The sequence below is a fragment of the Chiloscyllium plagiosum genome, unplaced genomic scaffold (genome assembly GCF_037043375.1).
Source record: "Chiloscyllium plagiosum isolate Xiang-an unplaced genomic scaffold, Cpla_swu_hap1 HiC_scaffold_35, whole genome shotgun sequence".
Lineage (NCBI taxonomy): Eukaryota > Metazoa > Chordata > Chondrichthyes > Orectolobiformes > Hemiscylliidae > Chiloscyllium > Chiloscyllium plagiosum.
The window spans coordinates 41,368,353-41,440,441 of record NW_028270173.1 but is presented as its reverse complement, the minus strand read 5'-3'; the positions used below and the strand labels follow the sequence as shown (position 1 = coordinate 41,440,441).

Genomic DNA, 72,089 nt, shown 5'->3' with positions numbered 1-72,089 from the left:
TTGCCGCTTTGCTGTGAAGAGAGCATCAAAAGCTGAAGGGAACATAGCCAGTATAATTGCGAAAATGAAGTAGAGTGGGGTTAGGTATGAAATTGTCAATTTTGGAAGAACGAATGAAAAAGAAGCATACCATCTGAATGATTCGTGATTGCACTGATCTGAGGTACATAATCATGCGTCTGTCCTACTGCATCGATCAAAGAAGTTTGACACGAAGTAATCTCAATCAATCAGGAAAGTTATGGAACATTGAAGTTTATTGCAACCAAAGTTTAAGGAAGAGTGAGGACGTGAAATTTCGTTTGTTCAGGGCCTTGGTGTGCAAAGATTCATCCTCGTCAGCATACTTATGGAAGGGGATTAGTATATTTGATACTGTTGAGAGAAGGTTTACTAGATTATCGTCTGGAATAAATAGATTACCATATGTGTAAAGGTTAGACACTTCGAACTCTGTCATGTGGCGTTTCCAACTCTCCGAGGTGAATTAACTAAACTGAGATGAGGCATTTTCTTTTTCTCTTAGTGGGTATTGAGACTTTGGAATTCTATTAATCAAAAGTCAATTAACACTGATTTTTAAAGTTTTTTTTCAGCCAGAGGTGTTGTATTCATGATTATTACGAGCATAAAAGATTATCAGGGATATGAATGAACATGGATTTGAGGATACATTCAGATCAGCCTCGATCTTATTGAATGTGACGAATACTCGAAGTTGCAAGTCGATATCTTACATTTCTTCTTCGCATTGCAACTTCTACGATGCTGTCCTGTATTTTTTCATGAAGCAGATCTGTGATGTTAACGACGTTGTAAACTGGGCGGTCAACTCACAGAGTGTGCACGTTAAAATAACTCATAAGCACGCAATCTTTAACTGCTAGATAATGTCAATATCTATCCCATTTATCATGGCGGAACACCACACCACCCAACTTTGTCTGTGCTCAACTTATTCTTCTCTCATCAATAATGTATGATGATTCCATCCCAACACCAACACAATCCCTCAATAATGTTGTCATGGTCAGATGCATCTGCTACATTGAAATTGATGAATGCCAGATCAATTAGGCTCATCTCGTATTGGTGGTTCCCTCACCACCTGCCACATTGTAATTGAATAATCTAAGACACTTTTGTCTCAGCTTTAGATGTATCGGTCTGTCAATATCGGTGATGAATGTTGAAAGGTGAATTATGTGTCCATATCACCTACTGGCTGAAGGTACAGCTTGATTAATTAATTCCCTTCTTTTGGTTTCATAAAAGTTGACTGGTTTTCTGGACAATGCAAGAAGTAACAAGAGGAAATCACATTGTCTGGAGCTGGAGTTGCATGTAAGCTGGACAAAATAAGGATGACGTATATCTTTCTGTGAATGAAATTCACAGCAGGAAATCATGTGTGTTTTTGTGTGCACAGACGAATGTGCACAGGAAAGAGAAACTTTATTTCGCAGAGAGCAGAGAGAATGTGAAGTGTGTTGCCACAATAATTAGTTGAATCAAATACGAACCAACATGCTAATATATGAATCAACAGCAGTAATAGACCTTCTTGCCTGATGTGCCTGGTCCAATCACTTCTCATTTCCAGCTATCTCTGATATCATTTCATCTCTTCACTTCTGAGCTATAAAGGTGTATTTTTAATTCTAAGTTGAAATTAGAGAAATACTGCTTTAAAATTCTTGATTTGGTGAGCGATTTCCACGTTTCTTGGAAATTATTAACATGACAATTACTGTAACTGTTGATTATTCAGCTGCTGGCTCAAACAGAAGTTTAAGGTGAAGGTGAAATTGAATAGAGGACTGTGTGTGAATGGAGAGAGGGAGGTCTCCAGATGCTGGAGGTTCAGACTCGAAAGCGTGGTGCTGGAAAAAGCAGGCAGGTCAGGCAGCGTCCGAGTATCAGGCGAGTGGACGTTTTGACCATTAGCCCTTCACTGTCTTTGCTTCTCGGATGCTACCTGATCTGTGCTATTTCGACTGTGAACAAATGGCGACTCAGCTGTTTGGTGTTCGGGCTACTGATCAGTTATCGTTGACAATGTCTAACCCGCCAACAGCAACGTAAATGATTCCTAGCTCATTGAACAACTTCAGTCAGTGCCTAGCAATTTAGTGTTCATCCGTGTTAACTGAAATAAAATACACTTGAATACTTAAAAACAGCATTTTCATTTTCTCCAGCATATGTGCATGCTATGAACAATAATGTATGTCAACTACTGAGGAATTCGTGAGTGCAAAACATTCACAGTATGTGTCAGAATGCATAGAGTCATAGCAAACATAAAAATGCCCTGCAGCCCATTGAGTGTGCGCTGGTCAATAACAGCCACCTGACTATCCTGATTTCGTGTTGTTCCACTTAGTCCTCAACATTTTATGCCTTAGCATTGCCAGTTCACACGTACGTAGTTTGTAAATTGTAGAATCAATTTTGTTTGTCACATCCTTAGAGGCACTGAATTCCAAATACTATCTTTGTGAAAACAAAATCTTTACATTCCCTTAAAACATCCTACCTGTCAGCTAAAATCAACGTCACATGGTCATTGATACGTCCATCAAGTATTCACGTGTTTTACTGTTTGTGCTGTGCATAGCTCTCATAATTCCATGTATGTTAAGCATGCATTTCCTTCTCAGTTCAATCTACTTCAACAAAAAAAAACAGGCCCAATTATCAAATCGCACTCACGACTACAACTCTCCAGCCCATACAATGTCTTGGTAATTGTCACCTCCACTCTCTCCACTGCAATCACATCACCGTTTTCTTGAACGGTCCTCAATACTCCAGCTGCGGCCTAACCCAACTACTATGTGGTTCTAGAATCAGCTGCCAATCCATTCCATGGCCAAAAAAGGCAAATCCTATATGACGTATCAATCAATAATGCTGCTAACATGAAAATATCAGTGGCAATTCCCACAAAGGTTGTGTTATTTTTTGGTACTTCACAGTGACAGATCAGATGTTGCCTCACATTGCTTGTCTTGCCCAATTCCGTCACTTCACAGCTGTCTGAATTCAATTCCATTACCCAACTGATCAGCTCATCTGATTAATATGTTACATGTACTGTAACTTAAGGCTATCCTGCTAACGGTTGACTATCTCACCTGGTGACTTGAAGTGCACTATCCCAGTGAGGCATAGCATGACGAAAGTAGCAATGTCATTTATTTGCATCCTTAAATGCAATCAATAAAATTCCTTTCACAGTTTCTCGACATATGATTGTTCCGACACTCATATCCTCATCTCCAAATCCCACATTCTCGTACACAAGGAAGCACGCTTCACATATCCATTCTCTGAATCTTTTGTGCTTTATCAAACCACAGCTTACTCTTCTAAGTTCATGCGGATTCAAATCTCAAGTGTCCAATCATTGATTCACAGTACAGTATTCAAGGTTCTCCTGTAGTAAACGTTCTGTGTACTACTTCCAATGCATTTGCTTTCTACTTTTGATAAAAGGCCAGTGTTGTCCTCTGCGTTCCAGACTGTCTCACCTGAAACTTTGGTAAATGAATCATTACTTGCCTGCTTGTATCAAATTTTCTTTTCAATAAGCAATAACATTCTATTATCGTTCATAATTGCTTATTATTTTGCATGCTAACGGTTTGTGATTCGTGCACTAAGATCCACGTATGCTTTACAATTCAGAACTCTGCAATTGTTCTTCATTGAAATTAATGCTGGGCAATTATTGTTTATCTGTAGTCAAAATGGACAATTTCCTGCTCCCTCGTGTTAATGTTCCGTTTCCCAGGCCTCTGTCCACAGTTGAAACAGTTCATTTCCCTTTGTTAGCATATTTACAGTCAGAATTCTCTTGCTATTTCATTAAACAGAGAGCAAACCTGCAAGTCACGACTCCTGAGTAAGCGGAAAGATTGAGAAAATGGTATCTTGGTGGTGCCCTGACACGTGAATTGAACCTGCCCTATTGGCGACTCTCTTCACTACAAACCAGCCACCCAGTCAGCTAAGCTGAATAAATTCCCCTCCCCATTATTGCATCGTTATTTTGGCATCACCATTTCATTTCCAAATCATCTTTAAGACATGTGCAAATATAACGGATTCGATCCTTTCAGCCAAATTATTTATATAAATTAAGAAAAGCTGAATCACCAGCACTGCAAAATTCAACGTCTTCCACCCATATCACTTTCTTCACTTATCTCGGGATAGCTGATGGGGAACGTGATTAAGCACAAGAATCTAAAACAAATGGAAATAAATTTCCATCTATTCCTTATAGCAATCAGGAAACTCACAGCTATTCTGTCATATTTTTATACACCGTATCATTGTTGCTGAATCAAACTGAATATGTCACGAAAACATATCTTATGAAAATTATTCTCTCGCCCTCTCTCTATGTTGCTTCGTCTCTGTCTCTGTATATCTCTCTCTTTTTCTCTCTCTGTATCTCTCTGTCTCTCTCTCTCTCTGTGGCTCTCTGTCTCCCTCTCTCTACCACTATTCTCTCAGCACTCTTTGACAACTTAAAACATCTTGGTTTATATTCAGATAAGCAGTCAAATAAGATCTTTTTACCTGACAATAATTTACAAAAAATATCACGAGCATTCAACTTTCAGATTATATTGGTGAGGTGAAATTTCACCATCGCGAAGTTTAAAACTTGAACTTGAAAGAAGTTCGAAGGTAAAGGCTACATAGCTATTCTCTTTAAAAACAATATGGTTGACTCAGTTCGTTTAGGCTGAGACATTCGCTATCATCGCCCAGCCTGACTTGCATGTGACTCGAGATACAGAGCAATGCAGTTCACGATCTCACTGACGCTCGTAATTATTTCCAGCAATAAATGCATCGAATGAAACAAAGTAGGTCATTAACATAAAGATCTATTATTTCGTTCAATAGAATAAAACATAACTGTTCAGTGGCTTACCCGGAACGCCAACAATTGCAAGAATGGGATAGCAAATATTTTCAAACTATGTTCATCCAATACTCTCTTTTTGTATAATTCTCTCTTTGCCTTATGCTCATGCAGATTTTCTGCTTTCAATGTGCTTTTTCTTTTATACCAGAGAAAAACCTCAAGTGGCCAGGCCAATATTACATAATGATGATCGTCAATTTTAGTCTATTGAACAAGATTAAGTCCAATGTGCTTCCTCTTCAAAAGGTACGTTAACTTCAAAGATTATCTCATCGTGATTCATTTTTTAAAACGGTCATTTTTAAAAAAAACAGTTTATTGTCTGCTGACTTTTAAATAAAAACATTTTGAACAGTATGCTCCTGATGTTCATTAAAAAATAAATAAATACACACTTTTACGTTGGAATAGGGGTAAAATGTAACTTCAAAAACTTCCCTTATTTAACTTGAACACAACATTGAACAGATTGATTTTAGCAATACACGTTGCACCTGTATTCTAAGAACTTCCGCAATGAGATATACAAACAAAAAGTAGCCAACTACTGTGCTGAAAACTCTTCAATGTTCGATATCAGCATTCAAAGGTCGAGTCCAAGTTGGAAGTGGGAACTGATGTTATATGATCTATGGTATTTAAGAAAAGTGAATTCAGACGTGGGTTTTTTCTTTTACGAAGTTCAGAATATTCTGTGCACTGTAAAAGTTGTAAAATGTTAGCTTACAAAACTCTTAAACGCACCTGACTTCAAACTTACATCGAGTATTGAAACTGAATGTTTCATTCACTGAATATAATTGGTATCATCTCTCAAAAATTCCATAGAGTTAGAGTAATCGATACTTTGTGTCTTTGCATTAAATTTGCTTACCAACTCACATAGTGCTCTTTCTCCAGATTTTTCATCGAATTGGTTAGTTGTAGCACTCTTTCTTTAAAAAAAAAAGTCTTTAAAATCTAGACTAGAAAGGAGATGTATTATGTCCAGGTTTCTTTTAAGAGAGAGATTGAACTAGGGGTGGCCACCATCTGCGGTCCTGCAAACAACTTGTGAGAGCTTGGATTCTTCACAAGTTGGAACAATAGAAGGAGAGAGCGTGAATGACTGCGGCCAGCTCTCTAAGACAAGGACTTTTCAGGGTTTTTCTGCTCTCTGTTTAAGCAGTTGTTGTTGAAGTGTGAACAGGGTTGGAAGCTGTAGCAAATGTCTCCTGACTGCTGTTACTGTCGGAGTTTCCACTCAATATTCTCTCTCTCTCGCGCTCTCTCGCTGCCCTAACCTCTCACCCACACCAGCCTCTGCTGTTGTTGAATTGCATGTGCAACAATCTGTATATGACTTTGCCTTTTTGCTAAGGGGTTTCTTTATATCATGTTACCATATTGGAATTTGAAAATATTCCATCAGTTGCGCCAAAATGGAAGATCTGTTTGGAAAATTTCCCGCATCATGATATTTATTTAATATGTTGATTCAAAATTTGGAAAGGCAAAGGTACTGATGATGCAAATCCGCAGTTAATTCCAGTGCATTTGGAAGACTGGACAAAAGACATCTCCTTGTAGGTACCATTTTAATTTAATGATGTCTGTGAAATTCGAATGGAACGATGGATCATGTTATTTTGATTTTACGGAGAAATATTTTCCAGGAGAAACTGAAATCAACAGCAAATATATGACAAGCCTCATCTTCTTGATAATGGAAGATCATTCTCAAAGAAATATGTAAGCAGCCAAATGGGGTGCGTCATCAAATTATCAACTCGCCTTTCAATTTATATTGTGAAGCTGCATAAATAAAAGTGTTTGTGCAGGATCTTCAACGTGCTCAGCATATAGGCTTCTTTGTCTAAAATTATAAATGACTCGTTGCAACCTTTGGCTCATAATTGTACGTCTGTAAATTGTGGATGTAATGTTCGTGTTTCAGTGGTTAAAATGGAAGTTTCCAGATTGCTAAATCCGGATGCATGGCGCTGCGCTAACCACTGTGCCACCATGGTATTTCTGAAGCATTGTGTTTCGAGAGTTACCATTTCCTTTGAGTCCTCTTTATTCTTTATCAATCTGTGTAACATTCCTATTGGTGAGCACATCGAGTGATAATACCGAAACAAATGGAAGAAATTGTTTAAAATAATTTCCATCCACCAAATACAATCCAATTCGGTATTGTGCAGAAACCTGCTTTCAAGGAAGAGTACAATGGCCTTTTGTTATTTCCCTTAGGATGCTCAAATACAAGATGAATCTGAAGTGACCAGAATTTGCTCAGAGAACTGGCAATTCGATAAGCAGTGCTGCTATTTTTAGCAGAACAATACTTTACCCACAGCTTTTGGGGACAAACAGCAACTAATGGATCAAAGATGAGTACGACAGTTAAGTTGATAGTACAGGCAACATCACCAGGACAATACTCAGCATTCAAATGCAGTGGAGTTGAATTCTAAATTTGGGAAGATACACTATAACGTTGAATGCTGGAACAAATTGATTGGTTACCATTGTCAAGAGGCATCTAAAGATGCATGTGGGCAAATAAAAAAGTTCACACTTACAATCACAATTTTCACTAGATTATCTGCCAAACAAAAATCAAATGTATTTGTCATACTCCAAATGCTGAGATCAGAACAAATATTTAATAATCTGCTTTAAATAAGGTTGTACAATGCGTGATGGTCCTCAGTAGAAAGGCGGATGTTCGGCATGTGATAACACCTGAACTGACAAGATAAAAAAATTGTGAAGCATGGAATAAATTCTCATCTTTCTTCTGCAGAAAACAGAAGACTATCTAATCACTCCATATTATACAAGTTACCTCAAAATCATTCTTGATATAAAGTGTATTTACTTTTATATCATGATTGTTGCCAGTTTGAATCGCACTTGTGAACAATCTCCAATTACCCTTGAAAACAACAACAGACAGCAAAGAACACAGCACCGGAACAGACACTTCAGTCTCCAAACCTGCACTGACAAATTTTGTCCTTCCATACTAAGACCATCTTCATTTACAGGGTCTGTATTCCTCTAATTCCTTCCATTCATGTATATATTCAAGTGTTTCTTGAAAATTGCTGTTGTGTCTCTTCACCAACTCCTTTGGAAGCGTGTTCCAGGTCTTCACCACACTTTATGGGGGACGTTTGGCTTTTTCTTCGCTATTAAACTACCCGCCTCTGACACCCACACCTTGCTCCTTTGTCCACTAGTTTCATACTAGTTTCAAACGTTTCATACTTTCCTCTCCGTCCATGCCATTCACAATCTTATCAACCTTTATCTGGTCATCCCTCAAACCGCTACGTGCCAGAGAAAATAAATCCAGTCATCATCAGTAAGATTCTGCACATCAGGTAACATCTCCGAAAACATTTTCTGTACCTTCTCCAAAGCATTTGTTGAGCGATTGGAATGATATGCAAACTGCATGGTGTCCAGTGAGAAGGCAGCAAGGCCTTATTATGCATCATCATCAGCCTCTCGACACATTTCATAATAATGGGTGTTAACACAACATTTGCCATTGTCCAGTGCTCTGGGAACTCACCTGTGGTCAAAGGCAATTGAAAGAAATCGGTCATTGAATCAACAATTTGTTCTCTTGCTTCCCTCAGTTTTCTGCGATAGATACCATCGGGGTTCTGGAACCTATCTACCTTTATATTGTTTACAACCTGCAGCACCTCTTATTGTTTATTAGCAACCTCTCTCAAGAATTCGACACTCCTTACCCTGATATCATCATCTACCAATTCCTTCTTTTCAGAGAATACCGAAACAATTTAGGACATACCTTTCTTTTCTCGCTCTACACGTATATTTATTTCTTTGACCTCGTGTGGACCAACCTTTTTGTCTGACTGCATTCTTGCTTATGATACATGTAGAAAAAGCCTTTTCATTCTCCTCAATCCTGTTTGTTAACAACTTTCTAACTATTCTAATTCCTTGTTTAAGTTCTTTTGTACGTTGATTGTGAGTGAAAAGCGGTTCATGATTTATATCAAGAGTATCAGCCCTTCCCGTCCTCCTAGACCTTGCATATGTTTTCTTTTTCTTTTTGACCAATGTCATAACATTACTGGTCATCTAACGTTTGTGTAATTTACCATTCCTATCCTTATGTCCGGCATGAACATGCCATTCCTGAAGACTTGTCGACTGCCGTTTGCAAGACTCACATATTCAATGTGGATTTACCCCCAAACAGCCATCTCAAATCGAATTCTCCAGTTCCTGTCTAATATTGCTGTAGTTCGCCGTCTCGCAATTTAACACCTTCAAACGAGGACTATTGTTCTCTCTATCAATGAGTACATTAAAACTCACGTTATTATTATCGCTATCCCGCAACCCCCACTGAAACTTCAGTCACCTGGCCAGACACATTTCTTAAAACCAGTCCAGTATAATATCTTCCCTGTTGGACACTTTACACGTTGTCTCAAGAAACCCTCCTGAATGGTCTTTACACACTGTCCCCAATCCAAGCCCCAAGCACCAAGCAATTCCCAGTCAACAGACGCGAAGTTATAATCATGCACCACAGTAAACAAGCTGATTTACATTTTTCCACAATCTGCCTACATATTCTCGCCTCTTTCTCTCGCTGGCTGTTGAGAGGCCAGCATCGTGAATTCATCTTTTCTATTTAAAATTTCTAACAGTATTTCCTCTTTGCACGAGTCCACTACCGTATTATCCCTCAATACAGAAGTGATATACTTCTTTACCAATAATGCAAGTACCCCATCCTTTAAGCATCCCTTGCTTTCAGACTTGTAACGTTTGAATCCTGGGACATTTACTGCCACTCCTGCCCATCTGTCAAACAAATCTGTGAGTTTCGCAAAAATGTCACAGTTCAAAATACTAACCAAAGCTCCAATTCATCTATCTTGCCTATTGTACTTGTTGCTGAAAATGTTTTGCTGGAAAAGCGCAGCAGGTGAGGCAGCATCCAAGGAACAGGAGAATCGACATTTCGGGCATAAGCCCTTCTTCAGGAATCATTGTACTTGCCTATTGTACTTGTTGCATTGAAATACATGTATTTCAGACCACCGCCCCTCCTGTTTTCTGCCTCAATTAATTGGATTATAAATCAATCCCTTCAACTGATATTCAGCTGTTGACACTTAACTCATACTTTTGATCACCTGGAGACACTTACTATTCAACCTGTAGATGCTCTACTCACACCATTTGTATGACCATCTGATCTTTCTGCTTTCGATTTGTGCCGCTGTGCCTTTCTACATGTCACCTGACGAATGGCAGCGCTTAGAAAGCTTGTGATTTCAAAGAAACCTCTTGGACAATAAACTGGTGTCGTCTGAATTCTGGCCTGTTCTTTTCAGGACCGTTTCCCTGCTTGTTCTTAGTCTTCTGCTTGATTGTACTGGTTCCTACGTCTCCCACCATATCTGCATCCATTGGTCGACTCTGCTGGTTCCCACACCCACGTCACAATTGTTTCAACTCTCCTCAACCACTCCATCAAGTACTGTGCCCCCCTCACCCTCAAAGCCCAGAAATCAATCACGGTTCTGTGCAGGTCAAGTTTGTACATTTTCCATTTCCCCCCAGAACCGATTGCAATTCCCCAATTGTTGTCTCCCTCACACCATTGTTTCAGCCACATGTTCATTCTTATCTTTGTTGTTTCTTCTCTGACTAGCTTTGAGTCACCCTGCAATAACTACCTTCGATTGAGGACATTTTAACTTTCTTTCTAATTCTATACATTCTGCTTTTAGGACCTTGTTTTTATTTTTTGCTATGTTCGTGCCGACGAATGCAATGACCACAGGCTGTTCGTTCTCCCACTCCAGAATACCTGTTAACTGCTACAAGATCCAAAGTTCTCGCATGTGGGAGGCAACAGACCGCCCTGGCATCTCGTTTGCGGATACAGAAACACCTGTCCGTTCCAATTACGATTGAATCCCCTAGAATTATACACTGTGACTCTCTAGAAACCTTGCTGATCTTTGATTCCTCAACTCGAAGTAAGTCTCCTTCTTCCTCTTGACTAGACATTCCACATTTCTTGCCATTCAAGGTTTCATCACCCAACTCTTCCTTCCTTGTCTCAGTGTGACAAACTTAATCAGCATGACCAGCAAGTGCTTCCTGAACAATATCATTTCTGTCGTGCATTTCCCTGAGAATATCTGTTCCCAATTTACGCTCCACAGTTCTTGACTAATAGAATGGTAATTCTCCCTCCCCCAAGATAAATGCTTTTCCATATGTCTGCTCCTATTCGTTGCGAAGCCCCAAATCCAATATGGCCTCCCCTGTAGTCGTCTTAACTACAGAAAGAGTTAGGAATCCTTCCTGGACATACCTGACAAAGTCTGCTCCATCCAGACTATCTGCACTAAGGAGTTTACAATCAATATTTGGGAAGTTTAAGTCAGGCATGACAACCCTGTTACTTCTGCATCTTTCCGAAATCTGTCCCCCAATCTGTTCTTTGGATTCTCTGTTTCTATTGGGGATCTACAGAGAACTCCCAATAAAATGACTGCTCTTTTCCGGTTTCTGACTTCCACCTTCATGACTCAATATCCAAAACCTCCTCGACGACCTTCCTTTCTGCAGCTGTTATGCAATCCCTGATTAGCATACCACTCCTCCACCTGTTTCACCTCCTTCTCTATTCCTTTTGAAACATCTAAACCCCGGCACCTCCAACAGCCATCCCTCCCCTGTGATACCCAAATCTATATAATGGCCAAAATATCGTAACTCCAAGTACTGATCCATGGTCAAAGCTCATCAACATTAATTCTTGACACATATTGCGTAAAAATGGATATACTTCAACCCATCACACTGACTGCAACATTGCCCTGTCAAACGTCTATCCTTCCACACAGACTCTCTGCACGCTGCATCTGCCTGTTCACCAGCTACATCATTCTTTGATGCTAGTTCCAGTTCCCATTCCCCGTCAAATTAGTTGAAAAGCTTCCGAAGAGCTCTAGCAAAACCTCCCGCACAGGATAGTGGTATCCCTCCAATTCGGGTGCAAAACGTCCTCCTTGTACATGTCCCATTTTCACCAGAAGGTATTCCAATACGCCACATATCTGACGCCCCTCTCCTACACCAGCTCTGGAGTCACGTATTCAGATGCACTTTGTTCCTCGCCTCACTATCCCATGGCACTGGTAACACTTCTGAATTACTACGTTGCTCGTACTGCCTTTTAGCTTCCAACCTAACTCACTATATTCACTTCTCAAATTCTCAGCCCTTCTCCAAGCTATGTTATTGCTGCCGATGTGTACCATGACTACTGGCTGCTCACCCTCTCCTTTAGGAATCCTATTGATTCGATCCCAGACATTCCTGACCCTAGCATCGGGAAGGCAGCATACCATCCGGAAATCTAATTTACAATCAGAAAATCTCCTGTTAGCTTCTCTCATGGTTGAATCTCCTATCATGATCGTTCTCTTATTCTCCCCCATTCCCTTCTGAACCACAGCATCAGACATAATGCCACATACCTGACTGCTGAGGCTTTTCCTTGGTAGGTCGTCCTCCTTCAAAAGTGTCCAAAAAGGTATTTTTATTTTTAAATCGAACAGCCACATAGTATCCCTGCTACCTATTCACTTTCCCTCTCCTGCCAGTCACCCAGCTATATTTATCCTGTAACATAGGTGTGAGTACCTTCCTAATATGCCTCCCTATCAACCCCTCAGCCTCCTAAATGATCTAGAGCTCATCCAACTCCAGCTACAGTTCCCTAACGCAGTGTGTGAGGTGCTGGAATTGGGTGCAAATCTCGCAGTTGAACTCAGCTGGGACATGCCTGGTGACCCTTAACTACCACAGCCTGCAAGAGGATCATGTAACTGCCCTGGCTTCCATCCCCTCCACTCTAAATTTCCAAAAGAAAATTAAAAACATCACTTTCTTTACCAACCCTCCATACAAAGTCTATTGTTTGGTTAGAGAAGGTAGACGGTTGGAAGACACTGCACATGTAGTGTTTCCGGTTTAGCCATTGCCCGAATATATTTGTTCACTTACCCAGCAGTTGCGTTGTCCAATTCTGCTCCTGTTTAGCCTTGTCTCCTCTGATTCACAAGATAAATATTTCATATTCAAATTTACCTGCCCAGCAGTCCCTGGCTCGCGCTCTCTCAGCTCCTGCTGCCAAAACAGAAGATGCTGATTTGTTGTGGGTCAGCAGGATTTGCAGTTAATTAGCATTTCCTTTTCAATTCAACATGAAATAAATCAATTTAAGGGGATACATGACAGATGTGACATCGAAGTTTAAAATATTACATACAGAATGCGAAATATGAATTTGTTATAGATCATGACAGGGATGAACTGGCATATTGAAATATTCAAGAAGTTGACGTGATGAAATGTAGGAACTCGGTTTCAGAACAATAATACTAGATTTGCAATTTAACAAACTTCCTGGCGATCTTGGCAGATTATTGTTAATTTCCATAATTACCAAATAAAATTGCTCAGAGACGTAAGAACGCACTTGAAGCTGCGACTTTCCTTACATTATTTCAATGAGTTGCATCTTTTTAAATTACACACAGAAGAACTGAACTTCTCCTGTCTCTTGGAAATCAAAGTAGCGACAGTGCTGTTCTTGTGTTCATTTGTTTGCTTTTGTTTTGCTGCAACTTCCTTCCAAATCATAATATGGTGTAATTTGCATTGCTAGATTATATTTGCAAAGAAAACATATCTAATTTCCTTAAGGGAATTTCTAATTTCAACTTATTTATTGAATAATTTCAAATTATCGTGCTGTCATGCCAGTAATGATGGCTACTGAACAGTTTGTCTCTGAGGCAAGCAAATCAGTCTGAATTCCAGAATACTTCGTCAGTATTCACACTGGAAAAATAGAGTGCTATCGAGGAGAATACGGAGATGCAGGTTACTAGACTAGACACGATTGCGGTTCACAAGGAGGAAGTGTTAGCAATTCTGGAAGGTGTGAAAGTAGATATATCCGCTGTGTCGGGTAGGATTTACCCTAGAGTTCCCTGGGAGCCCAGGGAGGAGATTGCAGAGCCTTTGGCTTTGATCTTTAGGTCGTCATTGTCTATAGGAATAGTGCCAGAAGACAGGAGGATCGCAAAGATTTTCCCCTTGTTCAAAACGGTGATTAGAGACAACCCTGGCAATTATAGACCAATGAGCCTTACTTTGGTTGTGGGCAAAGTGTTGGAAAAGATGACAAGATATAGGATTTATATCTCATCTAGAAAGGAATAAGCAGAATAGGCATAGTCTATACGGTTTTGTGAAGGGCAGGTCATGCCTTACGAAACTTATTGAGTTCTTTGAGAAGGTGACCGAACAGATAGATGAGGGTAAACCGGCTGATGTGGTGCATATGGAGTTCAGTAAGACGTTTGATAAGGTTCTGCACAGTAGATTATTGCACAAAATGCGGAGACATGGATATGAGGGTGATTTAGCGGTTTGGATCATAAAAAGGCTTGCTGAAAGATGACAGAGGTTTGTGGATCATGGGAGACGTTCATCCTGGAGTTCAGGTAATAGTGGTGTGCCGCAAGGATATGCTTTGGGTCCACTGCTGCTTGTCATTTTTATAAATGAACTGGATGAGGGCATAGAAGGATGGGTTAGTAAATGTGCAGAAGACATTAAGGTCGGTGAAGATGTGAACAGTGCTGAAGGATGTTGCAGGTTACAGAGGGACTTATAGAAGCTGCAGAGCTGGGCTGAGACGTGGCGAATCGAAATTAATGCAGAAAAGTGTGAGGTGATTCACTTTGAAAGGAGCAATAGGAGGGAAGAGTACTGGGCCAATGGTAAGATTCTTGGTAGTGTAGGCGAGAAGGGAGATCTCGGCGTCCACGTACATTAATCCGTGAAGGTTTCCACCCAGGTTGATAGGGTTGTTAAGAAGGCATACCATGTGTTAGCTTCTATTGCAAGAGGGATGGAGTTTCGGACCCACAAGGTCATGTGGCAGCTGTACAAATCTGTGGTATGGATGTATTTGAATATTGCATACATTTCTGGTCACCGCATTGAAGGAAAAATGTGGATGCTTTGGAAAGGGTTCAGAGGTGATTTATTAGGATGTTGTATGGTATGAAGGGGAGGTCTTATAAGGAAATGTTGCAGGACTTGAAGCCGTCCTTCAGAAAAAGTTTAAGCGATGACTTAATTGAGACATATAAAGCAAGCAGAAAGTTAGACAGGCTGGACAGTGACAGTCTTTTTCCTTGGATGGTGATGGCTAGCACGAGGGGACATAGATTTAAACTGAGGGGTAATAGATATGGGCCAAATATCAGAGGTAGCTTCTTACACAGAGAGTAGTAGGGGCACTTTACACACTGCCTCCAACAGTAATAGATGCACCAAAATTAGGGGCACATAAATGGTCATTGGATAAACATGTGAATGAAAATGTAATACTGAAGGCTAGATACACTTTCAGGTTGGTTCCACAGGTCGGCGCAATGTTGAGGGCCGGAGGTTCTGCACTGCACGCTATTCGTCGATGTTATATGTTCATGTCATGTTCTCGCCTTTCTTGTTGGGGAAATTATTTACACGATGCAATGATTTTCTCGCACATTGGCCATCTTAATTTTAATTCGAAAATGGCATGTAAATATGCATTTTTTAAATTGCCTAGGCCGGGTCAGAATTCTGGGACTTATGAAATAGAGGAGCAAGAGTCGACCATTCTGCCACCGTGCAGATTCACTTTTCAGCTCCATCACTGATTTCGAAACTGCAAATTTTAAGTTTGTGTCACTTCTAATCATAAAGACAACAAGAACGGTTTTAGTGATTCAGAATATTAATTATGTTTATAATTAGGACAATAAAGTGGAGGAGTCAATTCCCTCGAGGTCTTATCACTAGCTATTAATTCAGGGATGCAGGCAATGTTCCAGGGAGCTGTGTTCAAATCCTGCCAAAGCAGGTGGTGGAATTTCAATTCAATAAAAGATATGAATTAAGAGCAAATGATGATTTAAAAAAAAAATAACTGTGAGCGATTGTGAAGTTCACCAATGTCCTATAGGAATCTAAAATGTCGTCGTTATCTGATCTGGTCTACATGTGAATCCAGAGACACACAACGTTGTTGACTCTTATTTGCCCTTTGAGCAAGTAGGAATGAGAAATAAATATTGGTGTCGGCAGTTTTTGCCCACATTTGGTGAAAATAAAGATATGTTAATGCCTGTTCCAGAGATTTATATCGTTTATTGAATATTAATAGAACAGAATAAGCGATTGGACAGAAGTGATATTTCCTGATCTTTATTGAGCATTCCATGTAGCAAGCGTTCCAAATGGAACATAAACATAGCATGCTACCTGTTATCTAGAGCAGAAGATAACGTAGAATATAGAACAGTGCTGCACAGGAATACGCGCTTTGGCCCATCATGTTGTGCGAAACATGACTCCATATTGAACTAATCCCTTCTACTTGTCCTTGGCCCATATCCCTCCATCTCATGAATATTTATGCTCTTAATTCAAAGTCTCTTAAATGGCATTCACCACTGACTCCAACAGTGCTTGACAGATTTCTACTACTCTCTGTTGAAGCAGAGCATACTGGGGTTATTGACTAAATTTGTAAAGCATGCTGTAATATTTGAATAATAATTACAAACGTACTGACCAGTATGACATTGCAGGAGTAGGCAAGATGAGCTATTGACCGTTACTGCAGGAGCAGGTAAGATAAGCTTTTATTCTTATCAAGAAAAAACACAAACTCAAAACACACCCTCCAGGATGCAACAACATTGAGGAGAGACTAGAGAACCTCCAGCTGTTTTCTATGGCGTGGAGGAGGCTGAGGTGAGACTTGATAGCTGTCTATATATTTATCAGATACGCAAATAGGGTTGATGGTCAAAATCTTTTTCCCCACAGTGGAATTGTGCAAAACGACAGGACATGTATTTGAGGTGAGAGAGTAAAGTTCAAAGCAAAAGTGAAGGGCCACTATTTTACACAGTGTTAAAGTTACAGTAATATCAAAACGACTTAGCAGTGAATCAGACACAAATTTAGTTGTCAAAAGCTGTTTAGAGCCATACAGTCACCCTGAACACCAGTCTTGGACGTGCTGACTCCCCATTTACAGAGATCAACAGCACTTTTATGCTTCAACCACATCATGGTACACAGTTACAGATATTAACACAACGATCCATGGTGATAAGCCAAGAAGTATGTCTTCTGACAGTATATCAGTGGTTGAAATTCCTCATATTTGAGCCTGTGATATATCTTGGTAAGGGTAGAAAGATTATCTTGCTTGCTCCTGGAGTAATGGTAAAGCGGTTATCTCGCCTGCTCCTGCAAAGTCAGGCTGGTCAGCACTTTCGTAAAATTAGTCAACTATCCCAGCATGCTTTTCAAATTTAATCAAAAATCCTCGCTTGCTCTGCTTCAGTTCCCCCATTATGTTCAGAGGCCATGGTCATCCATTGACTCTCGACCACATACAGACAGATTCAATGTGCCTCATTGTCCCTCATCAGGGGGGCGTTCAACAATCTTTTCAGTATGAACATTGGCATCTGGCATTACAGAGGAACTTCGATTATTCGAACGAGATGGGCAGGAACTATTTCGTTCAGATAATGGATTATTCAGTTAATTGATTAAATGGCTTTCCTCTACAGCTCCGATATTTTAAAGTCTGCTCCTTTTAAAGTTCAGGAGTCTGCAGCAGCACACAGCGCGCGAGCCCCGCCCCAACCTCGCCATCCGCCCGCGATCCCCACTCCTAACATCATCCAACACATCCAACAAACCCCTGCCCCAACCTCGTCGAACACCACCCAACCCCGTTCAACACCACCACCCCGTCCCCAACACTGCCCACCCGCCCCAACACCATCCTCCGGCTCCAACACTGTCCCCCAGCCTCAACACCGTCCCCCACACCCAACACCACCCCGCTCCCCTTCCCATCCAACACCGCCACAGCCCTCAACACCCCCCCCCCCGCCCCAACACCGTCCAACACTGCCCCGCGCCCCCGTGCAACACCCCCCCACCGCCAATCTCATCCAAAACCGCCCAATCCCCTGCCCCATGCTATACCACCCCCGGCCTCTAACACTGCTCCCAACAGCTCCCACCTGCAAACCTGTCCAACACCACCCTGCCCCCAACCCCGTTCAACACCATTCCCGCCCTCAACACCGCCCCCATCAACCTCCCACCCCAAGTCCGTCTAACACCGTCCACACCCGCCACCACCCACCCCCCCAACCCCGTACTCACCCGCCGCCTCTCCGGGGCAGCTGAACTGGACTCCAACAACAAGACTGCTGCAGTTACCTTTGTGGCATAAGTCTCTAAACAGCGCGCATGCACACACACATGCAGCCGCGCCCCCTACACATACACACACAGACATACACAGGCGCGCACACACACACACACACACAAAACGTTTTACTGCAACTTTTTGACAGTTTCCACATTTGCCCGATTCAGGACAATGTTGGGGAGATTATGTGGGGAAGGCATGTTTAGCTTAAACCCCTGCACAGAACTCCAGAGAACGCGTGGGGAGAGTGAGAGAGGGCAGGTAGTCAATAATTTGGAGATGGTGCCTGTTTAATCAATGTAAAAAGGAAGACGCAATCACTGTTGGAAACACATCTTTGATGTAATGTTTTCATTGGGACCTCGTGATGTCCTTTAGATAATCTGATTTTTGGATAATTGGCATTCAGGTAATTGAGGTTCCTCTGTACTCTCCTAGTCAAAACTTTACAGCCTGAAATAAAGGCAGCCATAATAACAGCATGCAAGTACAATCACCATGAGGACACCCAATGCATGTGAAAGATACGAGCCCCATGAGCCACCTAGTAGCCAACCTTGCCATCCCAGTAGTTTATAATCGTGAAATCGATTTCAATCTGGCTGGATCTTTTCAATCTCCAGGCGTACATGATTCGCAAGGTTAGTTATATTGTCTTAAGTGTCTGGAATTTCGGTGCAACACCCAGGCCAATAACAACACAGTGGCCACCAGGAACCTGAGCAAATAGTCAAAGGCCAGACGGTTCTGGAAAGCAACAGGAGTACCATTTTTGTTTTCTCCCTTCCACAACAGCTCACTATAAAGTCAGTTTCTCTATGGATTATATGTCAATGTCTTATTATTTAAAATGTGGTCCTGCGCCCTCTCAAAACACACGAATCCATTTGTCAAGTAGGTATACATGTCTAAGGCCCGTTCTTCAGCACAACACCTTTTTACAGCATTCACAAATGTTTGTTACTTCTGTGGTAACAATCATTTCTGCACACTTGCATCGGCATTTCAGGATTGTCACACATTCTTAACTCGTATCGAAAGATCCATGAGAGTTACTTACTTCTCCACGTATAGTCCCGATGCCTCGGATAGTGCTTGATCACCAAGTTCACCAAAGAAAGACAAGGTCACAAGCATCACCAAGAGAAATGTATCAGTTCAGTATTCTCAGCTAAACTTCCTTTTCATTAATCGCCACTTCAACCCATTCTGTAATGTTGTTTGTTCTTTCTCTAAGTTTACCTATATACCATAAGTTTTCTTTATGGCTCATTCTATGCATTTCATATGGTATAATGTAAATTTGATCAAATTCAAAATTATGTTTTGAGACGTCCTATAACAATAACTCTTCTAATAAGTTTATACATCTTGGGCCAAATCCATGCATGTGATGGGGACAAAAGGCAGAATCCCCGTGATCACAAAGCTACTTATGGTGAACAGTACCGAGGTTGGCACAATCCCATTTTTACATGGCTGCCCCACCTCTTCCATCCAAAGGCTCCGAGGGAAGGGCCCGATCAAAAACGAATAAAAACGTTCTGAAGCTTATCAAATAGAATTATGCAATGGTACAAAGACTTTACTGCCCATGCGGTGCCAGGGTCTGGGATGTTGACGATCAGGTTTTCAGGATTCTGAACAGGAGGGTGAGCAGCCAGAAATCGTGGTACATATTGGCAACAATAATATAGACAGAAAAGGTATTGAGGATCTGAAAAGTGACAATAGAGAGGAAGGTTGGAAGCTCAAGAGCAGGACGAGTAGAGTAGTTATCTCGTGATTGCTACCGGAGCCATGAGATAAAGAGGTAAGGAACCATTAGAGAATGCTGCGAAACACTTGGCTGCGAGGCTGGTGCAGGAGGGAGGGCTTCAAATACATAGACTATTGGGATACCTTCTGGGGAAGATGGGACCTGTACATGAAGGATGGGTTGCACCTGAGGGGCACAAATGTCCTTTGTGGGAGATTTTCTCCTATGGTTCGGGAGGATTTAAACGAGTTTGGCGGGGGGGGGGGGGGGGGGGGGGGGGGGGAGTGTGTGGGAATCAGAGCCGCATATCTGAGAAGGGGGCAGTTCCGGTGGGTGCTGTGACAGGATGTACTGAATCTATCAGGAAGGTTTCTCACGCGATGAAACAAAGGGATCAGTTTAAGTGGGTCTGTTTAACGCAAAGAGTGTCAGAAATAAGAGTAAAAAACTTAAACCATCGATCAGTACTTAGGAATATGATGTTGTGGCCATAACGGAGAGGTGAGTTTCACAGGGTCAGGAATGGTTGCTTGATGTTCCAGGGTTTGGAACGTTTAAAAAGAACAGGGAGGGTGGAAAAAGAGGAGTGCGTGTAGCATTGCTAATCAGAGAGTGCATCACAGCTACAGAAACGAAGGTTGTTGAGGAAGGTTTATGTACTGAGTCAGTATGGGTTGAAGGTAGGAACAGCAAGGGAACAGTCTTGGCGTTTTTTCTCCAGATCCCCTAATAGCAGGCAGAACTCATAGGTGGGCAGAGTTTGGGAATATGCAGATGTAGCAGGGTTGTTGTGATGAGTGATTTCAACTTTCCCAATATCGACTGGAACTTCCTTAGTACAGATGGTTTGGATGGAACCGTTTTTGTCAGGTGTGTTCATGAGGGTTTCCTTACTCAGTATGTAGATAGACCGAGGAGGGGAAAGGCCATTTTGGATTTGGTGATTAGCAATGAGCCAGGATAGGTGTCAGCTCTCACAGTGGGAGAACACTTTGGTGACAGTGATCACAACTGCCTCACATTTACTTAAGCCTTGGAGAGGGAAAGGAGCAGTTACCGAGAGAAGATATTTCATTGAAGTAAGAGAAATTATGACGCTATCAGACAGGAGTTGCAAAGTACAGACTGGTATTAATTGTTCCACAGAAAGGGCATAGTAGACTTGTAGAGACTGTTTAAGGAGCAGTGTAAAGAAGGTTTACCAGGATGCTGCCTGGACTGGAGGGCTTACCTTATGAAAAGAGGTTGACTAAGCTCAGACTTTTCTCTCTGTAGAGAGGAGGAAGAGTGATCACCTGATCGAGGTATAAAAGATGGATAGAGGAATGGATAGAGTCAATAGCCAGAGTCGTTTTTCCCAGAGCAGGATTGACTGGCACAAGGGGTCATAGTTTTAAGATATTAGAAGAAAGGAATAGAGGGGATGTCAGAGGAAGACTCTTTACACAGGGAGTTGTGAATGTGAATGCATGGAACGCGTTGCCAGCGGTGTTGGTGGAAGCTGAGTCACTAACGGCATTTAAATGACTGCTGGACATGCACATGGATAGTAGTGAATTGTTGGGGGGGGGGGGGGGGGCGGGGAGTGGGTAGTTTAAATTATTTTATTTTACATTAGGATTAATCCTCAGCATAACATCGTGGGCCAAAGACCCTATTCTGTGCTGCACTTTTCTATGTTCTATATTCTACCCTATAAGTCGCTGTTTCTCGCCATGGAGCTGAGTTACAAACACCGAGTAAAAGCCCCCCTCATTTTTGCAATAAATGTGGAAGTTTTAATCATAACTCACAATCCCATTCCCGAAGCAGGCAATAGTACCACTTTTGGTTTCGTATTGAAGTCATTTGGTTATGGTAACCCAGTCAATGGGGTCCATCGCAGGCTTACCCCCTTTTATCAAACATTGTCTGAGCTCGACGAATTTGGCAAACTTAGGGATAGATTCCTGCAGTAATTAAACACACCTTTCTCAAAACCACGGACATTGTGTCATTACATCTGTTATATTGCAGCCTTTCTGTCTACAGGCAATTCTTCCGTGCCTTGGGAGATTAAATAACCGAAGTAAAGAACTTATAGTTTTCCCAATCTGAGTTTTCTTAAAAGCTGGCTTTTAACTCTCAGTGCTGCGGTATTTCAGGACTAAATATAGTGCCTCATGACGTCCCGGTTTTGATACAGAAGCCAGGAAGATATCATCAACATACTGGAGTATCAGACTGCCATAGGGCAGATCAATCACCCTGAGGACCTCACTCATTGCACCGTGAAAGATGTCTCGACTATAATGGAGTCCTTGGGAAAGTCTTGTCCCGGTATACTGTTTATTCCCTGTGGCAAATGCAAACGTATCTTGGGAATCACGATGGAGGAGGATGGACCAGAATCCATTTGCAATATCTAGTTGCATAAAGATTTTGTCGGTCGGGGAGAGCCTATTTAAGATTAGGGATGGATTGGCAACTATAGGTTGCGATTTAGTAGTGACAATTTATGGGGGCATGCATTCGACTGTGAGACGGTAACTCTGATCAGGTTAACTGACTGGTCAGATAGGGGAATTAGTGGTACTCATAGCATCTCGGAGAATTCCCTGCTCCACTCGTCCTTCCACAATTTACACAATAGCCCTCCGAAAGGCCAAATCTTAATTGAGTTTGGTCACTAGAATACATTAACGCAGAAGGGATGCCAGCTGTGGAGGTAGCTTTGAAGTTTGAGACTTTATTTGTCTGAGAGTCAGAGAATGCAGAATGCAACTTTGCAAAAATACAAAGCTCGACGGTAATGTAAGTTCTTAAAATGCCACAAAGTATTGGCGAAGCAACACAAACATATTAAAGGCAAAAAAGTGTATCATGAAGTGCCATTGAACTATTAATGTACAGGAAGGACTCTGATATTGTGCTAAACTCCTCGTACGGTTTGCCCTGTAAACCTGTGCTTTGTTTCAGAATGGCATATTCATAAAAGCGATTTAACAGTAGAATCAGTCACATAGATGGATGACTGTGTAAAGTTACGAACGTTCAGAAGTCTCCTGTGGCTATTCTACTCTGAAATAGACACTCAGTTTTGGGCATTGTTGAAAAGCATAGCTTCTCAGACGAAAATAGAAGAGACTGTTGTATCTTAGTAAGCAGACTGCATCTTATGCTCGATGTAGCCTGACAGAATTTGAAGAATAATTGTTACAGGTGGCTCTCCTGTGAAGGGCAGAGACAGAAGATTCTGCAGCAGTGAACATGAATTTAGAATTGTATGTGGGGTTTTTTTCGTGCCTGTATTAAGGTCGTTTCAAGAATGTTGAGCATACTGTTGAAGGGGAGAGTGACAAACTTGGAATTATTGTACACATTGGTAGATGTGACATAAACAAGACAAAACATGACTCAGGGAAAAGAGTAAGGATTTACATAATGAATATAAGAGGTAACATAGAAAGTTTTTAAAAAAAGAATCTTGAAAGTAGTTTTTTTTTGTCTTACTCCTGGTGCCAAGTTAAATGAACGAAAGAGATTAAATGAGACAGATCGACGGCTAAAGGTGTTGTAAAGTTCAACGATTTAGGTTCTTGGATCATTAGATTTCTTCTCCGGCAGAAAAAAGACCTGTTCAAAAAGGATGCGTTTTACTTTTACTTATCCTATTGGTAAGGATTGCTAATTCCATGAATTGAGACTGTAGACCTTCAGATAGATAAAATGGAGGGATCCTAAGTAACAGAGTTGATCAGAATAGGCATAAGGATGGGTTTGAGTCTGTAAAGAACGAATTAATTAGAAGACACAAACAAGATCGCATCAGAGAACAGTCACTCTGAAGAATTAAAATAAAATTATTTCAATACAAGGTGTCTTTCAGGTCAGGCCAACGAACTCAGAGCATGTTTGGTAATATGGGATTGGGTCATCTTCGTCATTACAGAAACTTGGTTGGGGCGTGGACAGGACTGCGAATTCAATGTTCCATGTTTCAGGTGTCACCGAAAGTATAGAGAAAGATACAAAACATGAGTAGGAGTGGTATTTTTGATTATGAAAAACATGACTGCGGCAAACAAGAGAAGGTAGTTCTGAAATATTGTCCAATGAAAATATATGCATTGAAATTAGAAACAGCAAATGAATAATCATCTCGTTCGGGCTGTACGATAGATCTCCCAATAGTCAAAGTGAATTTGAGTGATAAAAATGTGGAGAAATCTCAGGTTAACATCTGAATAATAATGTTGTAACTGTCAGTGTTCGTTGTTTTCTCAACAAAGACTGGGACAACCATAATGTTAGAGGTTTGAATTATGAAGAACTTGTGAATTGTGTTTAAGAAAAGCTCCTACTAAAAAATCTCGCCCTTCTCTTGGGTAAAAAGACAGGGCACGTGACTGATGTGATAGTAGGTGAACGCTTTTGCGTCTAGTGATCATTATTCTATTTATGTTCAAATAGTTAGAGGAAAAGATAAGCCTTCCATTAAAACTGAAACTTTTAATTGAAGTAAACCAAAAATTAATGGCATAAAACAACGATCAAACTTGATTGCAGTAGACTGCTCACAGGTAAAAGGACGGCTGCTAAGTGGGAAGCATTCAAAAGTATAACCAGAGTTCAGGGTTCGAGTGAAAGTCAAGCCTACAAGATAAGAGAACAATCGGTGAATAAAATGTCGAGAATCTAGTTAAGATTATAAAAAGCAACATACATTAGACACGAACAATTGAGTTCAAATGAATCCTTTGGAAATTGTAAGGAGAGTCGGGGCATTATTCGAGCTTGATCGGGAATACATGCCAAGCTACGAGGTAGACTTGTTAAATAACGGTAATGATAATCCAAAGCGATTCTACAAGTGCATAAGAGAAAGAGAGTAACCAGAGAGAGAGCACGGCCTGTAAAAATCAACGAGGTCGTCTTTGTGTTGAAATTCGGGAGATGTGAGCGATATTAAATTATATTTTGCAATAAGACAGTGAGATGCTGACAGACTGGAGAATGCCTAATATTGTGCTTTGGTGAAAGAAGGAATGCAAGGAGAAGCGGGGAAGTTATATACCTGTGAATCTGACTTCAGTGCTGGATGTGATTTTGGAAGGATGGCTTTGCATGCATTTGGAGACGGAAGGAATGATCCAGGATAGTCAGCATTCTTTTGTGCGAGGCAAATCGTGTTTTACAAGCTTCAAATGTCTTCTGATTTCGGAGATAGATGAGGACAGAGCGGAAAATATTTTCACTTGGACTTTAGTGAAGCCTTGGCAAAGTTCTGTCTAGTGTAATATTAGCTCAGCACTGTCTTCATGACCTGTCCGACCTGCCAATCTCCCTTCCCACCAATCCACTCCACCCTACCCTCTGACCTTACAACTCCATCCCCACCCCAATTCACCTGTTGTACTCTTTGCTACCTTCACCCCAGCCCCACCCGCCTCTCCCACATTTATCTCTCCACACTGGATGCATCCTGCCTCTATTTCTGATTAAGGGCTTCTGCCCGAAAGGTTGATTTTCCTGGCCCTCGCATGCTGCTGTGACATGCTGTGCTTTTCCAGCACCCACTATGACCTAAACTTGAATATCGCTATGTAACATGGTACTCAGGGAGAACTTGCCAACTGGGGACAAAATTAGCTTAACAACAGGAGACAGACAGGGATGGTGGAAGGTTGTTTTTTTTTTCAGACTGGAGGCCTGTGGCCTGCGATATTTCACAGAGATCAGTGCTGGATCCATTCTTTATTTATCATGTAATATCGTGATTTAGATGAGGATAGTGAATGCATCGTTAGTAAGTTTGCAGATAACACTAAGATTTTTGACATATTGGACAGTGAAGAAGCTTATCTTAGATTACAAAGAGATTTTGATCATTTGGGCCAATGTGATGAAGAGTATTAGATTGGATAATTGGTTAATTTGGATAAATGAAAATGGTAAAACAATCAAAGGCAAGACTTTTGAAGTTTAAATTAGGGTCTTGTTGTACAACAGATTTATCTTGGGAAATCAGGTTCATAATACATTCAAGTTTCATTACATATGGATAGGTTGGTTAAGAGAGTGTATGGCATGTTTGCTTTCATTGTTCAGACATTTGAGTGTAGGGGTATTGACGTGATGTTGAAATTGAAAGTGACTTTGAGGAGGCTTCCTCTGGAGAACTGCCTCCAGTTCAGGTCTCCATGTTGCAGGAAGGCTATTACTAAGCTGGAGAGAGTTCAGAAATGATTTACCAGGATATTGCGGAAAAAAAGAGGATTTGCATTTTAAGGAGAGGTTGGATACGCTGGGACTTTTTTTCATTGGATCGTAGCCGTTGAGAAGCGATCTTATTGAGGTTAATAAAATAATAATGGTATCAGTGCAACGAATGGCTTTTGTTTTTTTATCCCTAATGTGTGTGTGGGGAGAGGGAGGTTTCAAGACAAGGGAATATATATTTTTGGATGAGTGGAGAAAGATTTTAAAAAGGGATGAGTGCCATTTGCTTTTATGAAGGGGGAAATTAATATGTTGGAATGAACGTCCAGAGGAAGTAATGGATGCGGGTACAGATATAAAATTTAGAAGATATTTAGGTAAGTCCTTGAATATGAATTTTCGTGCAGAGATATGGGCCATGAGCAGGCAAGTGGAACTAATTTAGCGTAGAATTACGATTGGCATGAACTGGTTGCAATGACGTGTCTGCTTCTGTTCTGTATGTGTGAATCTAGATCTAGATCACCTGTGTCAGTGGGCCATGAAATGGCAGGTGGAGTTTTACTCAGATTAATAATGGATAGACTGGGAATTGTTCTTTTAACCTGGAGAATAGGTGGCTGAGAAATGAACGGATGTGGGTTTATAAAACTGTGAGAGGCATTGCTGAGGTGAATAAACAACATTTTTACCCCGTGCAGGGAAGTTCAAAACTATTGGTCACAGATTTAAGGCGAGTTTGGGAAAGATTGGAAAAAGACCTGATAGACACTTTTTTTCGCATAGGGAAAATATGGAATAATCTGCCAATGAACAATAAAAAGACATTTGGACAGGCACATCGATAGGAAAGCAGGAGAGGGATATGCTCCAAACGCAGGCACATTGCACTAGTTCAGCTTTGAAAACATGGTCAGCCTGGACAAGTTGGGCCAAAGGATCTGTTTCCGTGCAATCTATGACTATATAACACGTTGAGAAACAACATAACAGAGCAGTTCGCAGTGGGGATGGCAAACGTTTCGATACTCAAAAGGAAACGGATTTTAATATAAAGGTCAAATTAAAATATGCAGCTGATTTCTGTTGGCAAATAATAGTATTAATGTGCAAATCGAAAAGGAAGATATTTTGTTCCAGTGGTTTTTTGATTCAGGGTCTCAATTTATTTTTATTTATTCTTAGGATGTGGGTATCGCTGCCTGGAAATACATTATTACCTGCCTCAAGTTTCCTTTTGAAGGTAGCAGTGAATTGTGTTCTTAAACCGAATGCTGTAGCTTGATGCCTTAAGGGAGAAAATTCCATGGCTTTGATGCAGCAACAGTGATGAAAGATGGTACAGTTCCAAGTCACAATGGCAAGTGTTTTGGATGAGCAATTGCAGGTTAATATTTCACACGCACTTATTGTTCATGTCCTTCTAAATGGATGTTGTTATGTGCTTGGAATATGCTGTCGAATGATCTTTGATGAATTTGTGCAGAGCATCTTATTGGGACGACACACTGCTGTTGGAGAGCATCAGCAACAGTGGGAATGAACGCCAACTCCCAATCCAGCGGACTATATTATTCTGGATAGTGTCAAGTAACTTGACTGTTATTGGACCTGCACTTATGCAGGCAACGGGGGAGTATATTCCTGCCTTTTACTTTGCGCTTGGCAGATAAACTTCATAGAGTCAGGAAGTGAGTTACACGCTGCTGTATTCCTAACCTCGAACCTGCTTTTGTAACATTTGTGCTGATGTGGTGATCCCAGATGAGCTTGCTCAATGGTAAGATCCAGGATGTTGCTAATGAAATATTCAGTTAGGTGTAGCATGGTGGCTCAGTCGTTAGCACGGCTGCAACAGAGTGCCAGAGACCTGGGTTCTATTTCAGATTAGGGTGCCTCTGTGTAGAGTTTCCACGCTCTCCTCCTTACTGTGTAGGTTTACATTTGGCGCTCTGATTCCTTCGCAAACCCCAAAGACTTGCAGATTATTTAGATTGGCAATGCTGAATGTCCAGAGTTGTGCAAATCAGATGTGCCAGCATGATAAGATCTCGATAGACGTAGCTGGGCTGAATGGCCACTTTCCAAACTGTAGAGATTGATTATTCAGTGATGGAAATGTCATTGAATATCAAGGGGCAGTGCTTAGATTTTATTTGCTTGGAGATTGCCTGACATTTGTTTGGTATGAATGTTACTCCGCACTTCTCTGAATGTTGTGAGGTTTGTGACATTTGAACATGCATGACTTCAATATCTGAGGAGTCATGAGCTTTCCTGAACTTCAGCGAACATCCAAACTTCTACTGATATGATGGAGGGTAGGTCATTTATGAAGACATTTAGACTGAGGACGCTGCCCTCAGGAACTCCTGCACAAGTGACTGGGAGCTGAGATGAATAACCTACAACCATCTGCCTTCGTGCAAAGTATAATTACAACCAGCAGATGGTTTACCATCTGATACCCGTTGATTATGGTTGAGTGCAGCTCGTTGCTGCCACAGTCGGTTGAAAGCAGTCTTGATGTCAATGCCTGTCTCTCTCTAACCTCACCACTGAAATTCAATTATTTTTGTCAATTTGTGAACCATGAGTGGAGTTGAGTGGCCCTGATGGAAAGCAAGCTGGGCGCCACTGAGCAAGTTACTGTTGAGCACTCCTGACGAGACCTTCCATCATTTTACTGATGGTCAAGAGTAGATAGGTGCAGCTGTGCATTCTGATGTTATGCATGTCCTGTTTCTTTGTTTATGGGACATGCGTGGGCAATTTTCCACACTGTCAGATAAATGCCATGTATCTCGTGTACAAGTTGAGCTTGCCTATGTGAGCAGCTATTTCTGGAGTACATGAATTCAGTACTATTGACAGAATTTTGTCTTGGCGCATAGCCTTAACGGTTTCCAGTGCCTCTAACCGTTTGTAGAGAATTGAATTGGATGAAGACTGATATCTGCGATGCTGGGGATACTTCTCCGAGATGAAGGTCTGTTATCCACTCGGCTGAACATTGCTGTAAATGTTTCAACCTGACCTTTTGCACTGAAACGTTGAGCTCTTCCATCGTTGAGTGTGGGGATGTTTATGGAGATTCACCTTCCAGTGATTTGTTAATTGTCCACAATTGAATCTGACTGGACTGTGAGCTGAGATATGAATGTTTCTCACTTACTGTGCACACCGTTTTACATATAAACACTTTTAGGAGCCCATTGCTTTATGACTTTTTGAAAGCTCTCATAGGGAAATGTTTCAGTGAATAAGTTTAAGAGCAAAACACATAATTACATTTTAAAACCAATCGTATTCGGGCAGCTTATATTTGTAGTCATAACATCACCAGTTCTCCACGTGTTCCTCCAGAGAGGGCAAATTTGGCAACCCCAGAAAAAGAAATATCGGATCCACTTTAACTTCAATTTCCAGGATGTCCTTCAGCTCCCTTACTATAGTACTCCAGTATGTCTGGATCTTACAGCATGACCAGTAGCAGTGTGTAACATTGCCTATACTCAGTTTAAATTTCAGTAACCCTGGTGATGATCTTCGTTTGAACTGAGCTCGCCTCTCTGGTGCCATATGAGCTCTGTGTAAAGTTTTCAATTGCATCGCCCGCGTTGTGTGACATACTGAAATTTTCTTTACATTTTCCCATATATCTTCCCATGCCTCCAATGAGATATCTTCTCCGAGCTCTTGATTCCACATCCCACAGAGTCCATCTACATTCGCTAAAGCACGTCCTTCCTGTAAATAAAACAAAGTACTACCTGAAAGAGCGCCCGGACACCGGAGCACTATTTTCTCCACGTCTGACTTGTAAAATTGAGCCAGGAGTGCAATCTTCCTCTTCCTCTGCATATAATCCCTTATCTGAAAGTATTGGAAAAGGTCTCCATTGAACAATTTAAATTTCTCACTGAGCTGGCTGAAAGTCCTCCCCCTCAAATAAATTTCCTCGTCAGGAGATTCCATTATTATCCCATAACTTAAAGCCGGAGTCCATTTCCCCAGGTATAAATCTCCAACCAACGGGGTAAATAGCGAACTCATTCGCCAATTGCCCTCGTCTTGCCTCATTATCCTCCAGGGTGTCACCGAATTTAAAATGTTTGGACTCTTACACTGCTTCGTCACGGATTTCATTGAGGCTTCAACATCAAGCCAAATCCACTCTGAATTCCCTCATATCTAGTCAGCTAACAGGGCACTTATTGAATATCTCTTCAAGTCTGGAAGGCGACACCTCCCACACACTGTGAAAGCTACAATTTAGTAAGTTTAATTAGAGGTCATCTGCAACGCCAAATACAAGAATCTAGCCTCCAAACTACTCGTAGAGGTAGCAACAACGGAAGCACTCTCATAGGGTACAACAGACGAGGAAGAACATTCATTTTAATCGGGGCTATTCGGCCTAACTGTGATAACCATGGGTGGTTAGAACTGCTGCCTCATAGCGGCGGAGACCCAGGTTCAGTTACCGCCCTCAGGCGGCTGACTGTTGAGTTTGCATATTCTCCCCGTGTCTGTTTGGGTTTCGTCCGGGTGCTCCGGTTTCCTCCCACAGTCCAAAGGTGCGCAGGTTAGTTGAATTGGCCGAGCTAAATTGCCCGGAGTGTAAGGTTAAGGAGTAAATGTAGGAGAATGGGGTCTGGATGGTTTGCGCTTTGGCGGGTCGGTGTGGACTTGTTGGGCCAAAGGGCCTGTTTCCACACTGAATCTAATTGAATAACAATAATCGCACCCACTGCTGCAAATCCTGTTTTATCATCTCCAATAGTTGAACATAGATAGTTTTACGCAGCTGGTGGAAGGCAGGAGTAATAAACATTCCCAAGTACAGAAAACCTTTTGACGGCCATCTGAACAGGAACTGCATTCCATCCGTGAGTTCAGGCACCACCAATAATATCTCATTGGAGGCAGGGGAAGATATACGGGAAAATGTAAGGAAAATTTCAGTATGTCACACAGCGCAGGCGATGCAAAAACTTTACACAGGGCTCATATGGCGCCAGAGTGTCATTGCTTCCGATTTTGTAAAATTGATTTTATAGACCAAAAAACTACCAAATAAATTAATTGTTTAAATTAATATAGGAACAGACTCCTCCGGATTGGCCAAAAAAAGGACGTCATCAGCGTATAGAGAATTCTTACACACCCCCATTCCCATCCCTGGCCACTATTTCAGGATCCCTCCTGATAGCCTCAACTAACAGCGCAATTGTCAAGGTAAATACCAGCGGTGAAAGAGGACACCCCAGTCGACTACCTCTGCTCATATTAAAGTTATCTGACTTAGTGCTGGTTATAATGACCGTCATCTCATGATCATTAGACAATACTGGCACCCATATGGAAAAGCATCCTGCCAAACTAAAGTGCTCTCCGACTCCAAACATGTCCGGCCATTCTATCCATTCAGATGCCTTTTCTGCATCAACGGAGACAGCCAAACCCGCGGATCAATCTTTCCTGGCACACCTGCATTATGTTCAGTACCCTCCTGATATTGTTGAAGGATCTACGGCCCTTGCCAAAACCCACCATATCTTCTTTTATACTGTGGGGCAACATTTTTTCCAACCTTCGGGCCAGCATCTTGAAAAGAATATTAATACCTACATTCAACAGTGAAACTAGTCTGTATGAAGCACATTCATGGGGGGGGCTTTCCCCTTCTTTAAAATGAGAGAGAGATTAGCCTCCCGAAGAGAAGGAGCAGAAAATCCTGTGCATATGAATAGCTATATATCCCCAGAAGGGGCTCAATCAGCATATTATTGGATTCCTCATAGAATTCACTTGGGAATCCATCTGGTGCTGGGGCGTTGCCATCCTCGAGTTGCTTTATTACTTTCTGTACTTCCTGCACTGTCATTGGCGCATTCAACAGGTAAATCTGTTATGCATTTATACTGGGGAGGCCCAGGTTCTCAAAAAAGGCCTGCATCCTCGATGCAACGTGTTTCCCTCCCTCCAACCGATATACCTCTGTGAAGTATTCCCAAAATCCAACACTGATCTTCTTCAACTCAAAGGTAACCGTGCCAATCTTCTCTCTAACACAAGTAATAGATTAGGAAGCATTTTTCTTTCACGCCAGATGTGCCAGATATCTACCTGTCTTATCTCCAAATTCAAACCGTCTTTTTTTTGCAACGAAGACCTCTTTTATTGCCTCCTGTGTGTGCAGTGAGTCAAGGACGGCCCAGAGGGCCGTGCCCTTCTGCAGCTTGACAAAAGAGGGCCCATTATATTATACTTCCTCAGGTGTCTGCCGCCGGGTCTCCTGCATCCGTTGTTGCTACTCCCTCTGCCTCCTTCAAGTCATTGAATTCGAAATAACTCGGCCTCATAGATGTGACTTAGTGGCCTCCCAAATTATTGCCGGATTACTGGCTGTATCCGAGTTGCTTTCGCAGAAGGCCCTGAACTCTCTTGTGATGTGCTCAAAGAATTTGCTGTCCCTTACCAGGATGCCGTGCATCCATTCCACCACCCTTGATTTTAACATCTAAATACACTGGTGGAAGTTTTAGATAGTGATATCCCCAATTTTGCACGCCAATGTTTTGTCCGAACAATCTGATTATATTAAAAAAATGTGAATTCACGTATGGCACTTGTGCGGGTTGGAATCGATAGTAAAGTCTCTTCCATTAGGGTGGAGATGCCTCCGCACATTCACTAATCCCAACTCCTCAAACACATACACACCTGCTTAGGTTGTGCGGGCATATTTTCTGGGCCTCTTGGCACCCTGTCAACCGCGGGATGTATTAGGCAATTAAAACCCCTCCTATGATCATGCAGTGCACCCCAAGACTCATTAATTTAGTGACTGTATAATTAGAAATTTAAGAGCATGTGTCGGCGGACAATACACATTCAGGAAGCCATACTCTTCTCCATGTCTTAGACCATTAAGAATGATGAACCGTCCATGTTCCTCCTTAATTTGTTCAGTTAACTGGAATAGGAAGTTCCTTCTAATCAGAAGAGACACTCATTTGTGTTAGAGCTAAAGGAGGAGAAGAATATCATGTCATAACCACACCACCCCTCTCCCACCCACTACCTAACCCCCCCGCCCCCCCCCCCCAACCCCGCTGCAGTTTCAGATGTGCGAGGGACAAAACATTAACTGCATAAAGGCTAAACACTACTCCGATTAAAAAAACTACTACAACAAAAAAAACTAATCACGACATTTAACTGAAGCAAGCACCCAAAAAACCCCAAGTCACTAGAGATCTCCCCCTTTGCCCAGAGGGGGCACTCCTCACCAAACCTTGCTACCATCCCAATGCCGTGCCCTTGCCACAGGCAATTCACAAATGAAGAAAACTTGTTATTTACATTCTGAGAATTAACAAAGGATACCCAACCACTGCAGCCCCACCCACACACACAAACGTACACGCTCACACACACTTATCTTAACCACATGTATAGCCAACCCCAATCCACAAACAAAAGTACAGCAGTTAAAGAAAAAAACCCAGATAATAACAACCCACCGATACATGAAATAATTCCGGTTTTATAGCAAGGCATTACTGAGAATGCCGATAACCACTAAAAAAAACGGGGGGAAGAGAGGGGAAAAGAAGGGGCAACTAAAAAAAACCCACATCAATGTCTGTAACGATGCTGCTCCCCCAACACCCCGACCTGAGTCCTTTAATTCGGAGAATTCACAAAGACCTTCACCTTTTCTGCAGGATCAAAATGATATGCCGCCCCTTCATGAGCGAAACGCAACAGGAAATTTACTCTTAACTTTGTCAAACGCCCTTTCCTTAATTAGGGCCCCTGAGAAGTCCTAAAAACTCACTAAACTTGGTAATTTGCACATTAAAGCCTGTGAATCTCTTTGCAGTCTTCTTGTTGTTTCAATCACTAAGTGTTTTTCTTTATGATGCAGGCAACACACTGGGAGCGCGTTGGGGCGTTGATCCAACCAGGCCCTGCTCATTGCAATCCAGTGGGCCCGCTCCACAATCAACAGGCCTGACTCCAACTCCAGACCGAGGAACTTCAGGAGCCACTTCTCCAGGAAGCTGACGAGGTCTAGCAGCGAGATGCACCAGGATATGGTCAACTCCTTGCGAGCTCCTGCGTGCAGATCTAAGTTTTCTATTTACTACAATCGTTCCATGCTCTTTAAAATTAATACCATGTTTTTTTTCAAAAAAAATATACTAACACCTCTCTTTTGGAATTATTGTGTATAATTCTGGTTTACCTCTTATTGGAAGGAAATTTTGGCAGGAGCATCGGAGGCTGAGGAGTGACCTTACAGAGATTTATAAATTCATAACGGGCATTGTTATGGTAAATGTACAAGGTCGTTTCCCTGCGGTGAGAGAGTCCAGAAATAGAGGGCAAATATTTAAGTTGAGAGGAGAAAAATTTTAGAAGGAGGCAACTTTTTCAAACAGAGGGCGGTGCATGCATGGATTAAACAGCCGAAGGACGTGGTAAAGGCTGGTAGAGTTTCAACATTAAAATGGCATCTGAACGGGTATATGAATCAGAAGATTTTAGAGGAATATGGGCTAAGTGTTGGCAAATAAGGTTAAATTAGCTAAGGTTTCTGGTCGGCATGGACATGTTGGACTGAAGGATCTGTTTCCCTGCTGTACTTGCCTATGACTTTATGACTGTAAGTGAATTAGATTAGATTAGATTAGATTACTTACAGTGTGGAAACAGGCCCTTCGGCCCAACAAGTCCACACCGCCCCGCCGAAGCGCAACCCACCCATACCCCTACATTTACCCCTTACCTAACACTACAGGCAATTTCGCATGGCAAATTCACCTGACCTGCACATCTTTGGACTGTGGGAGGAAACCGGAGCACCCGGAGGAAACCCACGCAGACACGGGGAGAATGTGCAAACTCCACACAGTGAATCGCCTGAGGCGGGTATTGAACCCGGGTCTCTGACGCTGTGAAGCAGCAGTACTAACCACTGTGCCACCGTGCTGCCCACAGCTGAATAGACAGCAGTATCAATCAGATCAGTGGGTGACTGTTAGGAAAGATAAGAAGGTAATTCAAATGTCTGCTGTCACTATTTTTATCTCAATAGATAGTCAGTTTTGAGTACTGTTGAAAAGCATAATCTCTCAGAAGAAAATGGAAGAGACTGTGATGAATTGGGCACAAAATTTATGTGAGGCGGGCTTTGACAGCATTTGAAACAGCAATTTTTAGGTTCTGTCTTGTCAAGGGAACAGGCAAGAGATTCTGCTGCAGTGAGTGTGAACCTCGGATAATATGCTGTTTTCTTGGTGCCAGGATTAAGGATACCTCAAAACGTTTCAAGCATGTTGTTAAAGGGGAGAGTGAGAAACCAGAAGTTATTGCACACATTGGTTGGAATGGCATTGTTAGGGAAAAGATTAAGATATTACAGAGTGAATATAAAAAAGTTAGGTAGAATATTAAAACAAAGAACCTCAAATGTAGCTTTCCCACTGACAAGCTCAAACGAGGAAAACAGTAAAAAGTTAATGGAGATAAATCAGTTGCCGAAGATTAGGTGTAATTTTCAGGAATTCGGGTTCTTGGATCATTTGGATGTTTTCTGGGGTCGAAAAGACTTGTTCAAAAAAGGCGGCTTTCACCTCTACTGGAATTTGTCCATTATCCTTGCAGGAAGAATTGCTAATCCTACTCAGGGAAACGCTAAACTATTGGAGAGAGAAGATGGAGGGATTCTAACTTCCAGTATAAATGGGTAATTACGTGAGAACAGTTTTGATTCTGAAAGCAACAAGTTAATAAGAAATGACAAACAAGAGCAAGTCAGATAACGAAGTCGTACTGATGAATTAAACTTCATTTTTGCAATGTAAGGTGCCTTCCAGGTAAAGCTGATGAATTCAGGGCATGTTTGGAAACATGGGATTTTGATGTAATAGCTATTAATTGCTTCAGCGATGGACAGGAATAGCAGCTGAATCTACCAGATTTCAAATGCTATCGGATGAATAGAAAAAGATGCAAAAGAGATGATCATAGCAAATGACAGTATCAATGAACAAGGTAAATAGACAGCTGCATTGATCGAGCAATTTTCTCATTCATCGTCTCACGTTTTTATTCATTCTTGGGTCGTGGGTGCCCCTGGCTGGAAAGAATTTATTGCCTGTCCCAAGTTGCCCGTGAGAATGTATTGGTGAATTGTCCTCTGAAACCAAATGTTGTAGCTTGAATCACAATGGCGCAAAGGGGGGAGTTCCATGAATTTATCGAGCAACAGCAACATAATGGAGGGAATCTTGGTGGTTGTGGCGCTCCCATGTGCCTGTCCCCCTTATCCATCTAAATAAAAATTGGTATGCGCTTGAAACGTGCTGTCTGGGGAGGTTCAGTGAACTTGTGCAGTGTTCTTAGGACACACGACTGTCCATGAGCATAGGTAGTGGAGGAAGTGGACGGTCCCAGCCAATCGAGTGAACTACTTTGTCTGGAATAGCATCAAGCTTCTTGAGTGTTGTTGGAGCTGCACCCACCCATGCTAGTGGAGCATAATCCATCATAGAACATAGAACATAGAACAATACAGCACAGAACAGGCCCTTCGGCCCACGATGTTGTGCCGAACTTCTAACCTAGATTAAGTACCCATCCATGTACCTATCCAAATGCCGCTTAAAGGTCGCCAATGATTCCGACTCTACCACTCCCACGGGCAGCGCATTCCATGCCCCCACCACTCTCTGGGTAAAGAACCCACCCCTGACATCTCCCCTATACCTTCCACTCTTCACCTTAAATTTATGTCCCCTTGTAACACTCTGTTGAACTCGGGGAAAAAGTTTCTGACTGTCTACTCTATCTATTCCTCTGATCATCTTGTAAACCTCTATCAAGTCACCCCTCATCCTTCGCCATTCCAACGAGAAAAGGCCGAGAACTCTCAACCTATCCTCGTACGACTTCCTCTCCATTCCAGGCAACATCCTGGTAAATCTTCTCTGCACCCTCTCCAAAACTTCCACATCTTTCCTAAAGTGAGGCGACCAGAACTGCACACAGTACTCCAACTGTGGCCTAACCAAAGTCCTGTACAGCTGCAACATCACTTCACGACTCTTGAATTCAATCCCTCTGCTAATGAACGATAATACTCCATAGGCCTTCTTACAAACTCTATCCACCTGAGTGGCAACCTTCAAAGATCTATGTACATAGACCCCAAGATCCCTCTGTTCCTCCACCTGACTAAGAACCCTACCATTAACCCTGTATTCCGCATTCTTATTTGTTCTTCCAAAATGGACAACCTCACACTTGGCAGGGTTGAACTCCATCTGCCACTCCTCAGCCCAGCTCTGCATCATATCTAAGTCCCTCTGCAGCCGACAACAGCCCTCCTCACTGTCCACAACTCCACCTATCTTTGTATCATCTGCAAATTTACTGACCCACCCTTCGACTCCCTCATCTAAGTCATTAATAAAAATTACAAACAGCAGAGGACCCAGAACTGATCCCTGCGGAACTCCACTTGTAACTGGGCTCCAGGCTGAATATTCCTGATTTGTGCCTTTTACATATTTACAGATTTAGCGAGACAGGCGGTCAGTTACTCGCTGCAGTATTCCTACCCTCTGACCTGCTTTTGTGGCATAAGTGAAAGGTAACCCACAGATCATGGATACTGGGAGATTCAGCAAGGGATCGGAAAGTGGCTCAGTGGTTACCACTGCTATTGCATACTGCCAGGCAGCTGGCCTCAATTCACTATTGGGGTGAACTTTACGCAGTCTCGCCATATCTGTATGGATTACCATCTGATGCTCCAGTTTCCTCCCATGTTCCAAATTCGTGCAAATTAGTTAGATTGTCCATACTCAGTTGAGCCAAGGATGGGCAGGCTGGGTGGGTTAACCATGAGAAATTCGGGATAATGCACATATGACTCGTTGGACAGTCAGTTTACATGCAATGGGCCAAATGGTCTCTTTTCTGCATTGGAGGGATCCCATGATTCAGTGATGATAAGGTAATTGAATGTTGGGGGCAGGGGCTAAACAGTCAGTTATTGAAGATTCTCTTGGATTTCTGTGGCATGAATAAATTATCATTTGTCTGGAGAATATCCAGACGCTTTTTTTTTTGCTTTTGAACATTGATTGCATCATCTTATGGGAGTCACGAATGGTGTAGAGCCTTATGCAATGGTTGGTGAACATCCTACTCCTGGTGATATGTTGGAGAGAAATTAATTGATGAAGCAGACACTGCCCTGAGGAACTCCTGCACTGATGACCTGGAGCTGAGGTGGCTAACCTGCAACATCCAAAACCATCTGTCCATGTGCCATATATAATTGCAACCAGCAGACCGTTTGCTTCCCGATGCACACGAATTGCAGTTTTGTGAGGGATTCTTACTGCCACGCTCGGTTCAATACATCCTCGATATAAAGGTCGGTGACTCTCACCTCATCCTGGAATTCAGCTCTTTTGTCCACGTTTGAAACAAGGCAGGACTGTGGTCAGGATCTGAGTGGCTTGAGTGGAAGCGAAACTGCGCATCACTGAGCAGGTTATCACTGTACAAGTACTGATTTATAGCACTGGTGATGACACCTTTCATCACTTTACAGATGATCAAAAGGAGACTGAAGGAACAGTAATTGGCCAGCTTCGATTTGTACTCAAGTTTTTCTTTTTGTATACAGAGCATACCGAGACAATTTCCCATGTCAGTTTGAGAGCATGTTTTAAATGTACCAGAAGAACTCTAGGCATGGGAATTTCTGGAACACAAGTCTTCAGTACATTTGAAGGAATGGTGGTGTGGACCATATCCTTTACAGTATCCAGTGTCTCTATCTGTTTCTTGATATCAATTGGAGAGAATTTAAATGCTTGAGGACTGCTAACTGCTATGCTGGGAATATCTGCAAGGCCGAGGTGGACTATCCATTCAGCGCACCAAGCTGAATGTTGTAGAGAATGCTTCAGCTGTACCTTTTACATTGTTGTGTTGGGCTCTTCCAGCATTGAGCATGGGAAAATGTGTGGAGCCTCTACTTCCAGTGAAGTGTTTAATTTTCACCAACTCGATGTTGAAGGCACCGAAGGCCATGGAGCCGCCAGGAATTTAATTGGGCAGCGGCTGAACCCAAGACACCACATGTGCAGTTTTTCCCAGCCTACCTCCTCCTCTAACTTGTGTTTAGTTGATGAGGTAAGGCTTTTCTTTTTTTTTCTTCTGTACTATGTGATTGTTTAAAAATTTGCTTGCATTTTTGTAATTATCTATTAATCGGTTTTTTGAATTAGACCATAGTAGAGAAGTACTAGAAATTATTTAGATCATAAATTGGTATAAATGAAGTAACTAAGAAGATATGGATTGCCAGATGATGTGATGTAGCTGTATGATGTTGGAGCTGTCCAATCCCATTGTGAACGGCAGTGATCACATTTGCAGCAAATGTTGGCTGCTGGAAGAGGTTTGGTTCAGTGTTGATGATCTCGAATCTGAGCTTCAAACACTGCAGCACATCCGGGAGGCGGAGATTTACTTGGATGCTTTGCATCAGGAGGCAGTCACATCTGGCAGATTAAGTGAGTCAAATTCAGGTAATAATCAGGAACAACAGGGTGTGATTGCAAGCAAGGCATGTCGGAGGGGTGTGGATTTCTGAGTTCAGCAGTGGAGGAGCCTCTGCTTTTGTCCTTATTCAAGGTATGAGATTCTTGCTCCACATGTGAAGGAGAAAAAGGGATCCTTGAATTTTGAAGCACAAGGAACAAAAGTAAGGAACATGTCCTTGAGGGTCATAATCTCTGTATTACTGACCGAGCCATGATCAAATCAGCTTAGGGATAAGAACATTTGTGAAGCAAACACGAGGCAAAGGAAATGGCTTGGGAAAATGGGGTTACTTTCATGGGGTATTTGCGTCAATTTTGGAATCCAAGGCATCTGATCCAATGGGATGCTCTCCACCTGAATTGAAAAGGAAAAATAGGTTGATCGCGAGTGCTTTAAACCTGTGAGAAAGTGAGGACTGGCGATCCTGGAGATCAGAGTCGAGAGTGTGGTGCAGGAAAAGCACAGCAGGTCAGGCAGCATCCAAGGAACAGCAGAATTGACGTTTGGGGCCAGAACCTTCCTGATGAACAGCTCTTCCCTGAAACATCGATTCTCCTGCTCTTCGGATGCTTCCTGACCTGTTGTGCTTTTCAAGCATCACACTCTCGACTTTAACCTTGTGAGTTGGGTGGAAGCGAACGGGAAAGCGGCAGGAAGTATTATAATAAATAAAAAGGTAAACAGCAGGTCGCATGCATGCAGAAGGGTTTACGTTAAGGGCGGACAATGAAAGAAGCAAAATGGATCGACAATTCAGGAGATGTTAGAGATGTTGTGAATCATGACGGTGCTAAAGATAGCATAAAGGCGCTTGACCTCAATGCTCAGAGCATTCGTAACAAGGTTGATGAGTTAACGGCACAAATCATCGCAAATGCAAGTGATTTGGTAGCCATTACAGAATGGTCACGACTGAGAGTTAAATATCCAAAGGTACAAGACTATTCAGAAGGATAGACTGTAATGTAAGGGAGGTGGAGCAGCTCTGACATTCAAAGACGACATTAGAGCGTTGTTGAGAGATAACATAGGGTCGATGCAGAATGAGGTTGAATGCATTTGGGTGAAAATTAGAAATTCTAAGAAGGAAAGCGTACTCAGAGGCATAATGTGTTGGCCACCAAATAATAATGTCACATTGAGTCAGGCAATAAACAAAGACATAACTGATGCCTGCAAAAATGGTTTGGCTGTTATCATGTCGGATTTTAACCTGCATGTAGATTGGTCGACTCAGCTCGATCAGCGTTGCTGTGAGAGTGAGGTCATTGAGTGAATCCGTGATAGATTTCTTGAACACTCTATAATAGAACCGACAAGGGACCAAGCTATCCTAGATCTCGTCCTGTTTAATGAGACAGGATTAATTAATGACCTCATAGTTAAGAATCTTCTTGGAAGATGTGATCACCGTATGGTTGAATTTCGAATACAGCTGGAGAGTGTGAAGATAAAATCCAATACTGGGGTCCTGTGTTTGAAGAAAATAGAATGAGGGCGGACTTGGCTAATGTTGACGAGAAACAAATATTTTATGGCGGGACAGTTGAAGAGCAGTGAGGACTTCCAAAGAATTTTTTCAAAGTCCTCAGGAAAAGCTCATTCCGGTGAAAAGGAAGGACTGTAAGAAGAGAGGTAATCTGCCATGGTTGTTGACGGAAATAAGGCATGCTGTCAAATTGAAAGAGAATGCATACAAATTGGCCAAAAGCAGCATGAAACTAGAAGATTTAGAAAACTTTAAAGTTTAACAGAAATCAACAAAAAAACAAGAATAAAGAAAAGTAAGATAAATCATGAGAAAAAACTAGCACAGAATATAAGATGGATAGCAAAGGTATCTATAAATACATAAAACGAAAAAAAGTGGCAAAAGTAAATGTTAGTTGTGGGACATGATGAAGTGGCCAAGACAATGAACTGGTATTTTGCATTGGTCTTCACAATGAAGGATACTAAAAACATGCCACTAAGTGACGAAGAGATGAAGGGGGGTGAGGGCATGGAAACTATCATTAATATGGAAGAGCTCGTGTTGGGCAAGCTACTGGAACTAAGGACAGATACATCTCCAGGTCTTGATGGAATGCATCACAGGGTACGAAAATAGATGGTGGGAGAAATAGCAGGTGCACAGGTTGTAATTTTCCAAAATTCCCTGGACTCCAGGGCAGATCCAGCAGATTGAAAATCAGCAAATTGATGTCACTGTTTAAAAAGGGAGGTAGAAAAAAGATAGGGAATTGTAGACCAGTTCGCTTCACTTCTGTAGTGGGTAAGATGCTTAAGTCTATTATCAAGGAAGAAATGGCAGGGCATCTCGAAGGAAATTGTCCCGTTGGACAGAAGTAGCATGGCTTCATGAACGGCAGGTCAGGCTTGGCAAATTTTCTGGAATTCTATGAAGACATTGCGAGAAAGTTAGACAATTGGGACCGAGTGGGTGTGGTTTACTTAGATTTCCAAAAGGCCTTCGATAAGGTGCTGCACAAGAGGCTGCTGCATTAGATAAGGACGCATGGAGTTTGGGATAAATTATTATCATGGATAGAGGATTGGTTGACAATAAGGAAGCGAAGAGTGGGGATAAATGAATGCAAGGTAAAAACAGTGACTGCAGATGCTGGAAACAAGATTCTGGATTAGTGGTACTGGAAGAGCACAGCAGTTCAGACAGCATCCAAGGAGCAGCGAAATCGACATTTCGGGCAAAAGCCCTTCTCCATAAATGAATGCAAATCTAGTTGACAATAGGTGACTAGTCGTGTGCCTCAGGGCTCGATGTTGGGACTGCAATTATTTACAAATTATACAGCTGATTTGCGGTTGGGGACCACATACACGATGTCAAGGTTTGCAGATGACACTAAGGTGAATGGCTGAGGAAAGTTTGCAGACGACTGGGAAACATTGCAGAGGAACATACATAGATTGAGTGACTGAGCAAACGTCTAGCAGATGGAATATAATGTTAATAAATTTGAAGTCATACATTTTGGCAGAAGTAACAGTAAAAAAGATTATTAGTTGAATGTTAAAAAGGTGAAGCATGCTGCTATGCAGAGGGACCTGGGTGCTGTGGTGCATGAATCGCAGAAGGTTCGTCTGCAGGTACAACAAGTAATTAGGTTGCCAATTTTATGTTTGTCCTTCATTGCTAAAGGGATTGTGTGTAAAAGCAGAGTCGTAATGTTGCAGCTGTACAAGGTGTTAGTGAGGCCACACCTGGAGTACTGTGTGCAGTTTTCGTCTTCTTACTTCAAAACAAAGGATGTACTGGCACTGGAGGAGATTCTCTCGGTGATTCCAGAGTTGATAAATTAGATTATAAGGAGAGACCTTGTAGAGTGGCATATATTCAATAGAGTTCAGAAAAACGACGGGGGATCTTATGGAAACATAAGATTAAGTGAATCGATAAAATTGAAGTATGAGAATGTTTCCACTGGGAGGTGAAGAAAGGGTAAGAGCGCAGAGCCTCGAGATGAGAGGGAGCAGATTTAGGATTGGATTGAGAAGGAATTTCTTCACCCAGAGGGTTGTTAATTTATGGACTACCTTGCCCAAGGGTGTAATTGACGCTACTTCAGTAAAGCTATGGTGGATACATTTTTGAAAAATGAAGGAATTAAGGGATACGATGAGTATGCGGATAAGTGGAGCATAGTCCATGCAAAGTTTATCCACGAACGAAGTGAGTGGCAGAATAGGCTCGAAGGGCCGGATGACTTATTCCTTCTCTTAGTTCTTATGTTCTTATGTGGCAGGACTGTTGAGTTCAGATCTGACGCTTTGGTTGTACGAAATCTCAGAGAAGACTGTCTATCATTTGTTGCCGATGCTATTTGGCATATAAACAAGTTTAGCCACTAACTGCCCCGTGTGTTTTCTAAAGCTCCACTATCAAAATGCCCCAGTAATGATTTTAAATGAAAACACATAGTTACGTCTTAAAAATGAATCTTATTCAGGTAGTTTAAATCTGTAGTCGTCTGTAGCATGGGTGTTTCTCTTCTTTAGAGTATGTTACCTACGACTTTAAAGCCCACACCCTGCTTTACCAGCTAAGTATACTCAATTCCGCTTGATGTATTGATACTGGTTAAAAAAAAGAGAAAGGAAAAAGAACGTACTGGTGAACATACGAAGAAGAAATTGCTCCATTCGAATCAGCTGAGTTGAAGAATTTCCAGAGCAGATTGGACTGAAAATTTACCATTTAATTCATATTATTTGGACGCATTTGGAGGGACAGTACGGTGGGACATGTTCATCGTTGAACTCCCATTTGCAACGCATGTCAACAAAAGAATTACAAATCGAAGACCATGTCTGATATTGCATTGCTTAACGCTCAAGGAATAGAAAAGCTAATTGGAATACATCTTAACATGCACTTCGTTCCATCCTCACTTTCTTAAATTGTCAAGATTAATAATAAAGTCGTTATTTCATTTAGATATGCAATTTATAGTACAAAGCCAGAGTATTGCTGAAACAAGACAAAGATTTTTACGTTGCGAAATAATAAAGTAAAAAAAAGAACACCATTTATGCTGTATAAGAGGAGGGTGTTGATTGTTTCATAAGTGTACTCTCATTTGGTAGAGGCGTTTCCAAAGAAAGTGATGATGTTTGAAAGTCATTTGTGGACACAGGAAGGTCCATATATTAATAAACATGGCTGGGATATCTGCAGTGAGAAATAACATAGATAACAATGTGACTGTTTTAATACAATAATAAAGGATAAAGCGATTATCTGATTCAGATCTCAAAGGATTTCCTTGACTATTCAATGTCATCTTACGTGATTTAAGAGGCAAACAAAAATTGTCTATTAATTATGGTCATCGTCGACTCAGTGCATAGTCCATGATCATACATCTACTAATAGAGTCCATTTGTTAAACTGTAAGAAACCCCCACTCATAGAGCACGAATGTCAGTTTCACTTGATCTTAACATTTACTCCACATTATACTGATGAGTGAAATATTAAAAGTTTTGACAAAATGTGCTTGCTTCTTCACAGTACTTTATTCAATCTACCTTACACGAATGCATGATTAGAGTCACCGGATGCGTAATTGTGTTCTTCATTTCCTCTCTGAATTTGCGCTGGGTAAATGCATAAATAAACGTGTTTATACAGCTACTCGTGGCCTTAAGAATATATCCAGATTGTTCAAGAATAGTAAACGGATTGTTGTAATTTGTCTCTAAAAAAGATACGTCAGCAAATTGTATCCAAAGGTAAGACACGAGCGTCAGACTCCACAAAAGCAAAAAGCTGCCAGAAATAGCAAGCAATAAAATAATTGATTTCCTTCGGTTCTCTATCACCGGATCATTGTAATTCTGAAATTTGTTCTTTCCAATAACACCGCTTCTTACTTTATTTGCCTGTAAAATACTCCTGACAGTCAATGCATTGAACAAAAATATTAAAACAAACGGCAAAGCTGGGGTGAGAATAGTTTCAATCCACAGAAATGCAACCCACATTGGTAAGGAATAAAAGCTTGCTTTTGCAATACAAGACCATGAGATGTCATCAATTATTTCACGGGCTTCATATGTAAAATAAATGGGAGCGCTCTGCAAGGTGCTCAAACAACACACCACGACTATCACTGTTGTTGCAGTTTTAGTTGTGCAGTAGTTTCTTTGTAGCTTCTGACAACAAATAGCAACAAACCTATCAACGGTGAATGCGACAGTCAACCACACAGAACAATCGACACAAACAAAGCCCAGGACAAGGTTCAGACGGCAAACTGAAGTGTAGTTTAGGAATGAATACGGAAAATACGAATCTTTAATCTCGTAGAGCGTTACTTCAAATACCAGCACAGACAGATCTGCCACCGCCATGGCCACGAGATATGTGGTGATGCATTTGGAGAGCTCACAACGTCCGCGGGAGAGAATTACAATTGCCATCAGATTTGCTGCGAACCGAAAAAAATATATTTGTTAACACTGCCTATAGTTTGAGGATGATCAATCAATTTACAATTTTCTGTTCCAAATATCGTGCGCTGTTTCTGTTGGTACTCGCCAGCGAGGGATTGTTGGAAAACAAGTCACCTCGTGATGTTTCACTTCCATTCAGTATTATCACGCTTCACGGCTGCAGGGAATAAAATTGCTGCACTCTGAAATAAAGGGTTGACTGTTCATGACAGTCTTCAGTAAGTTGGCATGTTCTAATTTCTACATTGGGTGGGTTGGCTGAGGTGTGAAAAGGAGTTTCTGTTCCAAGGTTGTGCTGACACAAAACTTTGTCGTTTCTTTTGATTCACATCATTGGCAGGAAAGTCGATCAAATATTTCAAAATGGCTTGCCTGATACAAGTAGTATCTACTCTTTGCACATTCAATTAAGCAAATTTTTAAAAATGCTAAAATTGTGGGGTCATCTTATACAAGGAGGAAATCCAAAGGTTACTTTAATAGACTTATACAATGGGTACGAATACAGAAGTTCCATACAGGTGTGTGTGACATAGCACATCTTTGCAGGAAAAATAAAATTGTAATGTGCCTTTTAGAAATTTAATGCCAAAACAATGTGTGGTACAAGTGGATAAAGTGGAATGGATGCATAGTTCATTAAAGAAGCGACGCACTAAAAAAGCTAAAATGTCCCAAATAATCCCAAGGTTTCATTACTACATGTCGATAGATGTATTTAAATCCATGTTTTATATCAAAGTAACATGATGTGTTATAACACTAATATTAGAATACTGCGAACAGCATTTGTCTCATCAAGATTGTAACATAAAGGAGGCATTGCAAACATTTATGTTATTTGGAGAGCGAAACTGAATTAACAGACTGTATCCATCAACAGGTATTTATAGGGTCCTTTCCCACTGGAAATCGAAATCGAAGAGAGAAGTATGGAGACAGTTCAGGAGATCATAAAATAACCACTCAGGTGCACAAGCATAAAGGGTATCCAAATGGAAAAACATTACACCATTTGTTCGTGAATTAAAGGGAAATGTTATTAAACAAAGCATATTCAAAACGTGGAACTGATTTCCATAAGCATACGCTGAAGGAAATGTTAAGGGACGGACAGGCGGTTCTGTGGACATGGGCGAGACTCACGGATGGTTTGTTGCCTCCCGGGTGCTAGGGTCCGAGACGTCTCAGACCGTGTCTTCAGAATCCTTAAGGGGGAGGGTGTGCAGCCAGAAGTCGTGGTGCACATTGGCACCAACGACATAGGTAGGAAGAGGGGTGGGGAGGTCATTCAAGAGCTCAAGGAGTTAGGCTGGAAGCTAAAAGCTAGGACAGACAGAGTCGTCATCTCTGGGTTGTTGCCGGTGCCACGTGACAGTGAGGCAAAGAATAGGGAGAGAGTGCAGTTGAACACGTGGCTGCAAGGCTGGTGTAGGAGGGAGGGCTTAAGATATTTGGACAATTGGACTGCATTCTGGGGAAGGTGGGACCTGTACAAACAGGACGGGTTGCACCTGAACCAGAAGGGCACCAATATCCTGGGGGGTAGGTTTGCTAGCACTCTTCGGGGGGGTTTAAACTAATTTGGCAGGGGGATGGGATCCGGACTTGTAGTCCAGCAAGTAGGTTAGCTGTTTGTCAGGATGCCCAAGACTGTAGGGGGGCTGTGGAGAAGGTAGCACTGACAGGGACTACTAGCGGACACAGAGATGGGCTCAAGTGCGTATACATCAACGCAAGGAGTATCAGAAATAAGGTGGGTGAACTTAAGGCGTGGATCGGTACCTGGGACTACGATGTTGTGGCCATCACGAAAACGTGGATAGATGTGGGACAGGAATGGCTGTTGGAGGTTCCTGGTTACAGGTGTTTCAGTAAGATTAGGGAGGGTGGGAAAAAAGGAGGGGGGGTGGCATTGCTAATTAGAAATGGTATAACGGCTGCAGAAAGGAAGTTTGAGGGGGATCTGCCTCTGGAGGTAGTATGGGCTGAAGTCAGAAATAGGGAAGGTGCAGTCACCTTGTTGGGTGTTTACTATAGGCCCCCCAATAGCAGCAGAGATGTGGAGAAACAGATTGGGAAACAGATTTTGGAAAGGTGCAGAAGCCACAGGGTCGTAGTCATGGGCGACTTCAACTTCCCAAATATTGATTGGAAGCTCTTTAGATCAAGTAGATTGGATGGGGCGGTGTTTGTGCAGTGTGTCCAGGAAGCTTTTCTAACGCAGTATGCAGATTGTCCAACCAGAGGGGAGGCCATATTGGATTTGGTACTCGGTAATGAACCGGGACAAGTGGTGGGCTTGTTAGTGGGTGAACATTTTGGTGATGGTGACCACAATTCTGTGACTTTCACCTTGGTTATGGAGAGAGATAGGTGCGCACAACAAGGTAGATTTTATAATTGGGGGAAGGGAAATTACGATGCTGTAAGGCAGGATTTGAGGAGCATACGTTGGGAGCATAGGCTGTCAGGGAAGGATGTGGTGGAAATGTGGAACTTTTTCAAAGAGCAGATACGACGTGTCCATGATATATATGTACCTATCAGGCAGGAAAGAAATGGTCGTGTGAGGGAGCCTTGGTTGACGAGAGAGGTTGAATGTCTGGTAAAGAGGAAGAAGGAGGCTTACATAAGGTTGAGGAAACAGGATTCAGACAGAGCAGTGGAGGGATACAGAATAGCCAGAAGGGACCTGAAGAAAGGGATTAGGAGAGCTAAGAGAGGGCATGAAAAATCGTTGGCGGATAGGATCAAGGATAACACCAATGCATTTTATGCGTATGTGAGAAACCTGAGAATGACGAGAACGAGGGTAGGTCCGATCAAGGACAGTAGTGGGAGACTGTGTATTGAGTCGGAAGAGATAGGAGAGGTCTTGAACAAGTACTTCGCTTCAGTATTTATGAACGAGAGGGACCGTATTGTAGAAGAGGAGAGTGTGAAATGGACTGGTAAGCTAGAAGAGATACCTGTTAGAAAGGAAGATGTGTTGGACATTTTGAACAACTTGAGGATAGACAAGTCCCCCGGGCCTGACGGGATATATCCTAGGATTATGTGGGAAGCAAGAGAGGAAATTGCAGAACCGCTGGCAATGATCTTGTCGTCTTCACTGGCAACGGGGGTGGTACCAGGGGACTGGAGAGTAGCGAATGTTGTGCCCCTGTTCAAAAAAGGGAATAGGGATAACCCCGGGAATTACAGGCCTGTTAGTCTTACTTCTGTGGTAGGCAAAGTAATGGAAAGGGTACTGAGGGATAGGATTTATGAGTATCTGGAAAGACACTGCTTGATTAGGGACAGCCAGCACGGATTTGTGAAGGGTAGGTCTTGCCTTACAAGTCTTATTGAATTCTTCGAGGAGGTGACCAAGCATGTGGATGAGGGAAGAGCAGTGGATGTAGTGTACATGGATTTTGGTAAGGCAGTTGATAAGGTTCCCCATGGTAGGCTTATGCAGAAAGTCAGGAGGCATGGGATAGAGGGAAATTTGGCCAATTGGATAGAAAACTGGCTAACCGGTCGAAGGCAGAGAGTGGTGGTAGATGGTAAATATTCAGCCTGGAGCCCAGTTACAAGTGGAGTTCCGCAGGGATCAGTTATGGGTCCTCTGCTGTTTGTAATTTTTATTAATGACTTAGATGAGGGAGTCGAAGGGTGGGTCAGTAAATTTGCAGATGATACGAAGATAGGTGGAGTTGTGGACAGTGAGGAGGGCTGTTGTCGGCTGCAGAGGGACTTAGATATGATGCAGAGCTGGGCTGAGGAGTGGCAGATGGAGTTCAACCCTGCCAAGTGTGAGGTTGTCCATTTTGGAAGAACAAATAAGAATGCGGAATACAGGGTTAATGGTAGGGTTCTTAGTCAGGTGGAGGAACAGAGGGATCTTGGGGTCTATGTACATAGATCTTTGAAGGTTGCCACTCAGGTGGATAGAGTTTGTAAGAAGGCCTATGGAGTATTATCGTTCATTAGCAGAGGGATTGAATTCAAGAGTCGTGAAGTGATGTTGCAGCTGTACAGGACTTTGGTTAGGCCACAGTTGGAGTACTGTGTGCAGTTCTGGTCGCCTCACTATAGGAAAGATGTGAAAGCTTTGGAGAGGGTGCAGAGAAGATTTACCAGGATGTTGCCTGGAATGGAGAGGAAGTCGTACGAGGATAGGTTGAGAGTTCTCGGCCTTTTCTCGTTGGAACGGCGAAGGATGAGGGGTGACTTGATAGAGGTTTATAAGATGATCAGAGGAATAGATAGAGTAGACAGTCAGAAACTTTTTCCCCGGGTACAACAGAGTGTTACAAGGGGACATAAATTTAAGGTGAAGGGTGGAAGGTATAGGGGAGATGTCAGGGGTGGGTTCTTTACCCAGAGAGTGGTGGGGGCATGGAATGCGCTGCCCGTGGGAGTGGTGGAGTCGGAATCATTGGCGACCTTTAAGCGGCATTTGGATAGGTACATGGATGGGTACTTAATCTAGGTTAGAAGTTCGGCACAACATCGTGGGCCGAAGGGCCTGTTCTGTGCTGTATTGTTCTATGTTCTATGTTCTATGTTCTAATGCATCGAATCGAATCTAACTAACCTCATGTATAAGAAAGAAATATATAATTCCACACAATAACCTGCCATATTTATGACATAAATCGTTTTCTTATTTTGTAAAAAAAAAGTTGGCAAAATACAATACTGTGCACAGTAAAACTGATTCCTTTAGTTAATCAACATTCACAAAATTTGTCCCTAAAATTATTTGATTTGCCTTTCTACACAGACACTGGATGAATTCGTGCATGATTCTAGCATCTTCGAATTCTACATCAAATCTCTAATCTTCGCAGTGCTTGCTTCTAAAAATACAAAGACAATCTAAAAATGAAACGAAGGCACTGTAGATCACTTTTTTAAAGGAAGAAGAAACTGTGTTTCCAAGCAAATTATTCTATCCAGAATTTTCAACATACAGGGTGTTCTTCCAATTTGATTTATGATGGTAATTAACATCAACCGCATCCAGGCAAACAGAACATATCAGCGACCGAAGGAAAAGTACACCTGTTCAACATAGTTGACCATAAATTTTAAATGATTATAAAATGCTTACCAGGAATACCAACTACTGCAAGAATAGGGTAGTAAATATTTTCCACCTGTATGATTACAGGTTGAGCCATGTTCGTATAGTGATGTTCACTGCTTGAGTTCACAAACCAAAATGTAATGTTATCACTTTAAGCTTGCCTTTGTACTTCACCTCATCTGACGAAACGAGTATTACACAATGATTGACATCAGTGCCAGTGTTTTGAACAAACGCATTACCCCCAGGTGTATTTGCATTTACTGCTTAAGAAGTATGAGTACATCAGATGGTTCCTCGTCTAATGAGTCGAATTCATTTAAAAGTGTCAATTTATGTGATCAACCGTCTGAAATACACTTTAATCCCTACACTCAAAAAAAGACAAACCCTTGATTCTAAAAGTATTAAATAGTAGATTAATAATGCTTAAATAATTTAATGGATGTGCATGTTTAAGTGGTCGAGAGTCACCACTTTCTGATAAATTTGTACACTATAATGCATGCTTAATAAGCTATCTGATTCATGTATTCAAAGACTCCTTATAAACTATAGAGGGACATATTATGATACGTAATCAGTAATCTGATGCAATAAGGGAAAACTGCGAGTTTGGTTTCGGTATGAACTGACAATGGACGGGATATGGAGATAGGGATTGGTTTAATATTCATCGAAAATAAGGAAGATGAATTCAGGTAAAGTTGATAATATCCATCTCAAAAGTCAACTGGATTTTTTTTTGTGCCTCAAATTAACATCTTCCAAATGTTCTACACATCCTTGACAGTGAAAGAGAGAAGTAAAATTGAAAGTGAGACATTTTACTCGCCTGTTTTGACACGTCCCCTGTTCCTAGATTACGTTGCATTGATGTGGGCTGCACGTCTATCCCTTAATAGATGTTTGTGATGCTTCTTAAAATTCGCCTGGTTTAAGCTTTTAGCTAGTTACATTGCTCATAAAGGGAAAGTGAGAACTATGCATGTTGTAGATCAGAGTCAAAAAGTGTGGCGCTGGAAAAAAAACAGGTCATTCCTGATGGAGGGCTTATGCTTGAAACGTCGTTTTTACTGCTCGTCGGATGCTGCCTGAACTGCTGTGCTCTTCCAGCACCACTAATCCAGAATTATGCTTCAAACGTCGACTCTCCTGCTTCTCTCATGCTGCCTGCCCTGCTGAGCTTTTCCAGCGCCACACGTTTTGACTTTCTTTCTCTTTACTTGGTTAAAAGAATGATAGGATAGATTTATGTTTCGATACAATAATTTCAAACTTTAGTCTCGGGTGAGACAATAGTAATTGTGTCAGTATTCAGACTAAAGCAGAAAAGTTGAATTTGCACAAAGTTTCAATGCTTTATTTGGGTATTTTTTGGGGAATCAATTAAATCAAAATGTTGTTTAATGAAAAGAACATCTTACTTACAAACCGAAAGAATATCAAAGAGAAATGAATGGAGTTAACTAAATAACACAATCCAACCGTTTCTCAAGTTTGATAACTTGATGGTGCAATATCCAGTGTAGACAGAATAACGCCCGGCATCAATACTGCATAGACCAATAACTATATCAAATTGTTGTCATCAAGTTTACAGTAAATTGCAATATCATATCTTGAGGTGGTTTCACCTTGATGATATGGAGATTTGAATTGTTTCTGTTTCATGTAAAATTGAATTATTCATATTGGAAAATGATGATGAAATATACCTTGTGAACGTGAGTTGCAGGATTCAGAATGTTGCTCTGGATCAATTATTTATATCATTCCTTTATGTAATCACTTTGCTGATGAACGTTTATTGCACATTAATTTCTCTTCTTGCGTCCATTAATTAGTAAGGAAATAAATGCTGAATATTAAGATTTATTTTGTGAACTTACCAGAAGCTGCCCTAGTTCCCCTCACTTTCATTATGTTTAGGAAGGAAGAGACAAATATCTTGATGGCCATTGCCTTCTCTATGTTTTGTCAGTAAGCACATGTGCAATTGTTCAGTTTGAGCTTCAGGTGAATGACAAGAACAAGTAATGTTTGTGCAAAAACAAAAATAATCGCGACTTCAAAATGAAGGCAAATTGGTGGAATGTAGTCGAAAATCTGAGAGTAGAGGAGTTCCATTTCACCCTGCTAGTTAATCAGATAACATGTAATGAATTCAAGAACGTGCAATTTAAATTGAAATCGAAATCACCTTTATAGGATTTTTAATGCGAGGAATAAAGCAGTCTGTCGTGGAATACTGTTCCCACTTGTGCCTGAGACTACATCATTAGACAAGACTTGGTGGAAATAATCATGTGTGGCCAGGCAGAAGAGAATATCACGTGGCAGTTCAAATGTTTGCTTCCACTCTGAAAAATGCAATGTACAGTGTAATGTATTCTAATAGATGTAGAGAAACTGTGGACTGAAGATGCTGGAATTCAGGATGGCCAAAGGGGGCTGAGAGATAAAAGGGGGGAGGGGCGTGTGTGTCTGACGGTAAACTGGGAATACGATAGATAGAAGAAGGTAACGGGGGGGGGGGGGCAGTGGTGATGACAGGTGGGAGAAGAGGGTGGTTGGTTCACGACATGGCTGAAGAGCTTCAGGGCAGAGAAGACGACGGGGTACAGTAAGAGAGAGACTCACTGAGATCCTTGTAGAGGGAGGAGGAGAACTTCTTCACGGGAGGCATCCTTGGAAGAGGCTTTGCAATAATGTTATAATCAACTGGGAGAAAGTGAGGACAGCACATACTGGAGATCACAGTCGATAAATGTGGTACTGGAAAAGCCCAGCTGATCAGACAGCTTCCCTCGGATGCTGCCCGACTGGCTGTGCTTTTCTAGCACCACACTTTTAGATTGCCATGGTGGAGGTGGCAATCCTCTTCTTGCATTTTATGTGTGTGTGTGTGTGTGTTATTTGGAATACATCACAGGCGAGGGATATAGTAAAAATTTCTGTCCCTATCTAATTACAGTTGCCCAGTAGTGAGATCTCTGTTTATCAGTCGTGCTTTATATATTTCTGAAAGGCAAGAAATGGCTTGACTCCGACAGGAGATAGCTATGATCAATTAAACATCACTCAAGTCATGTGAAGGTAAATAATGAGTACCTGATTATAGCTGGGCAGTTGGATAAATTTATCAATACCAAAACATTAAATCAAAGCCTTGAGCATATTTGAAAATGATGTTGTTGTTTTTCGTGTATGATTCCAAGGAAAGGATATTATATCCAGGCACCAGTTTAGATTCAATGACTCCAACAAAATCAATTATTCTTACTGGACTTAATTTATCCTTCAGTTCTCTTAGCAGAAGAAGACAAAACTTTACACGCCTTTTACGATTGAAATTTTAGTCAAAACTACAAAATAGTAGAGCTTCTTTTCAAAAAGTGGAAAAGGTTTGGACAATAAATTCAGACCAGGCCAATATTGTGATCGTATTCTGTATGCTGACAATCCAGAGAATCGTTTTCGTCTAATTAATCGTGCCCTCTTTGGGATTTTCCATTGTGCTTGTACATGAGTCCACAGTTCAAAGACTCACTACTGAGGATGAACGGTTACATTGACTGCTCTAATCTCATCTCATTCAACTACACATTGCATGAATCATTCATCCAGATCTACAGGCATTGCATCACTTGCAACCCAAAGGCATAGTTCATCTTCTGCCTTCGGTATACCTTTCTGCCAATTCTTTGGTCCAGATTAGCAGTGTGAGTGCAATCAGGTCATATGTGCGGGTCTTGTCGAGTTGGCGTTGAGTGATCTGTTGTTGCTCTGTTCAATTTAGCCAATCAAGTACTAGTTTATACCTGAGATTGATCAATATAAACATTTCTCTTGTCACTATCCAGGTCGGGTTTTGAACATACGGCCCGAGTCACTGACAGTGAAATCAGTGTAAGAGGCTTCTGTGTATGGCCACAAGTAATACAAATCACCGAGTGGAAGGCTAAACTTCGGAGATTATTCCACATCCTGATGTATGCTTTGCTTCTTAAAGTTCCAAACACGGATGCGCCACTTTTGCTCAGGTTTTGGTGTTCTGGGTATTAGAAGTCCCAAGCCTTTTGTTCAAAGATTCTGGTTTCCCTAACACACGCTAACTACTGCCACCGTCCCACCACTACACCGTGCCTCCACCCCACAAGCTAGCTGAGCATTTCACCTCCTACAATGTGATCACCAATTGCCACGTCTATAGCAAATCTTTGGTTAATTGTAAACCACAAGGTCAGTAATATTGTTTCCAGCTCCGTATGTTAGTTCTACGCTTTGATTGTATTCTCACTGGTGTGTATACATCTTGGCTATACTTTTTACAGGTTGAAGTTAAAGCAACAGGTTAATTTGTCTATCACTTTTAGTCCCAGTATCGTTTTAAGATTCTCATTTTATTGTTTCTTCTTACTTTATTGTTGCTTGCAGGAAGATTGTGGGTGTTGCTGATTTGGTTTTGTTTGTAAAAAGAATTTAGTTCTGTGTATACTTCCATTCTCCAATATTCACAAGGCAATGAAGTTAAATATGCTTGCCGAAAGATTTCGATTGACACTTTTGATTTTACCTCGGTTCCGTTTTTTTTCTGGAATACTAATCACCTGTTACAAAACTCGAAATGTACAAAGTATTTTCGAAAAACAAATACACAATCGATGACATATTTTCGCACAGAGAGAATGTTGACATCGTGAATTCAAATTCAACACGAACTGAATTGATGTCCGATATTGTTGTATTTGCTCACCCAATTATAATGATTCCACATGGAACATCTCCTGGGTAAAAAGTGACCAGCAACTGAACTTTCTTATGGACTCGGCCAGACCACACAAAACATTCTTCTGCTGCCAACCCAAACCATAACTTTGCAATTTCTTTTGGTACGTGTGCAGTTGAAATTACCTGGTTGACGTACGCTAGGGTGACTACCCGATTTTAAAACAGACAAAAATGTATTCACAAAATTACACAATGAAACACAAAGAACAGACTAAAGAATACCTTCAGAACTCAGTCTACCCAAACTAAACTTAACGATGCTGTTTAGAAAGTAGACAACAGCATCATAAGCAAACTCATTAAACACAGTAAAAAAGAAAACAAAAGGCTTAGAGGTCGAAATTAGAAAGGCAGAAGGAGAGAGAGTTTAACAGCCCGTTTACACACGGCCCACTGCTGAACTTCCTAACTAGTTCTGGACTGAACCTCTCAGCTGAAGAGCTGGCCACGACCCCTTGACTTATGCAGGTTACTTCTAAAAACACAAATGCTTTGACCTAAAAACTAATCTGTTTCCATATAAACAAAAGGATATTTCATCTGTGTACCAAATCCAACCGTTTTGGAGCCCGGCCTGTTTAAAAATAGACAAATAATTATCTATGTGGCTAAAAGAACAAGTGGGAGAAATCTTGCAACGAATACGTCACCTCTGAATTTTTCAAAACCTGTCCATAATCTGCAAAGTACTGGCCATGAATGTGACAGAATGCTTCCCACTTAGATGGATCAATACAGCTCCAATAACATTCACAAGACTTCACACTACTCCGGAAAAAATAGGCTACTTGATTGGCCTGATAACCACAAACGTGCACTGGCACCAAGATCATCTCTCAGGAACATTAGTGTGTACTGTCACTAACTATCACTGAACTAACAGAAAGCAACACAAGGTGTTGGATAAATGGGTGTTTAATGATTACTAATCGGTGGCTCGTGGTGTGCCTCAGGGGTCAGTTTTGGGACCACAATTATTTACAATTTACATAGATGATTTGGAGTTGGGGGCCAAATGTGTTGTGTCAAAGTTTGCAGATGACACTAAGCTGAATGATTCAGCAAAGTGTGCAGTGGAAACTGAAAGTCTGCAGAGGGATATAGATAAGTTAAGTAAGTGGGCAAGGATCTGCCTGATGGAGTACAATGTTGGCAAATGTGAGGTCACCCATTTTGGTAAAAATAAAAGCAAAACCGACTATGAATTAAAATATTGCAGCACACGTCTTTGCAGGAGCAGCGGGTAATAAAGAAGGCAAATGGAATGATGTCCTCTATTTTTAGAAGGGTGGATTTTAAAAACAGGGACATTATGCTGTAGCTCTTTCAGGCACTGCTGAGACCACATCTGCAGCACAATGTAGAGTTTTGGTTTCTTTCCTTGAGAAAGGATATGCAAGCACTGGAGGAGGTGCAAAGATTCATTGATTGCTTCATTGAGCAGGCTGGCTTCTGAGGAAAGCATGACGAGAATATGACTATACTCATTGGAATTTAGAAAAATAAGTGAAAAGCTTATACAGACATAAAGTTATGAATGGAACAGATAAGATAGAAACAGGCTGGTTGAATCCACTGGATGGAGAGATTACAACTAAGGGACATAGACTCAAAATAAGAAGGATCAGATTTAGTCCCGAGTTGAGGAAGAACTCAAATGTACAACTAGTTTTAATTGTCATGTATACCCAAGTGCAGAGGTACAGTCAAACATTGACAACGTCACCTTTCATGGTGTCATCTTAAGTACAAATTACCTAGGTACAAATCTGACATACAAAAAAAGAAGAAAAACGTTATGTTACTTTATAGTGATTCATAACGTAAGTTAGAAAATAGGTATTCAGTGAAAAGGACAAACATTTCAGTCAGATAAACAGATTATAGGTGAACATGACATTGCAGTAGATCAGTGCAGGGACTTCCACAGACGTGGCCGGACTGACCTCACAAGCTGCTGTCTACTTGCACCAGTGTCCAGTCCAACGACCATCTCTGCTCCATTCCATGTCTTCAGCCTACTTCACTCTGGCTCTCAGCCACTCTGCTCCAAACCTCTGGTCTGGTCTGAACTGGTTTTTCACCTCAGAAGGATGCGAGTCTGTGGCATTCACTGCACGGTCAATCCACTGAAGCTACCTAGCTAAACGTTTTTAAGGCAAAGATAGATAGATTTTGAACTGTAAAAGAATTATGGGATACGATGGGTGGGTAAGTGGAGCTGAGTCCACTAAAAGATCAGCTATGATGTTATTAAAAAGTGAAACAAGCTGGAAGGGCAGGACGGCCGAATTCTGCTGTTATTCTTTATGTCCTTCCCAGCAAGATGCAGAAAATCTCCTAAGGTGCCTTATAAATTGTCTTCTAAACCTATCAAGTTGATTGCCATCTCGGAAGCAAGGACAGCAGATGCATGGAAACACCAGCATTTACAAATTTCCATCCAAGCCACTCATTTACCTTACTCATAAATACATTATTATGCGAGGAGCCTGCAGTTCTCTACCCAATGGAATCGACAATCGACATACATCAAAATGACGGCAGTTCCTGGAGGAGTCAGCACATCGCTTTCTCTAGGGCAGCTAGTAATGGGTCAAAGGAAATACTGCCGCAATGTCAACTCACAAAGTGGCTGAAATAGCACCTAGGACTTTCCACTGTCAATTGTCATCACGATAGCTGCCAAAGATCTGCAAAAATCAGAATATCTTTCTGCCCTGTTTTGCCATAGGACACTAAATCCACCAATGCTCTGAATGAATCCTAAAAACTAAATCAGATAATTTTAAACTGTACATCGCGTTTCAGTTTTACTAAATGTCAAATCCACTATCCTCTAGGCCACGTATCATGTCAGTCAATGTTTCAGGAATTAACAGATATCACACTGCCAATCAGGGCTGATCTGTTCCTTTATTGTGGTTCGTTCTTTTAAATACTTAAAGTGATGGCAGTTATAAGTGGGTGGTGAGTGATTTGAGATGATACACAAATATCCTGTGACGGCAAAGACTCCAGCACCACCAAAACAAAGCAAAATATTGGCAAGACTGGAGGACAGATGTCACATTATAGTACACAACGCCTGGATAGGAAATAATCGGATTACATATCACCCCCAACTATTTAGCATCTGCATTGCTCCTTTAACGCCATTAACACTACCATTGCCTTTTGTGATAGGTACCCTCACCAATAAGAAACTTTCCTCCATTAAATACGTTGGAGCCATTTAAAACTATTGTCCACAGCGCGGATGATTGTTAAATTAATCGTCAGTTCTACCAATGGATTCAGCTAGTGTCAGCAAATTGTCAGGAATTTCCTACATTAAAATCGTTTAATAAGTTAACGTATTAAAGCCATGTAGCCTTTTGAACAAATACATTATTAAAGAAACGACATGCTTAATCATGTTCTTCCGTTAATCTCTGATTATGTTTTTATCTGGGAAACTCCATAAATAAATGTGCTTGTGCAACAACTCAAAGTCCTGAAAGTGTATACAGTTTGAGCAAGAATAGGAAATGGGTCATTATAATTTGCTTTGTAAAACTGAGTGTCTGTAAGTTGGACACATAAATGCAGTACCAAAGTCAACATCCACAAAAGTATAAAATTGCCAGAAATGCCCGCAGTAAAATTATCAATTTGCTTCAGTTCTCCATCTCAGGATCATTGTAATTCTGACAATCTTTATTTTTCCAGTTCGCTTCTCACTTTGCTTGCTTGCAAACTGAGCAAGTGTTCAGTGCATGAAGCAATAAAATCAAAAAATATGGACGAAATGGAGTTAAAATGGTTTCCAACCAAATGAATGCGACACATATGAGTAAGCTATAAAAACTGATGATATCGACCAGGACCATGGGACAATATCAATTATTTCCCAAAGTTCATATTTTCAAAAATGCTCAAGGAACAAACCACTGTGATTACCACAGCTGCAGTTTTAGCAGTACAATAATTTGTTTGTAGATTCTGACAACAAATGGCCACAAACCCGTCGAAAGTGAAAACGACAGTCAACCAGACAGAGCAATCAATGGAGATAAGACGTATGGCCAGGTTAAGGCAGAAAATTGGACAGTAGTTCAGAAATGAATATGTATAATAGGCATATTTAATCTCACAGAAAAGCACATCAAATATCAGATCAGATAGGTCCGCTATTGCCATTGCTACCAGGTATTTCCTGATGCATTTGGAGAGCTCACAATGGCCACGGCAGAGATTCTCAATTGTTATCAGATTAGCTGCAATGGAAGGAAAGATAAAAATTGCCAATAATTGGAAAGATCATAAGTCTGAACGTATCTTTTTCTGAATATTAGCATATCCCTTGAACTCTTACTCAAAGCTTCCTGTGGAATGAGAATCCAATGATATTGAATGGAATGTTTCGCTCGTTCGACACCCCATAAACAGGACAATGACGACACTCCATATACAAACTGCAGCTGCAAGAGCAGATCAAGGACTCAGACCTCTGCAGCCCATAAAGAACAAAGAAAATTACAGCACAGGAAGAGGCGCTTCCGCCTGCCCTGATCTATTTAAACCTGTTACCTATTTTCAAAGGAATGCATCTCTCTGTTCCCTGCCCATTCATGTATCTGCCTCGATTCATCTCAAATGACACTAATGTGCCCACTTCTACCACCTCTGCTGGCAACGTATTCCAGGTACCCACCACCCTGAAGAAAAAACTTCCCATGCATGTTTCCCTTAAAATTTTCTCCTCTCAGATTGAACTCGTGAACACAAGCAATTGCGTCCAGCACTCTGGGGATAAAGCTTCTTTCTATCCACACTGCTTAGAGATCTCATGATATAGGAGACGTCAATCAAGTCCCTCCTCAACCTTTGACTTTCTAATGAACACATTCCTAATCCACTCAACTTCTTTTCATATGGAGCGCTCTCCACACCAGGCAACATTCTGGTTAATCTCCTCTCAAATCTCTCCAAAGAATCCACATCCTTCTGGTAATTTGAAGACCAAAACTGTACACATTATTCGAAATGTGGCCGAACCAAAGTCCTATACAACTATACCATGACCAGCCAAACATATAGTAAATACACCATCCAATGAAGGAAAGCACGTCTTGTGCCTTTTTCGCTACTCTATCAACCTGTGTTGCCCCTTTCCGTTTCCAATAAACCTGAACACATAGATCTCTCTGCACATCGGTTTCCCTAGGACTTTTTCATTTACTATATAACGTACTCGACAATTGTATCGTTCAAAATGAACCACCTCACATTTGCCTGGACTGATTTCCATGCAACATTTCTCCACTCAACTCTCCAATCTATCTATATTCTGCTGCATTCTTTGACAATCCTCTTCACTCTCAGCTACTCCACAAATCTTAGTGTCATCTGCAAACTTGCAAATCAGATGACATACACCTTCCTCCAGGTCGTTCATATTTCACAAACAAGAGTGGTCCCAGCATGGATTCCTGTGGACCACCAGTGGGCACAGTTCTCCATTTGAGAAATTCCCTTCCACTACTACTCTCTGTCACCTGTTCCCCTGCCAGTTCTCTATCCATGCAGCTAGTACAGCTTGGAGCCCATGCAAATTCACTTGCCCATCAGCCTGCCATGGTGAATTAATTAAATGCCTTATTGAAGTCCACTACATGGCATCTCCACCCCTTCCCTCATCAATCAACTTTGTCATTTCCTCGAAGAATTCTACTAAGTTGGTGAGACATAACCTTCCCTGCACAAAACCATGCTGCCTTTCACTGATAAGCCAGTTTTCTTTAAAATGTAAACAGATTCTATCCTTCATTATCTTCGCTGGCACCTTCCCTACCACTGATGTAAGCCTCGCCGATCGATAATTACCTGGATTATTCTTGCTACCCTCATGCAGTCAGAGAAACGTACAGAACAGAAACAGATCCTTTGGTCCAACTCATCCATGCTGACCAGATATCGTAACTTGATCTAGTCCCATTTGCAAGCACGTGGCCCATATCATTGTAAACCATTACCGTTCATATACCCACCTACATGGCATTTAAATGATCTATTTGGACCAGCTTCCAGCACATTCTCTGGCAGCTCATTCCATGCAAGCACCACCCTCTACATGAAAATATTGCCTCTTAGATCCCTTTCACAACATCGATCCGATGGGAGGGAGACCAGAATCGCAAACATTAGTGGCCTAATAAATATCCTGTACAGCCTGTATATAACCTCCAACTCCTACACTCAATGCTCTGACCACAAAGGAAAGCATACCAAATGTCTTCGACACTACCCTGTGAAGTATCTACGAATCTACACTCCAAGGTCTCTTTATTCTCCAACAGTCCCCAGGACCTCACGATTTATTGTATCAGTCCTGCTCGGATTTGCATTTCCAAAATGCAGCAACTCACACTTACCTAAATTGTCCACTCCTCGGCCCATGTCTTTTCGTTTGATTCATATATTTGGCAGGAAAACAGATTAAATACTTAAAAAGGGCCTGTCTGATATTATTGTCTACCACTTGCATGTGCAACCAAGCAAAATGTGTCAGTTACCAAATATGTTTTGTGTATCTCATAAAAGGAAGAACTCAAAGGATAGTTTTAATAAACTGAGAAAGGCTGGAAAATGAAACTTCCATCCAGATATGTGTGAACTAGTACATTTCATAAGAAAGAATAATATCGCAACATTCATTTTAGAATTTAAATGTGAAAACAGTGTGAAGGATTGATGGATTTTTTTTCTTACATGAATATGTTTATTGCAAACCTTTTAAATCATTTACAAAACAACTGTATACAAAAACAGTAATATCAAAATACAGAAAGATAGATGCAGTACAACAATGTTGTACCATGATACTATTAATAATGAACTACTACTCTACCAGAACAAACGTATCTACTTAACTTGAACTAATGTACAAACAAATTAAAAGGAAATTAAATTAAACTGAATTCAAATTAACTTAAATTAAATTATATCTCACTACTTTTTTTTCTATTTCACTCATGACACCTCCACTGAGGTTCCCATCCCTGGGAGCACCAGTCATTGTACCTGTTTTCATTTCCCCAGTCTCCCCCTCCTCGGGCCGTCTGGGCGCCCAGACTGATTCCCACCAGTATACCACGGCCCGAATTAATGTGGCTGATAATTCTGCGTCAACGTAATTTAAAAAGGCCACTATGTCTTATGCCTCTCTGGCGCCATACGAGCCCTGTGTAAAGTTTTCAATCGTATCGTCTGCGCTGTGTGACATTCTGAAATTTTCTTTACATTTTCCCGTATATCTTCCCATGCCTCCAATGAGATATCTTCTCCTGGTTCTTGATTCTACATCCTACAGAGTCCATCCACATTCGCTAAAGCACGTCCTTTCTGTAAATAAAACAAAGTACTACCTGAAAGAGCGCCCGGACACTGGAGTACTGTTTTCTCCACTTCTGACTTGTAAAATTGAGCCAGGAGTGCAATTTTCCTCTTCCTCTGCATATAATCCCTTATCTGAAAGTACTGGAAAAGGTCCCATTGGACAATCTAATTTTCTCACTTAGCTGGCTGAAAGACCTTCCCCTCAAATAAATTTACTCATCAGGAGTTTCCCTTATTATCCCATAACTTAAAGCCGGAGTCCATTGCCCCAGGTATAAATCTCCCACCACCGGGGTAAATGGCGAGCTCATGTGCCAATTGCCCTCGGCTTGCCTCATTATCCTCCAGGGTGTCACCGAATTTAAAATGTTTGGATTCTTACACTGCATCGTCACGGATTTCATGAGACTTCGACATCAAGCCAAATCCACTCTGAATTACCTCAAACCAAGACAGCGAACGGGGCACTTATTGAATATCTCTTCACGTCTGGAAGGCCACACCTCCCGCACACTGTGAAAGCTACAATTTAGTAAGATTAATTAGAGGGCACCTGCAACGCCAAATAAAAGAATCTAGCCTCCAAAGTACTCGCAGAGGTCGCAACAACGGAAGCACTCTCATAGGGTACAACAGACGAGGAAGAACATTCATTTTAATCAGGGCTATTCGGCCTAACCGTGATAACCATGGGCGGCACAGTGGTTAGCATTGCTGCCTCATAGCGCTGGAGACCCAGGTTCAGTTCCCGCCTCAGGGGGCTGACTGTGTTGAGTTTGCACAGTCTCCCCGTGTCTGCGTGGGTTTCATCCAGGTGCTCCTGTTTCCTCCCACAATCCAAAAATGTGCAGGTTCTGTGAATTGGCAGAGCTAAATTGCCCGTAGTGGTAGGTTAAGGGGTAAATGAAGGAGAATGGGGTCTAGGTGGGTTGCGCTTTGGCGGGTCGGTGTGGACTTGTTGGGCCAAAGGGCTGTTTCCACACTGAATCTAATCTAAAAACAATAATCCCTCCCACTACTGCAAACCCTGTTTTATCCTCTCCAATATTTGGACATAGATAGTATTGCGCAGCTGGTGGAAGGCAGGAGTAATAAAAATTCCCAAGTACAGAAAACCTTTTGATGGCCATCTGAACAGGAACTGCATGCCATCCGTGAGTTCAGGCACCTGCAATAATATCTCATTGGAAGCATGCGAAGATATACAAGAAAATGTAAGGAAAATCTCAGTCTGTCACACAGCGCAGGCGATGCAATTGAAAACTTGACACAGGGCTCGTATGGCGCCAGAGAGGCATTGCAACTGATTTTGTAAAATTCATTTTTTTGTCCAAAAAACTACAAAATAACAGATTCCTCCCGATTGTCCAAAGAAAAGGACGTCATCAGTGTATAGAGAATTCTTACACTCCCCCATTCCCATCCCTGGCCACTATTTCAGGATCCCTCCTAATAGCCTCAACTAACAGCGCAATTGTCAAGGTAAATACCAGCGGGGAAAGAGGACACCCCAGTCGACTACCTCTGCTCATATTAAAGTTATCTGACTTTGTGCTGGTTATAATGTCCGTCATCTCAGGCTCATTAGACAATACTGGCACCCATCTGGAAAAGAATCCCGCCAGACTAAAGTGCTCTCAGACTCCAAACATGTCCAGAAATTCTATCCATTCAAATGCCTTTTCTGCATCAACGGAAACCCGCATTCAATCTTTCCTGGCATACCTGCACTATGTTCATTACCCTCCTGACATTATTGAAGGATCTACGGCCCTTGCCAAAACCCACCGGATCTTCTTTTATTCTATGGGGCAACACCTTTTCCAACCTCAGGGCCAGCATCTTGGATAGAATATTAAAATCTACATTCAACAGTGAAATTGGTCTGTATGAAGCACATTCTTAGGGGCCTTTCCCCTTCTTTAAAATGAGAGCGATATTAGCCTCCCTAAGAGAGGGCAGCAAAACATCATGTGCATATGAATACCTATACATCCCCAGACGGAGCTCAACCTGCACATTATTGAATTCCTCATAGAATTCACTTGGGAATCTATCTGGTGCTGGGGCTCTGCCATCCTGGAGCTGCTTTCTTACTTTCTGCATTCCCTGCACTGTCATTGGCGCATTCAGCAGAGAAATATGTTCGGCATTTATATTGGGTAGGTCCAGATATCTACCTGTCTTTTCTCCAAATTCAAACCGTCTTTTTTGCGCAAAGAAGACCTCTTTTATTGCCTCCTGTGTGTGCAGTGAGTCAAGGACTGCCCAGAGGACCGTGCCCTTCTGCAGCTTGACAAAAGAGGGCCCATTACAGTATACTTCCTCAGGTGTCTGCCGCCGGGTCTCCGGCATCCGTTGTTGCTCCTTCCTTTGCCTCCTTCAAGTCATTGAATTCGAAATAACTCGGCCTCATAGATGTGATTTAGTGGCCTACCAAATTATTGCCGGATTACTGGCCGTACTCGAGTTGCTTTCGCAGAAGGCCCTGAACTCTCTTGTGATGTACTCAAAGAATTTGCTGTCCCTTACCAGGAATGGGTCCATGCCCCAGTGCCGTGCATCCATTCCACCACCCTTGGTTTTAACATGGAAATACACTGGTGGAAGTTTTAGAAAGTTATATCCCCAATTTTGCACACCAATGTTTTGTACGAACAATCCGATTGCATTAAAAAACTGTGAATTCACGTATGGCACTTGTGCGGTTTGGAATCGATAGTAAAGTCTCCTCCATTAGGGTGGAGGTGCCTCCGCCCATTCACTAATCCCAACTCCTCACACACATACACAACTGCTTAGGTTGCGCGGGCATATCTTCTGGGCCTCTTGGCACCCTGTCAACTGCGCGATGTATTAGGCAATTAAAAACCCCTCCTATGATCATGCGGTGCACCCCAAGACTCATTAATTTAGTGACTGTATAATTAGAAATTTAAGAGCGTGTGCCGGTGGACAATACAGGTTCCGGAAGCCATACTCTTCTCCATGTCTTAGACCATTAAGAATGATGAACCGTCCGTGTTCGTCCTTAATTTGTTCAGTTAACTGGAAAAGGAAGTTCCTTCTAATCAGAAGAGCCACTCATTTGTGTTAGAGCTAAAGGAGGAGAAGAATATCCTGTCATAACCACACCATCCCTCTCCCGCCCACCCAACCCCGCTACAGTTTCAGATGTGCGAGGCCAAACATTAACTGCATAAAGGCTAAACACGACTCCGATAAAAGCTACTATAACAAAAAAAAACAAATCACGACATTTTACTTAAGCAAGCATCCAAAAAAACCCCAAGTCACTAGAGATCTCCCCCTTTGCCCATAATGGGCATGCCTCACTATCCCAATGCCGTGCCCTTGCCACAGGCAATTCACAAATGAAGAAAACTTGTTATTTACATTCTGAGAATTAACAAAGGATGCCCAAACACTGTACCCCCAACCACACACACAAACGCACACACACACACACACTTATCTTAACCAAATGTATAGCCAACCCCAATCCGCAAACAAAAGGACAGCAGTTAAAGAAAAAGCCCCAGATAAGAACAACCCAAACGATACATGAAATAATTCTGATTTTATAGCAAGGCATTATGGATAAAGCCGATAACCACTAAAAAAAAGGGGGAAGAGAGGGGAAAAGAAGAGGTAACTAAAAAAACCCATGTCATTGTCTGTAACGATGCTGCTCCCCCAAAACCCCGACCTGAGTCCTTTAATTCGGAGAATTGACAAAGACCTTCACCTTTTCTGCAGGATCAAAATGATATGCCGCCCCTCCAGGAGCGAAACGCAACAGGAAATTTACTCTTAACTTTGTCAAACGCCCTTTCCTTAATTCGGGCCCCTGAGGAGTCCTAAAAACTCACTAAACTTGGTAATTTGCACATTAAAGCCCGTGAATCTCTTTGCAGTCTTCTTGTTGTTTCAATCACTCACTATTTTTCTTTATGATACAGGCAACACACTGGGACCGTGTGCGGGCGTTGGTCCAACCCGGCCCTGCTCATTGCAATCTAGTGGCCCCGCGCCACAATCAACAGGCCTGACTCCAACTCCAGACGGAGGAACTTCAGGAGCCACTTCTCCAGGAAGTTGACGAGGTCTAGCAGCAAGATGCACCAGGATATGGTCAACCCGAGCTCCAGCGTACAGATCTCAGTTTCCTATTTCCTACAATCGTTCCACGTTCTATTAAATCAATACCATCCTTTTTAAAAAATTACTAACCCCTCTGTTTTAGCTTTTGGAATTAGTGTGTATAATTCTGGTCTACCTCTTATTGGAAGGAAATTGTGAAACTTGAAAGGGATCAAAAATGATTGACAAGGATGTTCTCAGAGTTGGAGTGTTTGAGCTGTAAGGAACTGTTGAATAGGTCGGGGCTGTTTTGACTGGAGCATCAGAGGCTGAGGAGTGACCTTACGGAGGTTTATAAATCCATAACGGGCATTGTTATGGTAAACATACAAGGTCTTTACCCTGCGGTGAGAGAGTCCAGAAATAGAGGGCAAATATTTCAGTTGAAAGGAGAAAATTTTAAGAAGGAGGCAACTTTTTCACACAGAGGGCGGTACATTGCATGGATTTAACAGCCAGAGGACGTGGTGAAGGCTGGTAGAGTTTCAACATTTAAAAGGCATCTGAACGGGTATATGAATCAGAAGGGATTAGAGGAATATGGGCTAAGTGTTGGCAAATGAGGTTAAATTAGCTAAGGTTTCTGGTTGGCATGGATACGTTGGACTGAAGGGTCTGTTTCCATGCTGTACTTGTCCATGACTTTATGACTATAAGTGATTACACAGCATTATCAATCAGATCAGTGGGTAACTGTTAGGAAAGATAAGAAGGTAATTCAAATGTCTGCTGTCACTATTTTTATCTCAATAGATATTCAGTTTTGAGTACTGTTGAAAAGCATAATCTCTCAGAGGAAAATGGAAGAGACTGTGATAAATTGGGCACAAAATTTATGTGAGGCGGGCTTTGACAGCATTTGAAACAGCAATTTTTAAGTTCTGTCATGTCAAGGGAACAGACAAGAGATTCTGCTGCAGTGAGTTTGAACCTCGGATAATATGCTGTTTTCTTGGTGCCAGGATTAAGGATACCTCAAAACGTTTCAAGCATGTTGTTAAAAGGGAGAGTGAGAAACCAGAAGTTATTGTACACCTTGGTTGAAATGGCATTGTGAGGGAAAAGATTAAGATATTACAGAGTGAATATAAAACGTTAGGTAGAATATTTAAACAAAGAACCTCAAATGCAGCTATCTCTGTTTATTCCCACTGACAAGCTCAAACGAGGGAAACACTAAAAAGATAATGGCGATAAATCAATTGCTGAAGATATTGTGTAATTTTTAGGAATTCGGGTTCTTGGATCATTTTGATGTTTTCTGGGGTCGAAAAGACCTGTTCAAAAAAGACGGCTTTCACCTCTACTGGAATTTGTCCATTATCCTTGCAGGAAGAATTGCTAATCCTGTTAAGGGAAACGGTAAACTATTCGAGAGAGGAGATGGAGGGATCCTAACTTCCAGTATAAATGGGTAATTACGTGAGAACAGTTTTGATTCTGAAAGCAACACGTTAATAAGAAATGACAAGCAAGAGCAAGTCTGATAATGAAGTCGTGCTGATGAATTAAACTTCATTTATTGCAATGTAAGGTGTCTTACAGGTAAAGCTGATGAATTCAGGGCATGTTTGGAAATATGGGATTTTTATGTAATAGCTATTGCTTGCTACAGCAATGGACAGGAATAGTAGCTGAATCCACCAGGTTTCAAATATTATCGATTGAATAGAAAATGATGCAAAAGAGATGTTCATAGCAAATGACAGTATCAATGAACAAATTAAACAGGCAGCTGAATTGATCGAGCAATTTTATCATTCATGGTCTCACGTTATTTTTATTCATTCTTGGCTCGTGGTTGCCTCTGGCTGGAAAGAATTTATTGCCTGTTCCAAGTTGCCCGCGAGAATGTATTGGTGAATTGTCCTCTGAAACCAAAACGACAATGACGTAAAGAGGGGAGTTCCATGACTTTATCGAGCAACAGCAACATAATGGAGGGGATCTTGGTGGTTGTGGTGCTCCCATGTGCCTGTCCCCCTTATCCATCTAAATGAAAATTGGTGTGCGCTTGGAACGTGCTGTCTGAAGAAGTTCAGTGAATTTGTGCAGTGCATCTTGTTCTTAGTACACACGAATGTCCATGAGCATAGGGAGTGGAGGACGTGGACGGTCCCAGCCAATCGAGTGGACTACTTTGTCTGGAAAGGTATCAAGTTTCTTGACTGTTGTTGGAGCTGCACCCAACCATGCTAGTGGAGCATAATCCATCATATTCCTGATTTGTGCCTTTTAAATTATAGACAAGATTTAGCGAGTCAGGCGGTGAGTTACTCGCTGCAGTATTCCTTGCCTCTGACATGCTTTTGTGGCATTCGTGAAAGGTAACCCACAGAACATGGATATTGGGAGATTCAGTAAGGGATCGGAATGTGGCTCACAGGTTGCCACTGCTATTGCACAATGCCAGGCAGCTGGCCTCAATTCACTATTGGGGTGAACTTTACGCAGTCTCGCCATATCTATATGGATTACCATCTGATGCTCCAGTTTCCTCCCATGTTCCAAATTCGTGCAACTTAGTTCGATTGTTCATACTCAGTTGAGCCAGGGATGGGTAGGTTAGGTGGTTTAACCATGAGAAATTCGGGATAATGCAGGTATGGCTCATTGGACGGTCAGTTTACATGCAATGGGCCAAATGGTCACTTTTCTGCTTTGGAGGGATCCCATGATTCAGTGATGATAACGCCATTGAATGTTGGGGGCAGGGTTAGACTGTCAGATTTTGAAGATTGTCTGGGATTACTGTGGTATGTATAAATTATCATTTGTCTGGAGAATGTCCAGATGCTTTTTTTTTGCATCATCATATGGGAGTCACGAATGGTGCAGAGCCTTATGCAATGGTTGGTGAACATCCTACTTCTGGTGATATGATGGAACGAAATTAATTGATGAAGCAGACACTGCCCTGAGGAACTCCTGCACTGATGACCTGGAGCTGAGGTGGCTAACCTGCAACATCCAGAACCATCTGTCGGTGTGCCATATATAATTACACCGAGCAGGGTGTTTGCTTCCCGATGCACACGAATTGCAGTTTTTTGAGGGATTCTTACTGCCACACTCGGTTGAATGCATCCTCGATATAAAGGTCGGTGACTCTCACCTCATCCTGGAATTCAGCTCTTTTGTCCATTTTTGAACCAAGGTAGGACTGTGGTCAGGATCTGAGTGGCTTGAGTGGAAGCGAAATTGGGAATCACTGAGCAGGTTATCACTGTACAAGTACTGATTGATAGCACTGGTGGTGACACCTTTCATCACTTTACAGATGATCAAATGTAGATTGAAGGAACATTAATTGGCCAGCTTCGATTTGTACACAAGTTTTTCTTTTTGTATACAGATCATATTGAGACAATTTCCCATGTCAGTTTGAGGGCAAGTTTAAATGTACTAGAAGAACTCTAGGCATGGGAATTTCTGGAACACAAGTCTTCAGTACACTCGAAGGAATGGTTTTGTGGTCCATAGAATTTACAATATCCAGTGTCTCTATCTGTTTCTTGATATCAATTGGAGAGTATTTAAATGTTTGAGGACTGCTATCTGCTATGTTGGGAATATCTGCAAGGCCGAGGAAGATTATCCATTCAGCGCACCAAGCTGAATGTTGTCATGAATGCTTCAGCTGCACGTTTTACACTGATGTGTTGGGCTCGTCCATCATTTAGCATGGGAAAATATGTGGAGCCTCCTCTTCCAGTGAAGTGTTTAATTTTCACCAACTAGATAATGGAGGCACTGAAGATCATGGGGACGCCAGGAATATATTTGGCCAGCGGCTGAACCCAAGACACTACATGTGCAGTGTTTTCCAGCCTACCTCCTCCTCTAACTTGTGTTCGGTTGATAAGGTATGGCTTTTCTATTTCGCTTTTTTTCTTCTGTACTACGTGATTGTTTAAAAATTTGCTTGCATTTTTTGTAATTATCTATTAATTGGTTATTTGAATTAGACCATAGCAGAGAAATGCTAGAAATAATTTAGAACATAAATTTGTATAAATGAAGTAACTAAGAAGAGATGAATTGGCAGGTGATGTGATGAAACTGTATGATGTTGGAGCTGTCTGATCCCATTGTGAACGGCAGTGCTCACATTTTTAGCAAATGTTAGTTGATGGAAGAAGTCTGGTTCAGAGTTGATGATCTGGAATCTGATCTTCAAACACTGCAGCACATCCGGGAAGCGGAGAGTTACTTGGATGCTTTGCATCAGGAGGCAGTCACATCTGGCAGATTAAGTGATTCAAATTCAGGTAGTAATCAGGGACAACAGGGTGTGATTGCAAGTAAGGCATGTCGGAGGGTGTAGATTTCTGAGTTCAGGAGTGGAGGCGTCTCTGCTTTTGTCCTTATTCAAGGTATGTGATTCTTGCTCCCCATGTGAAGGAGAAAAGGGCCTCTGGAGAGAATGAGCCAACTGACCATGGCACGATTCAAGAGGGGGGAGCAAAAAGACAAGTAATTGTTATAGGGGATATTTTAATTGGGGGACAGACAGTATCCTTTGCAAGCCAGATTGCGAGTTCTACATTGTGAGTTACCTGACTGGTAGCAGCGTGCAGGATATCTCTGACAGGCTTGAAAGGATATTGGAGCGGAAGTGGAAAGATCCAACTGTTGAGGTCCACATTGGGACTAACATTATAGGCAAGGCTAGCATGAAGGACCTGTTTCGGAATTTTGAAGCACAAGGAACAAAAGTAAGGAACATGTCCTCGAGGGTCATAATCTCTGTATTACTGACCGAGCCATGATCAAATCGGCT

The 72,089-nt window shown here is 41.7% G+C and overlaps 1 protein-coding gene across 1 annotated transcript; it reads right to left on the bottom strand.

The window, feature by feature from the left end:
- Positions 1 to 29,625: 29,625 nt before the first annotated feature.
- On the bottom strand, positions 29,626 to 51,083 carry LOC148140703 (putative G protein-coupled receptor 139). The gene is made up of 3 exons (XM_087979014.1): positions 51,014 to 51,083; positions 44,983 to 45,884; positions 29,626 to 30,162 (listed from the first exon to the last, which is right to left on the bottom strand). The coding sequence occupies exons 1-3, from the start codon at positions 51,081 to 51,083 to the stop codon at positions 29,626 to 29,628; spliced, it is 1,509 nt and encodes a 502-aa protein (XP_087835140.1).
- Between the last annotated feature and the right edge of the window lie 21,006 nt (positions 51,084 to 72,089).

Excerpts from the sequence above, each read along its gene's own strand:
- LOC148140703 (XM_087979014.1), bottom strand. The coding sequence starts at position 51,083 with ATGGCTCAACCTGTAATCATACAGGTGGAAAATATTTACTACCCTATT. Across the intron at positions 45,885-51,013 it reads TGCAGTAGTTGGTATTCCTG|CAAATCTGATGGCAATTGTA; the intron begins GTAAGCATTTTA and ends TTCGGTTCGCAG. Across the intron at positions 30,163-44,982 it reads TAATCATGCATTCGTGTAAG|ATAAGGGATTATATGCAGAG; the intron begins GTAGATTGAATA and ends CAATACTTTCAG.